We start from the raw sequence: 66,203 nt of genomic DNA, 5'->3' as shown, positions 1-66,203 counted from the left end.
TTGTAAGGTTTCCAATGGCTTCAGATCTTTTCTGTGTGATGTATGGGCGCGAGTGCAAGTACGGAGCTCCTTACTTCTCCGCCATCTTGCCCTCTCGGATATTAACTCTTTATTGGATATGTCATTTTCAGATATCTTCTCTCATTCAGTGTTGTTTTGTCATTTTGTTGATGGCTTCCTTTGCTGTGTGCAAAACCCTTTTGTTGTGTTACTAATAGTTTAATTTTGCTTTGATTTGCCTTGGCTGAGAAGACATATCTAGAAAAATATTTCCGTGGCCAATGTCAAAGAAATGACTGCTGTATTTTCTTCTAGAGTTTTATGGTTTCAAGTCTCACATGTAAGTCTTTGATCCATTTAGAAAGAGATTTGACCTGGTAACTTTAATACCTCCTGTTTTTTAACTCCAGAGAGTAGAAGTAGGAACAATGACCAGAAGTGACAAAGAGGCAGTTTTTGGTTGCCAGTATTTAAGAAGCATCTCGAATAAATTGCAGTTATCCTTTTCAGGAATTAAGCAACTTCCCCAAAGTCACATTCCTAACTGGTGGCAGAGCTAAGATGAAAGCCCAACTTTGTGGATTCACGGACCAGAACTCTTGGCTCTGCCATGATGTTACACAGATTTCTACTCTGGGAGGAGGTAAGGTAGGGATTGCCTGTTTCCTTCCAGCTATGAAGTTGTGTGTTCCTATTATAAGCCTTTTGCTATGCAATGCTCCTTTTTGGTTCTGTCTTCATGTGTGAATTGGTTAGATTATTTGGAATACATAACCTCCAAGGTTAAACAGATGATTTCTTTAATTTCCTTCCTTGATTCAAAATGCTTCTGCTCATAATGCATAATAATCTTATAGCTGAAATTTGTCCATTACTAATCAAAAACAAAAACTGGCTAGATACAGAAGTGTGGAGCTTGAGATTCTTAAATCATGGTGTTTAGGTCCTACATAGACTTCCCTTGAAGCACGTGTTTTAAAGATGTGGATCATGATTTAAAGCATGAAAGCGAAAATCAAAGAAGAAATTGTGTAGTCTCCCTAGGCCATTTTAGATTTCACAGTAGTCACTGGGATAAAGAAACAGGAGCTTCTTGCCCACGAAGTTCATTTCCTCCCCATGCTTCTTCCAACACAGAGCAGGAAAGGATGGTGACCTAGATACACAGAAGGCAGCAATGATGAACTCTGTCAGACACAGCTGAGTAACCTGGATCTGGCCAGTTCTAGGAGCAAGAAGTCTAGAGCTGAGAGCTGACAAGGAGAAACTGTCTGTAAACAAAAGAAGGGGCCATGGCAGAAAGGCAGAGGCCTGGGAAAGGAATCAGAGGGAAGAGAAGTGTTACTTTTATCAGGTGTGATATTGGCAAAAACAACTTGTTTAATGGGAAATGCCCTGGATCCACACCATCACCCTCAAGACCTCTTTTCCTTCCACCCTATACGTTGGGGCTACCAAATTCATGAGCAAATACTCACAGGACTGTGGGTACAGAACACAATGTTCATAGTTTATGCCACTGTAAACATTTTACAGGGTACTTGGGCGGTGGGTGGAGGTGGGGAGTGTTTCCAAGAGGCTAAAAATGTAGCTTGGGCTTTTCCCCCCATTTCTTGGAACTCCTCATTCCTTATACTATATCAATGTTTTTCTAACTATTTTTAAACTTCAACCCACAGTAAGAAATACATTTTCCAACAGGACCCACTGTGAACATGACACGTGCACACACACAAATACACGTCTAGTAGGTCCATGTTTGAAACAAAAGGGTTCTACTTAGGTGTTTTTAAATGTCACAAATCACAGAGTTGAGTACATGGCTGCCTCTAATGCTATTCAGCCCACAATTAGAGAAATCTTGTGCTACAGCCACCAGAGTTGAAATGACTTTGGAAGTGGCCTGACACTTGGCAGCCAAGACCCTAGGTCTAAGGTGGTGATTCCCAACTGGGGATTTTGTCCCTCAGAGGAGATGTGGCAATGTCTGGAAATGTTTGTGATTGTCACACAAGAGGTACCTGGGAGGGCAGAAATGCTCCTCAGCATTTGATAATGCTCAGGACAGCCCTTCACATCAAGGAATTAGCCCAAAATGTCAGTAGTGCCAGAGTTGGAAAACCTGGCTCTGAAGGTAATTGAAATGAGCTAACATTCAATTATAGATCTGTTTACAGTGATAGAAGCTTTAACCTGATCTTCTTTCACTGTTTTTCTTTGAACTATATTTGTTACATTAAGGAGTTGGAGTGTAATCACCCTTGGATTGTCTACAGAGATAGCCCAGTGGGAAAAAAGGGTACAAAGAGTGATTCTGTTGTTTCTTTCATTTAGACTGTACCCAGGCATTTTTTGTTAGAATATTATTACTGCTGTTAAGAATATTTTCTCTTTCTTTAATGTTTATGTATTTATTTTTGAGAGAGAGGGAGAAAGAGAGGGAGAGAAAGAACAGAAGCCGGGGAGGGGCAGAGAGCTAGAGCGAGAGGGAGATGAAGAATCCAAAGCAGTCTCCAAGTTCTCAGCACAGAGCCCAGATCAGGGCTTGAACTCACAAACCATGAGATAGTGATCGGAACTGAAGTCAGACGCTTAACCAACTGAGCCACCCAGGCGCCCCAACAATATTTTCTACCTGATGACTTCACTATCCTTCTCCCCCTGTCGTCCCCATTAGGCTAACTTATTCAGGGCCCCTCCTCACTCAGCCGTAGCAGCTCTTAGCAGAAAAGAGAAGGGAATCTGGCTAATTAGATTAGACGTGGTCTCTTAAACTTTCTCCCCTTACTTGTGAGAGTTGATTCTGTTGTTTTGATGGGAAGTGACCTTGTGCTAACCTTGAGGTGCCATCTTAAGCCCTAGTATTAAACTGTCTCCTTTTTAGCCACTGCTCCATTCCTCCATCCATAGCTATTTCAGACCAGGTTCTTGTGAACACGGACTAGACTTGCACTCCCAGTGTAATGAAGAGCCCTAATCTCCACATCCTCCCTCCTTACATGTCTGGCATCCGAGAGGCTTGTGAATATCTCAGTGTCAATCTGCTGTTGCTTCTTTCTCATTTTATTGGCCATTTCTGGGCCCACTAGTAAGTCTGCTATGTGCTCGGAATCATTCAGAGATGGCCTCATAGAACAGACCTGGTTTGGCTTTTTTTCTTCTTTTTATTGGGGAAAAGGTAGGATGGTAGGAGGAGATATCTCTAAATCAAATAACAGAAATGGAATAGTAGTAGAAAATAAAACCAATGCTATTTGTGGCTATTCTCTACCATATTTATTTTAGCATGTTTACCTCATGCATCTTGAATTACATAAACAATAACATTTGTATTTAGTAAATGAATTCTTATAAATAATTTATAATAGACTGAGAGATATGTGTTTGTGTCCACCTTGAAACTTTAGATTTCTGTTAGCATAATAGTAAGTGGTACTAGTAGATTCCAGAAACTGATACTGGAAAAGCTCCTGTGGGTACGTTGGACTTCAGACTCATACATTCCATTCCTTTTGCTTCAAGAGAACTATAGGGATACAGATTTCTTTTTAACATTCCCAGTCGTAGGTTAAGAATAGAAAGACAGCATGTGGAATAGAGATGAAGGGAACTAGTAAGCTAAGGCATTAGTCCCTCTTTTAATTTTCCAGTGCTTAATTTCTTCACCTTCTCTACTCTAGCCCGGTTTCAGAGTAAACAGAGCAAGACAAAGGGAATCAATAAGACTAGATAAATTTTTTTTTTGTTTTATTTATTTCTGAGAGAGAGAGCGAGCGACAGCATGAACAGGGGAGGGTCAGAGAGAGAGAGGGAGATACAGAATCTGAAACAGGCTCCAGGCTCTGAGCTGGCTGTCAGTACAGAGCCCAACGTGGGGCTCAAACCCATGAACCGTGAGATCATGACCTGAGCCTAAGTCAGACTCTTAACCGACTAAGCCACCCAGTCGCCCCTCAATAAGACTAGATAAAGAATTGTACGGTATGTGTGGAGCTCTACTCTGGAGGAAGATGATGGAATTAGAGGTAGGGAAAATAGGGATGGAAAGGGGAGAAGAGATCATTGGATGAAGAAATCCCCTCTTCATTGTCATCAGTTGTTGGTTCTGTGCTAGGTGTTAGGCAAGGCAAATAATACAGAATCCCTAAATCTGGTAATTTACAACTTAAGAAAGACATTTTGCGTAATAATAAAGCATGCCTTAGAAGTTCTTCTAAAGCTCACAGATTTTTTTTTTTTCTGTTCTGTCTGAGAGGGCAGGGCAATTTGTGTAGTGGTAGTAGTCAGCACTGGTCATTTTCTTGGTTTCAGCTTTATGATTTTTTCCTTCTACTTTGGGATGCTCGTCATTCATGACAAGATACCATACCTCAGGAGTTCTGTGGGCATGAAAGTTTCACTGCCTTGCCTCTTTTCCACGGGCTGACTGGGGCTAGGAAATGAAACATGGCTAACCCCAGATGTCCAGGAGAAAGCCTGTTCTCTTAGCGGAAGAGATAGAGGAGGAACCTGGGCAAGAGGACAGTCTTGTAAAGGGTGAATGTTTAAATCTGCGTTTATAAGTGTGTGTGTGTGGTCAGTGTCTTGTACGTCTGGGGTATAAAGAAACCTGCGGGTAATGGAAACCACAGCACCTTGTAGGTAGAAGCCACTTGGTACATTATATTCCTCTTTTTAGATATGCAGTTTGTTTCATTTCCACCAGTTTGCACCAGTTTTAGTTTCTCATGTTCCTTACATTCCTGGGAATAACTTGTTGATCAGTTCTGTGCCTCAGGGTTTATAGTGCTTGACAGTTTCTTTATCAGCAGTTGACATTTACTTGGAGACTTTAGTTCTCTTTGTCAGTTCCACTTAGCTCCCACAACTGAGTTGACTCACTGACTCATCCTGATCATCAAGGGGCTTATTTTTACTTTTTCCTCCTTTGGTTCTTCTTCCCGCCATTCCCATTTAGAGTTTGATAAGCTGTAGTTCTATAGATTTGTAGACATTTATACATTCATATTTTGCCATGTGCCCAAATTTGTTTTGCACCCAGCTGGTGTGCTTGAGTCACCCAGTCACAACAGAAGAAAACAAAAAGGACATCCTTGCCGTAATGCAGTGGTGCAAGGGCCTGCTCCTGTCGGTGAATTAAGGTTAATTCAAAACAATCAGCCTCTTATATTGTAAGACATTCTCAGAAGATGACCGAGGTCCCCAGATTTGCTGTTCAGTATTCTGCTGTAAGAAGGGTTGAGCAGATGCTAAGATAGATGCCTTTGAAGAGTGGAGTCACAGGCATCACTGGCCCCAGAGAACAAGAAAAAGAACACACTGGCTTATATGCCAATGGAATGAGAGCTGAGCTAGAACTAATTCCAGTCAAAGGTTTTTGGTTTAAGATTCTCCTGGCTTTTTTGGAGGACTTCAAGATTTTGGTTTTCACTCCAGTGAAACCAGTTACTCAGATGAGACCCTAGTACACATCATTCACCTTAGCAGAAGTCACACAAGTATTTGTGGCCTGAGGTGAAGAACGAGTGTTGGGTCACTTGATTCCCTGTAGATAATCTGATCAGGCCATTTCATCCACCTCCCTTTGCTGACCCTCTTCTATAAACAGGAACAGAAATTCTTGCTACTGGATCCCTTTCATCAGGCGTCTTAGGCTCGCTGAATGAAAAGCCCTATAAAAATGAGATGCAGCCCTAATAATATCAAATACGATTGTGATGACTATTTTGGGCAAGAGCAGCTTTGTGCCGCTCTTGATCTCCATCGGTGTCTGCCATTCCTGCCCTGCCATTACCTTTCAGACTTCCTATTCTTAGAATCATTTGTGAGCCCTGGGCTTGGGGGATTGCAGCCCCCAAGGCTGGAATGCCTAGCTTGAGTGGAATGCAGACTGTCTGGCAGAGTGGAGGTTAAATAAAGTTTGCCTTGGCAACCCCCTCTGCTCTTGGATGGGCGACAAGTAACTCGGGTATAGGAGCAACGGCTTGAGCTGCCATGTGGTTCAGGACCAAATAGAGTAGAAGTGGTTGATGGTCCATCCGTTACAGTCACAGTCTTGTCAGGCTCAGCCCTGCTCCATACTAAAGAGGTTTGGCAGGCTTGAACCTCAGCTAGTAACCATATTGCTCTGAAAAAATGCAGGAGCAAATAAAAAATAAGGGTTAAGTGCCTGCAGGAACAAGGGTCCATGAGGAGCAGCTGGATATGGATAGGGTGGCAAAGGAGAGAGATATATATAAAATCACCAAACCCTTAGCTGGAAAGGCAGTATATGCACATTGCTGAGAAGTGACAGAGCTTCCCACTAGAGGACAGTTGGAAAGCTCCCGCCCTGCCGGATACTGGTTCCCTGCTAGTGCTCTGTTCTATGCAACCCTTAGTACAGCATGCAGTTCCTAGTGGACACGCAGTAAATAATGGTATTATTATTATTACTCATCTTCAAAGTCTGTGGTCCCGAGTTGTCGAATTGCTTGGTTTCATTTGTGAGAGTTGCCACTACCTTCACTTTGTTCTGTGCTGATTGCTCACGTGATTCACACCTTGCTGCAGTCCTTCCTTCAGATTTATCTGACCGTTCTGCTTTCTTCCACCACAGGTGGCTGGAGGTACAAGTTGCTAATCTAACATGTCCACAACGCTGGGTGCAGTATCTCCGACTTCTTCAGGAGTCCATCTGGCCTGGTGGGGTTTTGCCTAAGTATCCACGGCCTGTACGGACCCAGGAGCAGAAAGTAGCTGCTGAAAAACAGGCTTTGCAGAGCCTGATGGGAATCCTGCCAGGTAATTGGACAATGAGATTGGTTATACTGATAATTATTCCTTTGCCATCTGGCTTTGCCACCGTTATCCCATACCCCTCCCCATTTTTAAAAGGGCTTGAATGTGGGTAGGCTGTTGACCCACCATTTCTCAGGCTAATAGGTAAATGATCAGAGCTGCAATTCTTTTATCCCTCATTCAAGTGATGCTGAAGGAATGGAAAGGATCACTAAGACCACACCATAAATAGTAGGTGAGAATCCTGCAGATACACCACAGAGGCAGGTCTCAGAACTGTTCCTACCAGATGAAGACCTCAGGTTCTCTGCCAATTCACGGTTTTTGGATCAGGGAAGAAAATGATATGTCCCGTAGAAGCTCAGCCTTCATAAATTGGGATCATGGAATAAAGTACATGGTTATTAGCAATAGATAAAAACAAATGAGAGGATTTTTTTTCTTTACTTTCTATGGAGTTTTAGAAGGCAGAGAAGGCAGTTTGTTGCCTATGGCTGTGCTGTGGTAATCAGGGTACAGTAGTGAACTCTTAACTCTTAAAACAATTTTATGTACTCTTATTAACCTCTGCTCTCCACCCTAAACTATTACATCAGAAGTACCTGCACTTTAGGGTGCCTGGGTGGCTCAGTAGGTTGAGTGTCTGACTCGTGATTTCGGCTCAAGTTATGATCCTAAGGTTGTGGGATCAAGCCCCACATCAGGCTCCGTGCTGAGAGTGGAGCCTGTTTAATTTTCTTTCTCTCTCTCTCTCTCTCTCTCTCTCTCTCTCTCTCTCTGCCCCTCCCCTGCTTGTGCATGCACTCTATCTCTCCCTCTCTCTGTCTCAAAAGAAAAAAAATCCTACACTTTAATGACAGGTTACAGAATTATTTTTTGAGGCCCATTCTTATTTAAACAGTTAAGAAACATATTTCTAAGCTTTTCGCTGTTTTAGTTTGACTATGTGGTTCAGAAGTTTGCCAGAAATACCTCGTTTGAATAAAAATGGCAGATAGCTTGAGATAAACTCTTTAGAATCTAATGCTTCAGTGGAAGCACTGAAACCGCATCTGTTTTTTCCTCTTCAGATATTGTAGTAGAAATCCTTGGAGTAAACAAATGCCAGCTGAGCTGGAGTCTGGTCTTGGAGTCATTACAGGAACCCGTCATTAACAGGTAGGCTGAAAAGCATGTGTATACTCAGCATCAGCACAGCTCAAGCCATCTCTGGTCTCAGAGGTGTCCATGGTTTCTAGGTGTGCAACCCACACTGCGAAGAATGGAACTGCAGTCTTTATTTGCCCAGGGCCCTGACTGCAAGGTGTGATGTCCAGGTCCACACACATTAAGGAAAACCCACACTGACAGCTTCTGAGCAGTATTGGACCAGCCACTGTTCGCATTTAGAAAAACTCGATGCAGGCCCCCATGTGAGCTACTGAAAATGCCCTGTCACCCTCCAGTCTTATTCAGTGTGCTTAAAGGCTCTTTCAACATTTGCCAGCCCCTGTGAACATCATGAGAGCATCCCCTGTCCTGTACACCACAGGTCATATAATGATTTTCAGCTCTATGTTCAAGGCTTCACAGCAAAGCCAAATAGTATTAGAATCAGGAACTGTCTTTGCTTAATACAAAGCAGACAAGATAATGAGTTTGGGCTCTGATAAAGGGACCAGGAGTACTGGGTGAACACTCCTAGAATAATCCAGAAAAGGTAGGTACTTTCCTGGCTGGTGCCTTGGGATGTAGTGCTTCTGAAAAGTATTCAGGACTTCCAATCCTTTCTCAAACCATGTCTCAAAGCAGACTGCATCAATTAACTGTCACCACTCAAGGGCCCTGGCTTTTGCTTCATTGCCTGTAGGTCACCTGTAGATCTATAATCATTAATTATGAGAAACAGCCATAGTCAGAAACTCTAAAAATTCTCAGTAAGTTGATGTCACAAAGATTTTCCCTCCTTCACAGTTTTTCAGAGCAGTGCTGATGTGCTAATGCAGCTATATAAATAAATGTGGCACTTCCTAAAATCTAGTCTCAAGTTCTATTTCCACCTCTCTTGGGTTCATAACCTTTATTCAACAAACTTTTATTTCATGGTGGAGGCTTTATCAAGCTATTAAAATTTAGAGTTCACTAAGGATATCAGTAATGGGCAAGGCGGGGAAGGGAAAATAAATGTCATAAACAGGGATCTGGTGTCTGTTGACTGAGCCAGACCCTCCTCTAAGTTGTTTTGTCCGTTTGTTTTAGGCATTTGATTTACTGCCTTTGGGACATCATCCTGGAATTCTTGGATCTCAGTGCTTCTGTTGAGGAGTCTGCCATCACCACCTCTGCCTCAGATACCCCAGGCAACCCCAGGAGGATGGGTGTCTCCCCTTAGCCATAGGTTACTCGCTCGTTCTTTGAGGGCTGGGAAACGAGAGTTGCTCTCCTACCCCACGACCAGTCAGGAAACCTGTGCCGCCTGAACCTGGGCAGTAGCTCAGGAGGCCTGAGGTCCCAGGGGCACAGTTCTCCCCCAGCTCTACTCCACTTGTAGCCAGTGATGGGGGAAATACATGCCAGTCGCATGCCTGTCCATTTCTATACCTTGTTTTGTGATGTTTAGATCGTTGCTGGTGGAAAAGGAATCTGTGAGGTAGAAGAATGAGCCCCTTTTGCCTCTCCTTTGCCCTCCTTCCTAAGGTTGTTTTCCGGGAGCCTGACTCTGTGCATATATGTTCCTAATCCACTAACACACAAATTGTAGATAGACCAAGAGAAAACTGATAACCGGATTTCTTGGAGGAATAGACCATCTTCTACAGCTCTTTGTTCCCACCAAGAAACTGAAAATTCATTCAGGACCACTCTTGAAGGTGGGATCCTCTGAGTTCTGTCTAGTTTCCCAACAATTCCAAAGAAGGAGGGAAAACATTTCTCAAGGGACTTTTTACTGATTGGCTATTTCCCAACACATCAGTCCTAGGGAGAATGGTATTGAAGGCTGCTTCCCTGGGTGGCTACACTTTGCCTGTTCAGAAGACTTCAAAGTTGACTGCCAAAGCTTCTGGGTAGATCCACCCCACCCTCCACACCCTTTCCTGAAAGAGAGTTGCATCACAGATTTTATTTATTAGCTTTCCTCCTAACCCCTCTCCAAGAGCAGTTGAGTTTGGTCTTTGTGACTTTCTCTCTGTCTTCCTTCAGCAGAATCATATGGCAAGTTGCTTAGTCAACCCAGTGCTTCCAAAGGGAAGGGAAAGGCTTGCTCCTGCTCCGTGCCTGGGAATATGCCCAGAGAGGAGGGAACTCGGTGGGGGGAGGGGGTGCAGGTTTCTAGCAGGGGACTTTTAACTTGAACCGGTAATATTAGCAAACCTGCACGAAAAGCTTTTTACTTCCTGTTCTTTAAGGATCCAGTTATAATTAGTCTTTAGGGACACTTGAAGATGGAGGCAAAGGTACTATATCAGACACTATATAGTGTCTTAGAAGAATGGAACAATTAGGAGAAATTGTTGCTAGGTAAGAGGCAGACAGAAAGTCACAAGGGAAGTACTGCACATTAAATGCATGTGAGTAGCTGACAGGGTTCAAGAGGGTCACTGGGAGACCGTTGCCCCCCTCATCCCTTTAGCTTTGCACTTGCCTGTTAGAGCCTTGCTGTCACTGAGTTGTGGATCCTCCCATTTGGAAGGGGATATTGGGGTAAGACAGCAATGAGATGGATCTAGAACAAGTGTCAGGTTCCCTTAGACTCTGAAGTAGATGATGTGCACACAATTAAAGTGGTTTATGGGAGAAAGTTGTGCAATCTTTTTTTTTTTTTTTTTTTTACCACCCCTCAGGAGGCTTTTACCTATAAAATGTGTTCTGCTGTAATCAGGAGGCTTTAGGTAGACTCTTATTGCCCCAGGACAAGGGGATGAATGAGATCATGTCTCATGGCACCTCTAACCTTAAAATTTGATTGTTACAGTGACTTTATGGCTCCAAAACTTCTTTCACCCTGGACACTCACAGGCAGAAGGAACTCAGCATTTCTTGCTTTAGTAATTATGTATTTGCAGGATGGCAGGGGGTCCGGCCTCACATATTGAAACACGTCCTTCACTTATTTCAGCTGTAGGGCCTATTTTGGGGTCGGTGCAGGTGGCCAGCTCGTTTCTGCTACCCTTCTCTCCTCATACTGTACCCTCACAGGTACTTAGCCACCTATATTGCTTTGAATATCTGCTGCTAGTTCTGGCTCAGATGTCCTACAAAGTTGGTACATAAGCTGACACATCATAAATTCCCTGTGGCTATAACATCTAAGGGATCTTTTGACACTTCTAACACAAAGAAAACTTCCCTTGTGTTTCATTTTACATAAGAAATCCCAACTCTGTTGTCCATGTCCCAAAACATAAATTGTCCTCAGACCCTCCAACGCAGAAGGGAAACAATGGAGATCACCAAGGAAATAATCAAAGCCCATGTGATCTTGAAATAGCCTGTCAAGTTTGGTTGCAGGCACAGTCTGCAAGGGAGATCAGCATTTGGGAGAGAGCCACAGATATCAAGAAAAGATGCTCTCAGCTGAGAGAGTGATAAAAGGCGATAAAAAATTGGGCCTGTACTAACCCGGAACATTCTTGAATTTTCTTTTGCCCTTCCCAGCAGGTTCATTTCCAGTTGCTTCTCTGTCTTTGCTCCTAACACTCAACAACAGGTCGTGGGTAGAGTAAAATATGTGTAAACATGGTCCCTGGCTATATAAGTTAGGATGCTTTGGACTGATAGGAAGCTACTAGGAAAATTTATTTTCTTCCATAAAATCAGTACTTGAGTAGGTAAGCCCCAGGAGTTGATGGATTCAGCAACTCTGACCTCATAAAGGGCCCAGAATCTTCCCGTCTTTCTGCTCTGCCATCGTAAACATGTTTGTTCTGTTCTCAGCCTGCCTGCCTTCATGGTTGCTGCAGTTTGGGGCATCACATTCATACAAAACAATGTGAAAGAACATAGGCATCTCTTCCATGTTTTCTTTTAAAGAATGAAGAAACCTTTTCCCAGAAGCCTGTCGAGAATGCTCATGACTCACTGGCCAGAACTGTTCACCCTGAGCCAATCCATAGTCACTGAAAATGGCATTACCTTGTTGGCTTGCAATAGTATTTACCCCACCAGAGAGGAGGTCACCCTCTAGGAAAGTTAGATACCTAAAAAAATTATTAGATGTTAGCAAGGAAGAAACAGAGAATGTGTGTTAATAGTATTCTATCATCTGTTACAACATCAACAAATCATCCATGACACCCTAAGAATATCTGGTACCAGGTAAGAGAGAATATTTGCTGAAGGCACCACTTGGAGCACTTCATCTGCATTAACGTACTTAACCCATACATCAACCATGTAAAGTGGGTCTATTAAAGGTCCCTATTTGAAACATAAGGCACAGAGAGTTTGTGAGTTGCCCACAGTCACTTGCAAGGAAATGGCAGAGCCTAGATACAAATCTTGCCAGTCTACCCTCAAGCCTGCATGCATAATCATTACACTACTCTGTGTTCTTACAAAGCAAAGTAAGACCAGGTTCTCACTTTTAAGGAGCTTACCATCTAGTAAAGAAGTCTGCAGACTTTTCTGGTAAAGGAGCAGAGAGTAAATATAGGCTTTGTGGCCATATGAGCTCTTCCACTGTAGAGCATGAAAGCAGCCATAGACAATACATACAGAAATGACTGACTGTGTTCCCAAAACTTTATTTACAAAAACAGGCAGCTGCCCAGATGTGGCCCATGAGTCCTTTTCAGACCTCCTGTCTAAGGAGTTATGTTCTAACAGTGCTTATCAAACCTCAGTGTCCATGTGATTCAGCTGGGATCTTGTTAGAGAATATGCTGCATTTTTTTTTAATGTTTTATTTATTTCTAGGAGAGAGAGAGAGACAGCGTGAGCAGGGGAGGGTCAGAGAGAGAGGGAGTCACAGACTGAAACAGGCTCCAGGCTCTGAGCTGGCAGTCAGCACAGAGCCCGACGCGGGGCTCAAACCCACGAACCACGAGATCATGACCTAAGTGAAAGTCGGACGCTTAACCGACTAAGCCACCCAGGCACCCCGAATTTGCTGCATTTTTAATAAGCTCCCCAATGTGTGCCATTGAGAATGCAGATCCCCCACCACATGCCGAGTATCAAGGGATTAGAACATGGGCAACTCTTCATGGAGTGTGATTAATCTACTCCTAAATATCTAGGAAGGGCATTTAATTGAGAGTGGAGGACCATGGGAAGCCTGAGATGATAATACCTGAATTGACTCCTGAAAGCTTCATATGAATTAGTCAGTGAAAACATGGGGAAGGTGATGGAGGGAACAATGTGTGCAAAGACAGAGTTGTCACCGAAAGACACATACTGTATGATTCCATGTATCCAAGGTACCTAGACTGGTCACCCTCACAGAAACAGTAGAAATGTGGTTGTCGGGGACTAGAGAGGAGGATGGGGAGTTTGTGATGGGTACAGAGTCTCAGTGTTACAAAATGAAAGGTTCTGGAGATCTGTTTTACAACTGTCAGTCGATGTGACACTACTGAGCTGTACGCTGAAAATGGGTAAGAAGGTACATTTTACATTATGTATTTTACTACAATCAAGAAATTTAAAATTAGAAAAGCCATGGAGAGCTACAAGTGGCACAGCACAGTGGGAGCTCAGGCTGCCGGGAGGAGGGTGGAGGGAGGAGGGGTGCTGGGAGAGGGCCTGTCTGGTGTGGCATGCTCCTGAACCCGGCACTGTTCTCCCTCTACACACTGGGGAATTGTTGAGGGATCTTCCAGAGGAGTATTTCTCATCAGAATTAACAGGTCCTGCTTACGGGACACATGGGGGTTTGATGGCACATGTAAACAGCCCTTAGTCCTGCCCCTTGGATTTGACCCCTGTCTCAGTCACTTTCTGACCCTCCTTAATTTCTCCGAGTCTGTCCCTACTCTTTCTTACATATGAGATGGCTTCAGGGTCTATTGAGTATAATGAGCTGAAGCGACAACAGACTGACTGAAACCTAGCTCTGTCACTTAATCAGCTGTGAGGATATGGTCAGGTAACTTAGCTTCACTGAGACTTAAATTTCTCTCTTAGAAAAAGGGACAAATACATTACAACCATTTTGAGAAGTGAATTGTAAAAATAAGCTTTATAGAACACAGGCGCTATGCTATGAAATATCAGTGGCGTTATTATCCTGCTGTCTGAGGGCCAGTTGGAGATGCCTTGCTTTAGGAACCATGGAGCCACGCTGTTCTCTAGCAAGCCTCCATTCCCCAGCCCTCTCAGAACCTGCTGTTTATCTTGGTCTTCCTTTGCACTGGAGCAATATGTGTTTTCCCAGGAGGAGGAAAGGAAGGTTAGCCAACCCTGCTGGATACAAATGGGAATGGGAACCAACCAGAGGCAGGAGTGGTTAATTGGAGAGGAAAGGAAACCATGATGCTTTTGTAGTTGAAGGCCCAACTGGGCAAGCTCTTCCATCACTTGGCATCTCCAGTTCCTTTCCACTGGGAGTGCCAGAAATCACAGGGCAGTAGTTGTTTGCACTGCCTTTGTGGACAAGAGAATGAAACCATTGCAGGGTAAATTTCTGCTAACAAACCTCGGTCACTCTGGTGTAAAGGGTGAGAAATGCCGGCTACACACAGCACAGTGTTTCTCTGAAGAGAGCCAGTGAGGGGATCCTATCCCAAATATTACTTCCATATCCTAAGACTTGTCCAGTATTTATTACACAAAGACATCACTGGCCCATTTAAAAAAGAAAGAATAAAAGCAAAAATGTGTCAAGCAAGTGAAAATCATCAGAGCCTTTTTCTGGCTGTGACCTAATAGCAATAGGGTTTGAAGCAGGGGCAGCGCTGACTTGGTAGAGGAAACGTGGGCACCAACAGCCACCTTGGCAGATAATGCTGTGCTATTCTCAGACCTGACCAGCCTTCTTGCCACCTCCCTCCCTATACCTCTCACCTGTCTCTGGTCTGAGAGTACACTTGAACTCTGCTTTCTTGGAAGTGAAAACAAGCATGCAGTGGAATCCAGAGAACTCCTGTCTTTGATGTCTGTTCCACATGACAAAATCTGTTTTCTCTCCACATCTTGACTCTTCAAACCTTACCTACAAATGCTTCTGTAGAAGTCACTACCACACTGTTTCTCGGATGTGGAAGTTTGGGAAGGAAAAAAAATGAAAGGAAAAAAAAATAGTATCAGGATCCAAACTTAGAAAACATTTCTTAAAGTGACATTATCTACCCCTTTTAACTCAAAATAGACCTCTTTGTTACCAAAGTTTGTTTAGGAACTGCAAGCAAATTTTAGTATTAGGGTGTTGTAATTAAGAAAGTTAAGTCTGTGTCAGATATCTAAATCCATACTTTGGCTTTTTTCCCCCCTTCCCCTTATGTTCCGTGTGACTATTGCAGCCTGTTATTATGAGCAATGGAGAGCTATAGCTTTAACTGTGCTTTCAGACACTTACATTCATCAATGAGGACAAAGGCCAAGCAAGATTAACCCAAAAGTCTGTGATTACAAAAAACAAAAAAAGAAAAAGGCTCTAATATGTCTGCAGAAGCCATGACTTCTCTGTACTGGGTTGCCTTGGGTTTGGTCATCTTCAAAATCAGGTAATTGGCCCTTTTGCTTGTGCTCCATTGTTAGACTACCCCAGTAACATTAGAAAGATTAAAAAGATTTAGCATACTGTCTGCATTTCATATCTTGCCTTTAGGGAGAATTGACCTTATTAAGAAAAAAAAAAAAACTTAAAAAGTCCTTCTGGAGTTTACATTCTTTGCCAATACTAACATGGAGTCCAAATTCAAAGTAATGGCAAGCCAGTTCCTTCCCAGCTTCCTGTACTTGTAACAAAAGTTTGCCTCCTATCATCTGTAAATGAAAATGATTCAAGAATACTGAGGGTACCTTTCATTAAAGTTTCATATGGCTCTGGGAGATTCACGTGAGCTTGGTTGACAATAGGACTTTTGCTGGGAAAGAGAATTGTATTATGGAGATGGTTTGGCAGAAGGTTGGATGAGGTGGCTTCCCAGAAATCTAGGGGCCTGCATCCTGTTCTCTCCAGCTTCTGTCCTTTGGCCTCTGTTCTTCCAGCTGTGCAGAGATGAGCACCCTCTGTTAGGGTCAAAGTTTCACCTTCCCCAAGGAGCTTTTTCTGATTGTGCCAGTCAAAATTCTCACTCCTTCTTCCGAGTTACTTATACTTCTTCTCAATGTGATCAGGGTCAATGTGCATTTTATGGGATCCTCAGTAAGAGATTAATTCTTCGAGGGCAAGAAACATATATCCGTTTTATTCCCATTATATCCCTATGCCTCAGCCTCCCCATAGCTAGTGCATAGTAGATACAAAATAATAAATGCTGAAGCTTATAAAATTAAAGAAGATTGTGCTTATTAACTTTTAGAATGTAAATATGTTAATAAATTCAATGAAAGAGTTTACTGGGCATGGAGATTTGAGAGAGGGACAAGGGGGAAGCACATTTTCATTTTTCTGACCTTATATCTTTATTCAATAGTAAATATCAAATGAAAGAAGTTGTTTTTTATATCTCCCATGCCAAAATTCACAGTTTTCTAACAGTACTGTTTGCAGTGTATGCAGTCCATAAGGTGCTAAAACTGTAAGCTTTTTAAAGAAAATTAGTCCTGATTTGAGGATATTTTTAAAAATCTGCCAGTCACGAAAGTACAAAACATACCCTATCTACTCTCCAGTCCCCACCTTCACCTACTGGATCAGAAAACAAAACAAACAAAAATCGCAGGAAATATTCTCAACTCTTTCCTGCCTCAGACACAAATTTGTAAGAAAGTAATTACCATGAAGAGAAAGATTGGTTTGCTACCTGACTGCTCTAAAATTATCTTGGAAATCCTTTGGTCCTAGATTTAAAATTCTTTATTTCAGACCTTCTCTAACAACATATCTAAGCCATGTCTAAGATCCTACAAGGAAAACTCTTCAAAGACAAAGTAATAACCTTGAAGAAAAGAAAGGATAGCATAAATTCCTCTTCGTTCTTATAGGCGTTTGCTATCTTCCCCACCACATTTCCTGCTGCAACTATTTGCCCAAACACAACAGATCAAAACTAGGCAGCCTCCATAAGAATGAAAACTAACAAATCTAAGACAGCTGGATTGGCGGCAGGTCAACATGTTGGTCCTGGGGGGATAAAATCACCTGCTGTTTTGGGGGCCCCCAGAATGGGCCTCCAGGCCATGATTTTAAACAGGGCAGGAGCAGGTAAAGGAGCACAGGAGGAACAAGTTCAGTCTGAGAATTAAAACAATGATGCATGTCATGCGAAGAAGGAAACTTTAGACAATATAATGCTTGGGTCATATATTATCTTAGACTGGGTCTGCATAAGACCCATCTGCTATGGAATGAAGTCCATTCTAGTGCCAGTGAACATTTGCACAACACATGATGTGGAATAGTCTCTGGAGCCAAGATTGGTTCTGTATCCACCCCGGGGCAGGTTGGTCAGTCTCCAGTGTAAACCTCCTTGGGATTAACCACTTATTCCAGTGTTGTGCACTGGATAATTAATACCAGATCTGCTCCAGACAGCCTTGTACATCCTGCATATGGATGAAGACCCAAAAAGTTTTTTTGGTGATCTATTTGGATGGGATAGAGAGAGCTGTTGCTCTAATATTTGAAGCAGAGTCATCCCCATGTACAGGCGTGTACCTTGCACAGATAGGGGCTTATGGGAGACATGTGACATTTACCAGCAGGAGCTTGTCTGGACAGGTAAGAGGGTCAGTAAGTGTGCATGTGTGGATACAGAAGTAAATCTGTGGCATTAATGCTTGAAGAGCAGGGCTATGTACCTCCTTTTAGCAGTCTGGAGAGGATTGAGGTAAGAGCTTGTGTTTCAGCAAGGTTTTGGATATGGAAGAATCCCCACTGGTGGGGTGGAATGACCTGAGTTATACGATTAGGGTTTCTGTGGATTTTTCCCATGTGATAAAAATATTTTTCTTCTCGTTTTGTTTGTAGCAGGCAGTATTGGACCAATAGTTCGCCTACGCCAATTTTTTTTTCTATGTTATTTCTGAAACCCTTTTCTCAAGCACTAAATAACAAGAAAAAAAAGAAACCTTTTCAAAAAAAATTCTTACTTCTGTCGTTTCTCTTTTTTGTGTGTGCAGCACCAAAACTGCTTTTCTCCATCCCTAAATCCTTCTCCTGTATCAGCTTACCAGTCTGCATGGGTTGACTTGGCTGCCCTGCTAGTCCAGTTGTCTTTTTGATAAATTAGTATGGACAGCAACTTAAGGTTCCATGGAAATCTTAAACATGATATTTCTTATACTTGACTCACAGTCAGTATTCTAGGAGGAAGGTTGCCCTACTGTCCCCTCCTGTGAAATCAGAATAACCACCAATCCTAAGATTAAACATTTTGATAAATTCTTTCCATGTTCCAAGCCATTCACACAATGTTATGGACTAAATGTTTGTGTCTTCCTGAAACTCTTAATGTTGGAGCCCTCGCCCCCACTGTGATGGTGTTAGGAGGTGGAGCCTTTGGAAGGTGATTAGATTTAGATCAGGTCATGAGGGCTGTGCCCCCATGATGGGATTAGTGCCCTTATATGAAGAAGAAAAGACAGCACAGTTTTCTCTTTCCTCATGCACATGAAGAACAGGCCATGTGAACACATAGTGAGAAGATAGGACACCTGCAAACCAAAAACAGAGGCTTTAGAAGGAAACACACCTGTGGGTACCTTGGTCTTGGACTTTCAGCCTCCAGAACTGTGAGAAATAAATTGCTATTGTTTAAGCCACCGAGGGTGTGGTATTTTATTATGCGAGCTAGAGCTAAGATACCCAACGAGAGAGTTTAGTCATGTAAATCTCTTCCCCTGATTTTAAGTCCAGATTCCGAGACTCAGACTTTCTGAGCTTTCCATGGAAAATCTGGTGTAAAAACTGTCCAGCCCCTAAAAAGTGTATAAACTGCCTCTGAAGATATTGCTAAAGCTCTCCTCTTCCCCAAATTACCTCTGTGAGTTTACCCTCCTGGAGAAACTTTCTGAAAACTAGTGACTAAGTGCTCAAATGGGAAGGAGGATGGGTGAAAGACCAAAAAAACAAAAAACCAACTGTTGCTAATTGCATCTGTTGTTCATAGTTCTATATTCCTTTCACCTACCCACACTGATAAGCAATATGTAATAAAGAAGCTCCTTTTTAAAAAATAAAATGTAATTAAAAGTTTATCTTAAATTGGCTGTACTCAGCACAACTTGGCTGAAACATACCCGGTTGTCTTCGTTGAGTGTCACCTAAAGTGTCCATTCTAACCTGCGCCTTATCAGATGGCCTCCTGTCTTCCTAACTAACTGGGCTGTAAACCCCTTGAAGCCAGATTGTGTTGTTTACTACAGTCTCTCCGGCATTAAGCATTACACCATGACATCTCCCTATTTTCTCCTTATGCTTTCATCTCATGGATTCTCAGAAAGCTGGTCAAGTTCCTCTGTCCTCTCCACATAAGCTTGTGACAGACTTTGTACACAGTTGCTTGATCCATAAATGAACTTGGCAGACTTCTTGTGCCAGTGAGTAACGTTTTTCTTTCCTTCTGGTAGTCTTGGACTCTATATTGCCACCTGGCAATTTTCTTTCCATCTTCCTACACACACACGATAGAGCAAAACGTCCTTGACTAACCAAGTTGCATGTAAGTGAAAGTGGGGCTCTTGGCTTGTGTCTGGCCCTGACCCCTCCTCTGCTGTGAAAGCATACCAGCTTCTTAGTTTGAAACCAGAGGAGACTACCTTGTGTGGATTTCATAGCAGTAGCAGGCTTCATCTGAAACTTGGGGACTCCTGTGACATATTACCACGGTAACCAGCCACCACCTGACCCTAACAGCCTTTGAGACTCTCTGATCTGAGGTGGAAATGCCCCCAGAAGCAGACTGCAGACTGGCAGCTCTTAAGCACATGACCCATCTCATAAGCACATAGCCAGCTGGAACTTCTTGGTTGCTGGGGTGAAGGGGCCTCTTTATCACCACAGGAGGAATCAGATGATTCAAAAGGGTGTTCATTTCTCCCCCCTACCAGACATACTCACCAATCCCCAACCCAGCTTCTGGTTGAAAGGGCTTTCTTCCCTTTCTTATTACATTCTGTGTTATTCAAAATGCTGAGCTAAAGTGGGAGGGAGCAATAATACTTAAGGATTTAAAGTATCTTCCTATCTGTAGGGGAAGTCTCTGCCCCCAGTGTGGGAAAAGAGAAGGCAGCCGGGGAGGGAAGTGGAAAGTCAGCCTCCTGGGATGCATTGTTGTAATTGATTGTTTCAGGTCACAGGAACACACAGCACCATAAATGGGAGTGGATTTCAATCCTAAAGGGCAGTACTCCTTCTCACAGGAAAACAGGTGATTAATAGTATCCATGAGACCCATATAGATGGTGCCTATTCAACTTGTCAGGCATGTAAAGGCAGAGAAGAAAACATTCCAAAGATTAGCTTTTAAAAGTGACCATTTTATTCTTTGGAATTGTCACAAGGGCGTGTTACGGATCTTGAACAAATTCCCATTCACCCCAAACTCAGGCAAAGAGAAGCAACGAAATTGGGGAGGAACATATTTGCCTGGGCATTGGGAGAGCTGGCTTCTGGTCATGGGTCACAGTGATCTTGGACAAATCTCTTTACTTGCCTGGACTGATGTTTCTTTCCTCCATACAGAAAGGTTGGACTGAATAATAGGTAAGACCCTATTCACCTGTGCAACTTCCATTACACAGCAAAGGCTGTCTTCCAGTTTGGGGACAGTTTCTAGAGCGTTGAGGATGCTTTCTAAGTGTTTGTCATGAAAATGAATGAATGATTATATTTCATCTTGACTTTTATCTCAATAGAGATTTTCCTTGACTTCATTTGTGTCTCGATTTGAGGAATGAAGAAAGGAAGCATAATGAAGGAAAGAAGGGAGGAAGGGAGGGAGGAAGGAGGGAAGGAAGGAAGGAAGGGAGAGAGGAAGAAAGGAAGCTTTGAGATATTCTTTATGAGATATTCTTTATGAGAGGAATGTCTTGCCTTTCTCTGGACCCTAGGATACAAAGTTCCTATCCTACATTTTCCACCTTTAAGCCTGCCAAAATCAAATTGATTAAGGAAGGATACCATAAAGATTTAAAGCTACATCCCCAGATTTTCAAGGAGTCCAAAGACCATTCATCTCCAATCAACCTTTCTTAGGATGATGGTGGTATTGATCATCAAAGTACACCATTTCATTTTTCATTTTCCAGATTATTTTCTGTGAATCATCTCATTTTATTTTTTCATTATTCCTTTGAGGAGTGTAATACTTGACACATGTATAGGACTTTCTAAATCACAAAGTATTTCATATTCAATGTCTTAAATAAGATCTTGAAAATCACTTTTTAAGATAATTTGGGAAGTTATTAGCGTCTCCATTTTACTGAAGAGGAAACTGAAATACAGAGAATTTCTCTCTTGCCCAAGATCTTGCCCATTTTTTCAGGAGGCAAAAGAACCAGGATTAAGAAATTGGCTCTGCTGGTAGACAACCAGATGTGAATCCTAGCTCTGCCACTGACTAGCTCTGGGTCCTTGGGTAAAATATGTAAAATCTTCATGCCTTGGTTTCCTCATCTATTAAATTAGAAAAATAATGGTACTTTCCTCACAGAAACTGGATGGGGGAAGAGACTAAATGAGTCGATACATTCAGATGCTTAGAAAAACTTCTACCACACAAAGCATTTTAATTGTTTGTCATCATCAGCAAAACCAAGACTGGAACCTGGGTCTTCCAACTTCTAGCTCAGTGATATTTCTGGTGCCCCACACCAATAGTATCCTTACTATACACATGAGAAAAAGCCTACAGCTTTGAAGTGCAAAGCTCATCCAAAGCCTCTCTTGAACAGAGAGGTCTAGAGCTAATGTCTCCTGGACTCTACTTAGTCCTTCCACCATTAAACCACACTGCTCTCCACTGCTCTTAAGTGTTTAAAACTTATAGGGGCACCTGGGTGGCTCAGTCGGTTAAGCGTCTGACTTCTCACAGTCCGTGGGTTCGAGCCCTGCATCAGGCTCTGTGCTGACAGCTCAGAGCCAGGAACCTGTTTCAGATTCTGTGTCTCCCTCTCTCTCTGCCCCTCCCCAGCTCGTGCTCTGTCTCTCTCTGTCTCAAAAATAAACATGAACAAAATTTTTATAAAAATGTTTAAAAGTTATAAACCAACTACTCTCATGCAATCCTACTGACAGCCTGAAGGCAGACTCTTTCACTCTTCTGGGGAAAGGATCCTCTACCGTCAGTCTTAAGAGATCAAAGGGTTTGGGATGGCTCATTGCAATGGATACATGCTTACTACTACCTCCAGGCCTCTTCTGGGATAGTCTCTCTCCTTTCCCTTCCAACTGTAGTTATCATCAGCACTGAATGATTCCATATTTGACCATTTATAGCTTTCTTAGTACAAGTCATGTTTTTTGTATTTTCCTTGTATACTCCTTGAGAGTGCAGACTATGTTGTGTGTAGGTTTGTATTCTCTACTGCACATTGAGAAATGCTCAGTCAATAGCAGGTACATAAACAGATCTTGATTCATGAATTGATTAATTGTTTGAGGGACTGATAGTGTACCCTTCCAGTGGTTGACAATTGTCCTTACCTCTTACTTGCAAGTTCAGGATGATCAAAGAACTTGCCTGGATGACCTTTAATACCACAGTGACTGAGCAAAGGTTGTCTGTAGGAGGAAGAGCAGGGGCTGGGGAGGGGAGAGAGTTCCCCATTGCTCTCACCTGGGCTGGCTTCCACCCCAGCCACTGTCTGACTGCACACCGTGTGCACGGAAGACACAGACCTGATCCAGGGCTTTCCCTCTTGTCGACGGTCTGGACCCCTCAGAGCACACCCGGACCGGACGTGACCTTGCTCTACAGTTAAAAACAAGTGAAAGTCATCTGCCAGGGTCACTTGGCACCAAAGTCCTGTGACAGAAGGGCCTCCACTTAAAGGGCAGCACAAATCCAGGGCATTAAAATAACCTGAATGGTGTCATTTTCTGATCAAATGCCTTTCCCTGTCGGGTTTGTGATTTTTGAGCCTGAGAATGTCCCCTCAAGGCTCGGGTTTCCCTGCTGTCACACTGGTCTCAGGCATGGAATGTGAGTACTGGCTGTGGAGGTCTGATGTAGCTATGTCACAATCCCAAAATGGAGAGACATTATCTCATAGACAGTGGCAGCAGGCAGGCACCAGTGTGCTGCTGGCAAGCACAGTCAGAATCTGGCCCTGTGAGTATTTCTCATCCACGGTTCTCAGTGGACAGATGGTTAGAGGTCCCAGATGCCAATCTGTGCACTAGTAAATTGGGGTCTTGCAAAGCTTCCTGCCCAGGAGTAAACCCAGGAAAACACCAGCTCAGATACAGACAGGCTCATTGTTGGTATAGGTACCGTCGGTTTGCAGGAGGGCGATCCCTGGTGGAGAGGACCCGGAGCATCTGGAGGGCTTGGTCGGGATGCAGAGAGCAGCAATTCACAAGGTGAAAGGGCGCTCAAGGCAGCGCTAAGCTACCGTCCTTACTTCCCTGGCCTCTGAGGGCAGGATCGCTGACCACAGGGCAGGTGGGGCCTGGTGGCCTATGAGGTAAACATCCCTTTCAGCACTTGGAGAGGATGAGGCCCCAAGGGCAAACTATTACCCCTCTCATAGAGTAATAGAGGCCGTCAGAGTCCTAACCACTTTGATCACGAACTATCTTTAGGGATGAAGAGAAGCACCTTCATACCCAGCCTGAGAAACGGGGGGTCCTTTCCTCCTTGGTAGCCTGTTCAACCACTTACTTCCTATGGCTCTGCTCTGAGACAACGTTTGTTACAACCAAGCCATTTTCCAAACAAGCCCTGCCTGCTCCTGCCTCCTCCCATCACTCATTCCTTCCTGGGCTAAAGAGTCTTCCTCTTCTTAGTCCTTTCTTCCAGATCCACAGCTGATTGACTGCTGCTGCTGAGTGAGGTGTCTGAGTGCTGCAGCCTCCAGTCTCTGGGGCTCCTTCAGAACCAGTGTGTACTCTTTTCATGTGACCCTTGGCACACACCTGCTTCTCAGTCTCTTACCATCCCACACGCGGGTTAGAGTATATTTGTTGGGAAGACCCTTCAGCACAGAAGCTGCGCTCTATCTCTCAGAGCTTCCCGTGCCTAACAGCAGGCTCACAGCACTGACTCTTAAAAATCTACGACCTCTCCAATGGCTTTCCATCACACTTAGCAACAAAACTTAAGAAAGAAGCCCGTGATCCAGCCTCATGTCCTAATTTCCCCATTTCTTTACCTTCCTCCAACACACTGGGCACCCTAGCATCAGGCCTTTGCACTTGCTCTTCCCTCTGCCTGACATGGTCTTTCCCTGGACCTTCACATGGCCACCTCCCTCACCTGATTTTCTCTGCCCAAAGGCCACCTTCTCAGAGAGGATTTTCCTGGCCATCATATCTGAAAAATAGCACTCCTCATCCCACAAGCCCTATCTTTCCTTATTCTTCATCATAGCACCTAATTACTGACTGACATTACATTATTACACTATATTACATTACACTATGTATTTTTAATTTTTTTAATTTTGTGGGCCTCCATAAGAATGCAAATTCCATGAGAGTCAAGACCTGGGTTTATTCACAACTTGTCCTCAGAACCTACAGAGACGTCAGGAATATTGTAGGTATTCAATACTTGTTGACTAGTTGGATGGGAAAGTGAATGAGCAAACATTTCCTTGTGAAGTAGGGACAATTCTGGGCAATGATGTGATATGGTCCACCATGGGATAATCTAAGGCTTCCTTTCAAAGAACCAAAAAGCATCAGAACTATAAAGGTGCTTGAAGGAGGTCAACTCAACTATACAGAGTAAGAAACTGAGTCCCAGACAGGGAGACATGAATGGGATAAGCACTTTAAAAGTTAAAATCTTTGACTTCTCATCGTTAACTCTTCCTAGAACGTGGCCTGATGTGACAACTCTTCTGAACAAATTCCGACCTCAAAACCAGTTTTCTACTGGTTTTGCACTTGAAAAATTTTTATAGATTCAAAAACAGTTAAGAGAACAAGGCCAGTTGCATAAAATTTCACCTCTTCATGCTTCCGAGTGTTTTTAGAGGCACTACGGCAAAGAAAGTATCGATACTGTGTCCAGCATTCCTTCAGTAGCCCAGACCTGCACAAATATTGAAGCATTGTTGCTTTATTCTTCCCAACCTTTGTGTGTTAGGCCAGACACTACAGGACATCTCCTTTTGGAATAAGGAAGAAATCTAAGCATATGCCCAAAGCCAAGCTGCAGCTGCGTTCCAGGTCTTCATCTGGCCTTCTCCTTTAGGCACCTGTGTAATGCTGGCTGTAGCTCACTGAAAACAGACTGGAACCACTCATTGCCACTTGGTGGGTGGTTCACCTGACCGTCAGCGTCGGTATTCATCAGACAACAGCCATTCTAGGTTTTCCTTTTTCTTTTTCTTCTCTAATTCCCCGGTGGGTTCTAAGAAAATCCCATCCAAAGTCTTCTTTCCCAGGTGGCCCTTGAGGGTGGCTGCCCCCTTGCTCTTCTCGTAAGATTGTGTTTGACAGCAATGAAAACCAACAGTTCAACAGCAATAATTTCTTGGCAGGACAGATTGGCATGAGACTTGTCCCAAAACAAAATAAGCCTTTCAAGGAAGTGTATTTCAAGTTGGGCCCATGTTCCCAAGACACTGAGATTCTTATATGGCTGACACAGGAGCCGAGGCTGAGCCCCAGCCAAGGGCCGTCAATGATTGTCAATAACACCACAGAACAGAGAGAAGACTTGGGGGCTGAACAGTTCAGACAGGGGTAACTGGAAATACTGCAGAACTCGTTCTGGGGAAAGGTTTTTTGTACTCTGGCCTGATTTTCTTAAACAGCCTTGTTAGTGATTTCAGTCTTGGAGGAGCGTGTGTGGATCAGGGTAGCATCCCCTTTCCTTCCTTCCACTCTTTTTCGCTACCCATTCCTTCCCATCATTCTCCGCAATTCTTTCCATGCCACCTACCACCGTGTTCACTGCTGTATGTGCCACTCAGAGGAGCTCTCTAGACATTATGTCACGAGGGAGCGTGCCATGTCACCTATGAATGGCAACTTATATGCTTCTGATTGTCTGCATCCTAAGTTGTTATGAGCCTTCCTCTCTAGGCTTGGTTACAATGCACAAGCTCACAGAATGATTCAAACATCAAAGGTGGAAGAATCCTCAGTGTGTCCCGGGGATAACCAAGTTGCTTTTGTGCTGCATCCTCTCAAGGCCCACAAGAGGGCGCCCGAGACCTCTCAAGTCCAGTTACGAGAAGTGGCAGCGAGGCCAGGAGGTGGCGCTGTTGCCTTAACCATCAAGAAGGGAGCGTCTCCGGCTTAGCCAGGACTGTGATTGTATTGGTTGGGGGACACATAGCATCCTTGCGGACTGCAAGTAATCCCCATGTGGGATGCTAAGCTGTCCCAGCCGACCATCGCTACCCTATCCTGAGAGACAGAGCCAAGCTCTAGCCAGCCTGATTCAACGGAAAATCTCTAGGTGAGAAACCAGAATTCATGGGTTCTAGTTCTGGCTGCCATGCTATTTTGCTGGGAGGGCTTGAAGGAAATCACTTATTCTTTTCCCCCAGAGTCTTCCTCAACCTTCCGTGTGTGCAACCAACACAACAAGCTTCAGCAGGGCCAGGTGGGCATAGGTTTCAGGACAAAGCTTGTATCCTGGACAAATTCATTGTCTGCAGGTTGGGTAAGGGTAGAGGGATGGACACACAATCAGAAAGTCACAGGTTGAGGAGGGAAGTGGAGGCCTGGAGGTGCACACAGAAGCACACAGAGAGAGGACTTTACCAGCCTGATGGATCGATGAAGGATTCCTGGTGATTCTAGACAGTATCAGAGCTAAGTAGGAGTCATGTTGGTAAAGACTTGGAAGGGCAGAAGGGCAGCTAGAGCAAAGGTACTGAAGTAGGAGACAGCCTGGTGGGTGAGTGGGGCTCTTGTGTGAGTGAGTAGTGTTAGGAAGTGTTGCTGGATGAAGACACAGGGACAGGGCAGGTGGGGCCTGCAGATCCTGCCCAGATATCCCTCTATAGGCTTTGCGGTCAAAATGCTCTGAAAAGGGAGCACTTCAAAGAGCAATGGCGTCACTAATGCATGTATTTATTTCTAGGTGCATAAATCTGCTTTCATTTGGAGATAAAGAAGTGACTACCAAGGGGAAAGGAGGGCTGGGGGAGGCATAGGAACAATGTCCTCCTTTTGCTGGGTTTTAGCTTGACTTGAAGTGGCCACTAGGCACCGTTGTTCTCTCCCTTTCCACCCTGACCAAGAAGTACAACAAATTCATTAGGACACAGACTTGTTAAGATCTAAAATTGAAGAACAGCCATATATTTACTTAGCAAGACAAATATGTACATTATTTATGCAAGATAATAAGTCACCAATGTATAAAAGCACATATTGCCATTTATTTATAAAGATGAAGGTATGTGCTCATGTTTTACAGATGAGAAATAAGAGACCCAGGCCACGTGGTCCATTAGTGGTGGTACTGGTACTCTGTCTGGGCTTTCTGATTGGACTACATGCTCTCCGCTTTCACCAGCACGATTTACTCTGAGCCCTTTGAGGATTGACCTCCTGGCTGGAGAAGGCAAGTCCAGCATCACTGATACTCAGTGCATGCACTTGCTCTGTGATCTGTAGGGCCTATAAAATAGGGTTTCTCACACAGGCTGCTGCATTCACAGAAAGAGATGTTGGATCTCTGGTTTTAGCATTTATTCTAAAAGCCCCTGTTCTCAGATGAGCACTAATTGGTGACCAGCACTGAACGAGCACACCATGCACCAGGAGTTCTAGAGAGATAGGAGAGATTTTCAGAGGCACTGCTGAACAGGCATTGTGGCTAGGGCAGTAGTTAGGCTGGCTGTAGAGTGCTTTGTTGGTGTCTGGGATGTTGCAGGGAGGGCCATCCATGAGTGTCTGTGACTTGATGTACCCTTAGTTAAAATGGCATCTTTCCCAGATGCTTAGTCTCCAAACAGAAAACAGCCTGAAATCTCATTTCTCAAAGTTTCTGCTACAAAAGTTGTTGCCAGTATATTTGAAGTTTATGGAAAGAATGTTTTTAATCAGCTAAGTGTACTGAACTATGTAAAGTTCCGGGAAGGAATACAGCCCACCAGTGAGGCAGAGAGAAGTGGAAGTCTAGCAAAGACAAATGAAGGACCCCAGACTCAGCATCACTGGAAAGAAGCTACATCCAGTAAGAGGACTGTGATGGGGGCAGATGGTAAAAAAACAAAAAAACAAAAAAAAACAAACAAAAAAAACAAAACAAAACAAAAAAAAACAAGAAAGAAAGAAAGAAAGAAAAAAGGGCCAGCAATCTGTGAGAATGGGACAAATGACATGCAAATAGTCCAAAGAATAACATGTAAATTAGCATCAGATTTCCAAAGAATCTTTAAGTTGGGAGCCTAGAGAGACCATCTCTCCAGATGATGCTACTGAACCCCCCAGAAGGGAAGCGACTCTCCCTAATAGAAACAGCTAACATCAAAGAGAGCTCAAAGGGAGCGAGGCCCTGATTTCAATGGCCCGTGTGAATTAACCCATTTAATTGTCCCAGAAAGGGCATGAAGCGTGAGGCTTCCCCCATATTGGCAGATGGGGCAACGGCTGCTTAGGGAGGTTAAGGTACTTGCCCAGCTCATCTCATTAGTAAGAGGCAAAGCAGGGACCAAACCAGGGCAGTCTAGCTCCCAGCCCATCTTCACAAGCATGTTGCTCCCGGGACATTGCAAACCAGCAGCGGAGCCAAGACTAAAGCCCTGGTGGCCCAGTTTCCTATTCCCGTTCTTTCCCCCATTCTGCTCTCTCCTCCGGCCCAGAAGGTTCTCCTCTCCTCTTGCTGGCCCCAGCATCCTTGTCTGGAATGTTCTTCTCCTACATCTCCTCAGGGCCTGCTCCCTGGATTCCTTTTCTGTCCACCCCAAATAAAATAGCAACACCTCCACCGTCCACAGTGCTGGAACGTCGCACACCCCTCACTTCATTCATAGACGAGACATCCCACCATCTACTTGCTACATATGTGCTCATTTTTGTTTCTGTGGCTCAGTATCTCCTACGAAATGCAAGCTCGTGAAGGCAGCGTCCACACCTTTTTCAATAACATGTCGCTGGTGCCTGGCACATAGGAGCATGCAAAAACCATTTGAGGAAAAAGTAAATGAATAAAATGAAAAATGAGAAAATGGTCAATAATTCCCAGGCCCGAAGCAACGGACTCAGATGCCCTGTGCCACATGGTAAAAGTCATCCCTGGCTGCTTTTACGCAAATGCTACCCAGGAAACCTGAATCCTTCCACTGTGAGCTCCTGGCAAGATTCATTTCTTGAATTGTAATATCATGTCTCTAAGAGTCTTCTATTAAATTGTAGGTACTTCTGAAAGGGAGACTTTATACATGAATTAATTACTAGCCATTAACACTTTTGGATACACTAAAGTGATACATAAACATCATTTTATATATAACAGATCCAAACTAACACAGCTCGCATGGATGGAGCATTTGGAACATGCCAGTCATAGTGCGAGGTACTTTACACATGGCACTAATTGCCAAATATTTCCGGCTCTCTGCCTTCCTGGCACTCATGGGAATAACACTTCCCAGGTCTTTTGTGGTGGGTAGCACCATGTGACTGGCTCTAGACAGACATAAATAGGCCTGTTAACCCACTTATAGGGCTAATGAGAGACCCCTCAGAACTCTCTTTTCCCTTCAGCTCAGCTGCCTTCAAGGAGGGACCTGCTTAGTTAGCCCGAGTCCATGAGTGATGTGATGAGCACAGGACCTTCCCACTCCCCCGACATCCCCAGTGTCTGCACAGCGATCTTCTGAGGTAATGTGTGCAATGATTGCTTTACAGGTAAAGAAGGGGCCGTGCATAATTAAAGGATTTTCACAAGATTTCATGGCTGGCAATGACGGAGCCATGAAGGAAACCAGGTGTGTTTGATGCTAGAGCCTATAACTTTCACCTACATTTACTCTCTCTCTCTCTCTCAAATCTTTATGGGATAAATAAGGATAGAGAGATTAGAATAATTCCATCTGTGGCCTGGAAAACAGAAGCTTCATAAGGCTCTACAGCTCTGGGGAGTCTAGAAGGCACTGGGATCTCGGGGAAATGCTTACAGAAACTGGTGGTATTGGGGAGGAAACTCTATTGAGAATATTGTTTTTTCCCTGTTCATATTTTTGCATGTTGGGGAGAGAGAATCCATGATCTTCGGTTTGATTCTTTCCCATTGCAGACTCATCAGTGAGGAAGCCAGCGCACGTACAGAGATGTCTCACATGCCCCTGGCCTGCCCTTGCTGAGGGTACCCTGATGACTCCAACACCCAAGCCCCTGTTTTCAAGGATCTGCAAGCTGCCCAGTCGATCCCTCTCCTTTCCATTTTTCCTACAGGGAATGGTCGCTACTGCTGAAGATAATTGCTCAACCGTTTGCGCTGAGAGTTATGGAGGGTCAATCTCCACTCCTCCATGTTCTCTTTGTATCCTTTGGCACAAATGGTATGGAAGTGACAGAAAGTTCTGCATCACCTAAGAACAAAACAGGAATTCTTGGGAGGCAGGGGCCTCCTGCACAAAATTTTTCACCCACTGCTAGCATTTAGCTACCTAAATTTTCTACCATTAGAAATCTATTCCTTTGGGTTAAAGCAGATTTCTCCTCTTGCCTAGGATTTGCCCAGACTGTTGTATAAAATCTTATTTTGTCATGCATCCAAATGACTACCCTAACAACTCCTAACAACCACCTCAGCGCTGAGGTCTCACAGTAATAGCCCAAGGAACCCAACAACATAAGGAATGACTATGCTTCCAGGTGTTAAATACCTCGATTTTGAGGATTCAAATGTTCCTTAGGGCCTTCACCTTTTAAGTGTCTTTTCCCCAAAAGAACTCAAGTAGAGTGTTTGTTGTTATTGATGACGAGGAGCAGAATGCCATTTTCTCATGAAGCCTAAGTTCACAAGAATTCTTGCTGTGCTGTACAGAACCCAACTTACCCACTCCACTATCCGTCACAGGCTCTGTGGATTCCCTAAGTTTGGACTGAAATTGCACCGTGAGATGTGTGTTTCTTTCCAGGAGATAAGAGATGGTGGAGGGATGGGGACACTTTTATGGAGAGGGACAGCCATGGATCAATGGAAATGAGAAGATGTGGAAAACGTTGTATCCTGGGAAGAGAGGATTCTAGGAGGTTCTGGGGAAATAAGGCATCAAAATGCAAAGGCACAGATTTTGAGGATAAATATCCAGAACCTCACTTAAAATAGCAAGGTATTATGATGACCCCAAGCAGAGAGGAAAGGCAACACATGAATGTATTTGTAGACTTAACCATGACATAAAATTGTATGGTTTGAGGACCAATTTGTTTTGAATGTCCCTGCTTTTCTTGATCTCTTTACTTACTATCCAAGACCACCTCGTGAAATACTTTGAACCCAGATTCAAGTTGAACATAAAACACAGCCAAGTGTGAAAAAGAGTAACTGCAAAAATCTGAATAAGAAATAATTTAAAGTCACTCAGTGAATGTGTAACCAGAGCAATATGTGAAGGCTCAGCTCACCTGGAAGCCTGGGGCAGAGCGGGGCCGGGGATGAAAGAGAACTGGTCCTGAGTGGCCTGTGTATGCCCAGCACTCTGCAGGGCAGGGGGTGTGTCCCAGAAGAATAGCAGCTTCCTGCTCTGTGTGTGTGTGTGTGTGTTGTGTGACTGACCAAAAACAGGTGCTAGCAGAGTTTTCTCTAGGTTTGCCAGAGAAAAAGCTGGCAGGGATTGATGGTTTATCAGATTGAATGTGATGTTTTACGATAAAGAGAGGAAGAGCTGGGGTCACGCAGACCTGGACTTTGGCATTTATTTACTCCTCCATGAATGGAGGCCAGCCACCAAGACTGACAGAGCCTCAGTTACCTACAAATCAGATGAGGACCGTTGGACTGCTCACACACACTTTCTATAGGCACATAAGTGAATGATATGAGTGAAGTGTCCAACTCACAGTGGACACTCACAAAGTCCCTTTCCTTTCCTAGACAGAGAACTGGAATTCACAGAGACACTGAATCATATGCTGTTTTCTGCGCCCGCTTAGGCTATTGTCCCCTTACCTGGCTAACCTCCTTCTGATCTCTCTGACTCTGGTCTTTGGTCAACCAGTCTCTCAGAAGCCAGAGTGCTTTTACTAAATCTTAAATCTCATTTCAAAACCCTTTTAAAACACTTTTTTAAAAGTATTTTTATTTATTTCTAGGAGAGAGAGAGAGACAGCGTGAGCAGGGGAGGGTCAGAGAGAGAGGGAGACACAGACTCCGAAACAGGCTCCAGGCTCTGAGCTGGCAGTCAGCACAGAGCCCGACGCGGGGCTCGAACCCACGGACCGCGAGATCATGACCTAAACGAAAGTCGGACGCTTAACCGACTAAGCCACCCAGGCGCCCCAAAACCCTTTTAAAACACTTTACTGGCTTCTTGTTCCCATATCCTCACAGGGCTTTGGGAGGCCTCTCATGAATTTGTCCTACTTACTGCCCCACCCCCACCGTTCACTGGCATGAACCCTCTCCCCCGGCCTCCCTCAGGCCATGCACACTCCACCTCCTTCCTGCCCTGCAGTGCACACACAGCCTGCACGTCTCCAAAAGCTCTGCTTTTGCACAATTTATCCCCTCTGCTAGATGATTCCCCACATCTATCTTCCATAGGCCCTTCCTTTCTTTGGATAACTTCTACCCAACCGTTGGAGCTCGGCTTAGATGTTACTTTCAGCTTTCTCTGATCCTCCTAAGTTCTCTTCATTGCACTGTGTGCATACACCTGCCTTAACTTAATATCCCATTAAAACTGCATGCCAACTCATCCTGTTGCAGACTAAGGTTTAAGCCTCTGAGGGCAGGGTCTTTGTCGTGTTCACTACCGTCTCACCAGCTCAGAGAATGGCACAGAATAGATACTCAGTAAATATATTGCTTAACCTTTTAGTTTGAAATGATAGACTCAAAGAAAAGTTGCAAACATAGTACAAATCCCCATATATCTTCCACCCATCTTCATCTTATGTTAACATCTTATAAAATCATTGTAACAACATAACATAACATAAAATCATAGTAAAATTATTGAAACCAAGATGTTATCATTGATCCAATACTCTTAACCTATCTACAGATATTCCTTGAATTTTACTGATTCCTCCCACTGTGAGGCTGTGATTTATAATATGAAATATATACTTGGTTTTCATCCCCATCCCTGGCACAGAGCTCCTAAAACCCATGGAATTTCCTGTAGTGAAAACAGTAAAGGTGCCTTTAGTTATGTGAATGAACTGGTCATTGGAAAGCAGGTCACCTAAGGATGGAGGCTAGTTGCCAAGTGGTTAGAAGGTTCAAACTTTCAGTCCCTGCCCCTCATCTCCAGGGAGGGAAGAGGGGCCAGTGATTGAGTTAAGTCACCAATGGCCAGTAATTTAATCAATTGTGTCTACGTAACGAAGCCTCTGTAAAACCCAAAAGGATGGGGTTGGAGAGCTTTTGGGTTTGCGAGAGCAGAGGTACTAGGAGAGCAGCTGCCCGGAGAGGGCGTGGGAACCCCACACCCCTTTCCCATACCTTGTCCTATGTATCTCTTCCATTTGGCTGTTCCTGCATTATATCCTTTTAAAATAAACTGGTAAATGTAAATAAATGTTTCTCTGAGTTCTGTGAACTACACTAGCAAATGGATGGAACTTCAGGAGGGGATCCTAGGAACCTCCAAACCATAGCCTAACCATCAAAAGCACATACAACAACCTGTACTTGCAGCTGGCATCTGAAATGTGTGGGGTAGGGGTGAGGAGGGCTATGGGTGCCTTATAAGACTGAGCCCTTAACCCGTGGAATCTGATGCTCTCTCCAGGTAGATAGTGTCAGAACTGAGTTAACTGTGTGATGGTGTCCAAAACACACACTGGAATTGGTGTCAGAATCAAACCCACAGGGTCCTTTCCCCACCCAGGAGCCCATCCATTACACTGCACTCAGCTGTAATGTCTCCTCCATCTCCTCTAATCTGAGATATTTCCTTAGTCCTGTTTCGTCTTTTATGACTTCCACACTTTTGAAGAGTTCTGCTCAGTTATTTTATAAAATATGTTTCTCAGTTTGAGTCTGTCTGGCCTTTTCTCAAGGTTAGATGAAGGTGAGGTAATTTTGGCAAGAAGACTACAAGGTGATGCTTTGTCTTCCTCCATGCATCCTGTCAGGCAGTACGTGATCTTCATGTGACTTATCCCTGAGATGTTAATGTTGATCACTTGGTTAAAGTAGGGTCTACCAAGCTTTCTACTGGAAAGTTACTATTTTCCCCTTTGTAATTAACAAGTAGTGTGTGAGGAGATACTTTAAGACCAATAAATACTTTTGAATAAATCAATGAATGTTGGAACAAAGGACTGAATCTGAAAGAAACTTAATTAAAAGAGGTGGAAATATAAGTTCTGAACCTGTCTTCAAAAAATGCAGCAAGAAGGACACAGAAGAGAAGACAAGACAATAAATAAATGAGTCAACAATCACCATCTAAATAATATTGAGAAGAGAGCAAGCCTAGTAATAACATCATCATCTCTTCTTATCTCCTGTTAAATATTTATATTCTATGAGCAATTAAGGAGGTTTCCAAAGGTGAGGTGATTAAACAAATTTTCATCTTACAGTAGAGCCCAGTCTCTGTGGAAGATGCACCCCCACTGTGTAAACAAACTGGAGCCCATTCAGAGACTAAGCTAGTAAATGCTGCTCTGCTGGGAACAACTAGGGGAACAGAATATGCCCAAATCAAAAAGGTAGCACTTAGGGAAATGCAGAGTATTGTCCAAGTCTACTTGGGCTGCCCTCACAGAACACCATGGTCTGGGCACCTCCTACAGCAGACATTTATTTTTTCACACCTCTGGAGGCTGGATGTCTAAGACCATGCTGCAGGTCTGGCTGATTTGGTTCCCAGTGAGGGCTTTCTTCCTGGCTCGCAGACAGCTGTCTGCTAGCTGTGTCCTCAGGTGGCAAAGAGAAAGAGCTCTCTGCTACCTTCTTATGAGGATACTAATCCTATCGGATCAGATCTCCACCCTTATGACTTCATTTGACCTTGATTACCTCTATGAAAGACTCGTCTCCAAAAACATTCTTTTGGGTGGAGATATACTCAATACCCTCAAATACTTTTCAATCCATCACTGTGTAACAAGATGCTAAAGTGGAACATCTCATCATCTCAGTTTCTGTCAAAGCCCCACACTGCATACAATAGGTGTCAACACCCCAAATTTAAAGCAAGGTACTAGTACAAGATATTTTTTCTGCTTGAATTAGCCTATCACCCACCTCCAGATGATAGGGATGATCAGGAACCCATTAGGAGAAGCAACATGTGCAGTTTTTCTAGGGAAAAAACTGTGTGCTGAGGTTCTCCCCTGCTCAGGCCAACCAAGAGGGGCTTCAGAGAACCTCCCAGCAGGTTTGACATACGGCCCTTGGAATGAGGGAGGACTGTGGAGCTGGTATCTGACTCACATTTGGAAGAAAGCCTAGAAGAAAGAGGTTGGGACTTGGTAGTGGGGTGCCTATGTCAGCAGAACAAGGAGAAAGTTGTATTGAAGTGCCCTGGACCAAAGGCCAGACAAAAATATGTGTTTTCCAACATCCAAATATGGTCCCCAAGGGAGAACCCCAGCCATGAAGCAGCTTGAAAATCTATCCAAGGGGACATTGAAGTGTGGAGGGTTGCTGGGTGGGTAACCCCAGCAGAAGAGGATTGAGGTGAGCCACCAGTCCTGGGCTGAGAGAATGTCCTAAGCAGCCAGCTAAAGCAGACAGCATCCACGCCTGAAACTGTCATGGAAAATCCCCAGTGGTGGCAGCTAAGAGGAACCTGGAACTGTCCCCTTGAGAGAAGGAGGAAGTGCTTAGGTTCTCAACGCCCAGGATGCATATGCCAGGTCACATCAAGTAAGGAGGCCTCTCCTCCTACCTCCTTTCTCCCTAAAGGAGCCAGGAAGAGCAGGAGGGGTGAGTAGGCCAGCAGGGGCAAGACAAAGAAGGGAAACAGGTCTCTGTAGGCTTCACAGCCTCAAGCAGCCCTTGAGAGAGGAAGAGAGAGTTTGGTAAAAGATTACACTGGACTTTAAGTACACAGAAAATGCCCAGAACGTTCTATGGGATCTTCAGAAAGGAAAAAGGAATTAAACAGATTAACACATGAGGCACCTGGTGACTCAGTTGGTTAAGTGTCTGACTCTTGGTTTCAGCTCAGGTCGTGATCTCACAGTCTCATGGGTTCGAAGTCCCGTGTCGGGCTCTGGGCTGATGGTGTGGAGCTTGCTTGGGATTCTCTGTCCCTCTCTCTCTCTGCCCCTCCCCAATTGGTGCTATCTCTGTCTCTCCCAAAATAAATAAACATTTTTTTTTAATAATTTAAGACAAAGTGGAGGAAAAATAAAGTTCTTTTCTTGTTTGCATTCTACCAAGTGCAGCCCCTCAGAAATACTTCTGTAACATGTGGTTACCTGAGCAGCCATGGGGGCCTGTACCTAGAAGGGCTCTGGACTTGCCTTCATGCTCTGCTGCTACCATCTTGAAATTCTTTTTTTTTTTTTTTTTTAAATAGTGTATTGTCAGGTTGGTTTCCATATAACACCCAGGGCTCATCCCCACAAGTGCCCCCCTCCATGCCCATCATCTCCCTTCCCCTCCCCCCACCCCATCTGCCCTCAGTTTGTTCTCGGCACTCAAGAGTCTCTCATGGTTTAACAATTGGTAAAAAAAAAAAAAAGGACCCCACATTTTCATCTTGCACGGGCCCCACAAAGCATGAAGCTAGGCCTGGTTACTACGTGGCAAGGATTTAGCCATATTCTCTGCGACCCCAAGGGGCACAGTGGGACCTACCAGTGAGAGGTGGAGAGAGACAGATTTTACCTCAGTATTGGGAAGAGTTTTGTTTAAACTCATGGCCACCCAAACTGGAATAGGCTGTACATTAGTAGAGCATCCAGTCACCAAGATCCTTACAGCAGAAGGTCAGCTACTTGGCAAGAACACTGGGGACACAATGCAATCTCTGGACTCTGAGGCCTACACAATCCCTGCCAACACTGGGGTTATATAATTCTTTGAGTAACATGCTTCAAGATGTCTGCTTTACCAACTTCACCAGGAAATGAATTTACCAGCGCTGAGACCAGGTAAGTGTATTTCCAAGTCCACCCTCTAACCCCTACATAGTTGGGAGTTTCACTAACTCCCTAGGTTTCTGTCCAAATCGTGAGTTGTTTTCCCTTATGAGGACATTGTTGCCATTACTCACTGTATTTTTGATCATTGTAAGTTGGATGTTACTGTGGCTGGCACACTGTGACTTCTTGCTTCTAAGAAAAAGGCCTAAAAAGCCTCAGAAAGTATTTTAGGCTTAAAGCCACTTTCATTAATCATCATTTTGACAATGAAGCATAAACAGACATGACAAATATTGATTAAATTTAACATTAAAAATCTACAGGCATGTTTTGGTTATTGTTGTCATCGTCATTATTATTTATTCACTCTCATCATTCACTCCTAATTTGTTTCAGGAGAAGAAAAGAAAGTCCATTTCTTCCTGGGATCTCCCACATATAACCTCTCAAGCTGGAAAGTGCATCTTCTCTGCTCCACCTTTATAGAGCCAGTTTCTGAAGACACAGTTTGAGGGTTGAAACTCCACTACAAAGACCTGCCATTGATGACATTTGGGGCCAGGAACTGACAGGAAATGGGTACATTTGGTCATGCTCAGTAAACCCATTTCCTTACAAACTGACTTCTCCCGCATATTGGAAAACTTTGAGCTTCTTTCATACCATATTTTGGCCTTGACCTTTCTAGCACTTAGCCTCCCTACAATGAAGTCTATGTATCTCCATACCCTCAGCACAGGCCCCCTAATTATAGCCATCTGTTAAACTGTCAGGAAGAAATCTCCAGTTCAATCATGTCTTTATCAGACTCTGGCTGCCAATGGGGTCAAGTTAGGCGTCAAGTCTGACCTGCTCAGAGCCCCTGTGATGTTCTGGTCTGCATGTTCACTGGGGCCTTTGTGAGGAGGCAGGCCAGACAGCCACCTGGCTGCCCCCAGCTAAGTTCCCTGTCCCACTGCGTTGCCTAGACAGGGTGGAGCCAAGGGAAACAATGGGGCTGACTTCATGTAGGACCTTCCCTTTGGCTCTATCTTGGGGGAATTTTGTGCACAGGAGTTATATAGGGTTGTCAAAGTCTTTTTTTTTTTTTTTTAATATTTTTATTTATTCCTAGGAGAGAGAGAGACAGCATGAGCAGGGGAGGGTCAGAGAGAGAGGGAGTCACAGACTGAAACAGGCTCCAGGCTCCGAGCTGGCAGTCAGCACAGAGCCCGACGCGGGGCTCGAACCCACTAACCGCGAGATCATGACCTAAGCAAAAGTCGGACGCTTAACCGACTAAGCCACCCAGGCGCCCCAGGGTTGTCAAAGGCTTAAACTGGAAATGGAGTCTTTACTGCACAGGAAGGAATTTGGTGTCAAGGGAAAATAAATTCTTCAGTTTGGACCTGCTCTCAGAGATTGTAGAATCATGGAATTTTATCACTGCCAAGGAACTTAGTGATCATCTGCCTAACCCTTTATTTTACAGATCAGTATAAATGTGACCTAAGGACTTGGGTTTTACTTTTACTGCTGAGTCTGGCTTTCTGGGGTTTCAGGTGAGTAATATTTTAACATGAGCTGCATAACAATGAGGGAAATCCAGGGTTGTTCATATGTAGCCTCATATTATTCTCCAGTGTTTTCATGCAAATATGTTTTCTCTTTCCTACCAAATCAGAAAATATCCCAGGGACAGGTTATTTCTTCCTCTGTTCCCCCATAGAAATGTACTAGTTGTGTAGAGCGTTTAAAGTATTTGTTAAGGTGCCCATGGCTCAGCCAGTTGAGCATCCAACTTTGGCTCAGGTCATGATTTCGCGGTTCATGGTTTCAAGAAAGCCCTGTGTTGGGCTCTGTGCTGACAGCTCAGAGACTGGAGCCTGCTTTGGATCTTGTGTCTCCCTCTCTCTCTCTGACTGGCCCCCTCTCCAATAAAAAATAATTTTCAATAATTTTTAAAATACTTTTTAAAAAGTATTTGGTGAGAGTTAGTGTATGTTCTTTACTCCTTTTTCTGTTTGGGTGTATTTCTGTGTGTCTATGTCTCCTTAGATAGATTATAAACACTATGTGCCAGTTAAAATAGAACCGCCAAATCTTATAGCTAGTCCTACTATCCCACTTAAAACATGAGAACACTGAGGTCCAGAGAAGTGAAGTCACTTGTACAAGATCACTCAATAAGTGTATGATTTAAACTCAGATCCACTTTCTGCTCATTCAAGTTACCTCCTTGTTATAGCAATATATCAATATTGAAGGTCACAAAAGAAACAAGACATCAGAACAGGCAAGGGTAATAGACCCTTAACTGATAACGTTATCATTGTTATTAGTAATACTTTACATATGTAGAGCTGTTAGTTTAGAAAGATAAGCATTGAGCCGTTTCTTGTATATCCTTCAGTAACAAAAACCATAAACAAGTCTATGTCCCATATATGCATGTTTACTAATACAAGAGGAATTTTGCCATACACAATGCTCTGCACTTTGTTATTTTGTTTTTTCACTTTATGATCTTACTTAGGGATATCAGCACATGGAGATTTACTTCATGCTTTTTAAAGGGCACTTATGGTTTGATAGACCATAACTTATTTAACCGGTCCCCTACTGATGGACAGTTAAGTTGTTTCCAGATTTAGGCTAAGAAATGTGCTGCTTTTTTTTCTTTTCTTTTCTTTTTCTTTTTTTTTTTTTTTAAATAATCTCCCCTGGGGAGTTTTAAGTAACTAGCTTGACATCAGATCAGCATTTTGGAATCACCAATAGTCTTACACCTTATTTTAGCAGATAATAAAACTGAAGTCCAGACAAGTTTGGGAGCTTCAACTATTAGGGGCAAAACCATAACTAGAACCTGGTGTTCCTGCATCTTCTCCACCATACATTCCGCTGCATTTGGGCCGCATCAGGGCACAGGGCACTTGGCTATTTGTAGAAGTAAATGGCCACCACCCAATAGCTGGCCCAACAGAGTCTTTGTTAAAAGAACTGATTCATCAAGAGATTATCATTGTGGTTTAAATTTTACTAGCCCAAGGATCACGGAGCTAACCTTAACATTTCAGTAGATGAACCAAAGTGCCTTGAATAAAGACGTAATTCAATAAAAACTTAATACTCTCATAAAATTGAATATTCTCTGTTTCCCCAATGAACTCCAAAACTTATTAGATTTCTTCTGCAGATGATGTGAGATGGCTTGTTTTACCTAAACTAACCCCATTATGCCTTTAAAACTACATTATTATTTAAATGTTTACATTTCTTTCATCCTGCAAATGTACAAAAGAGCAAAAAGCATAGTATTTCTGGGAGAGAAAGACCTGGTGGAGGAAATTATCACGTGGGGACATTTAGGACCTTCATTCAAGAATTAGGAACAAAAAGCAGATTGGAGTAGTGCGTGTTTAACTCATGAATGGTCCTGGGCAGTGGCTCTTTCTACAAATTGCCACATAAGGAGCTCATCAGCAAACGAGGAAAATGGGGTGATTAGGATAAGGATTTTCAGGGATGAGAATCTGAATACCACACTGACTTTTCAAACTAAGTGCTTTTTTGATTGTTTATTGTAAAGAAACAAAGAGAATGTCTTTATTAAACAGTAAAAACCAAAGTTTCTAGTTTGCTGTCAATAATGAAAATAAGAGCTACCATGCACTGAGCACCTGTTCTGCCAGCACTGTTCTCAAGGATTTACACGGTAATTATTACACGTGATAGAACAATCTAAGAGATAAAAGATATATACTAGAGAACTTCTGGATATCAATTTGTTACTGACTTTTTAACAACTTCCATGTGCCCACAGGGTGTGCTTCATGGCAATCTTAGTTTTGGAGAAACCTAGAGCTGGTGTGTACCCCACATGACCTCTCGGCTCCAGTACAGACACCTGGAACTTTTCTTTCTACACCATTTCCAGTGCTGCAGTGCCGGCCCCCAATCTCTGAGAATGTTCACACTTAGCCCTTAAAAATGGGCATATGTAGGGACCTGGGTGGCTCAGTCAGTTAAGCATCCGACTTCGGCTCAGGTCATGCATGAACGATCTCACAGCTCCTGAGTTCAAGCCCCGTGTCTGGCTCTGTGCTGACAGCTCAGACCCTGGATCCTGCTTTGGATTCTGTGTCTCCCTCTCTCTCTGTCCCACCCCTGCTTGCACTCTGGCTGTCTCTGTCTCCCAAAACTGAAGAAGCATTTAAAAAAATTTTTTTAATAGGAATATGTGGGGTATTTTGAAAAGTGATGGGCAAAATTTCAGGGTATCAGTGGTTGCCTATCATTCTTTCTGGATGATCAATGGGAAACAAGAAGGTCCTCCAAGATAGTTTCTTGGGCCATGAGACACTCACTCTCATCAAAGGATGGCAGGATCCTCACCCCAGTCCTATGTGGCCCCCTAGCACCAGCAAAGGACAGTGCTGACAGAGGCTGGCCAGTTTCTTGATGCTAACTCTAAGCCCTGTCCTCATTCTTCTTCCTAGCCTGGACTCTCATTTGGAGAGACCCCTACCCTGCACAAGGCCCTTCTATTTCTCCTGTCTCTCAGCTTATCTGGAAGTCTCTACCTAATTTTTGAGGTGCTGAGTTGGCCTTTTAAAATTAGCTTCCCAGCCTTTTGCTAAGTTTCCAACTTTAGTCACTACTTTCATCCAGGTGAGCTTTAAGACTGTTTCCTCTGCTATGAGTCTGAAAAGACAGTTTTGAAGATCAGGAACTCCACAGTACTCTGACTGTATTAACACACATTTAAAGACTCTCTCTACTTCCATGCTATGTATGCTCCATGACCTTCTCCATAATATATCTCTGGACTCTGAAACAGAAATCTCCATCTTAATAAAATAACCTAAGACACCTTCAATGCCCATGGAAACATTCAGCCCCTAACTCATTAGGCTTTCTCTACTTGCTTCTGTGGCTTTTCCTTTAAGCCCAAAGATTCTACGTCTGTTCATTCTCTTTAGGTAAAGTATTCAGGTAAAGTATTCAAGATTCCACTTTTCTCCCTTAGCATTTGTTTATCTCTGTCCCTTAAATATATATCAGAAATCTATGAAGAAACATAGTATTCTGTTGCCTTATGGGATCATTCATCTGGTTTCTTCCCATCAAAGCTATGAATTGCTGGTAATTTAAGCCCAAGAAATGAAATGTATAAACACCTCCCTGGATTTTCTTGCTTCAAGAGCAGGGGTCACCAAACTCTTTCTGCAAAGTGGCAAATACTAAATATTTTAGCCTTTGACAGCCATGCAATCTCTGCGACAATGACTCAGCTCTGCCCCGTAATGTGACAGCTGCCATAGGGAATATGTAAACAAAAGGTCATGTCTGTGTTCCAATAAAACCTTATTTACAAAACTGGAAGTAGGTTGTAGTTTACCTGTCTCTGTTCTAGATAAGAAGGAGGAGAAGGAAAAGAAAGATATTTATGATTGATTATTATTATACATTTAACATTGCTTTCTCTCTACAAATACTGGGCTAAGTATTCTATTAGTATTATCTCATTTAACTTCCAAAATTTTAAATTGAAGAAACTAAACTTTAAAGAAGCTAAACAGGGGCACCTGGGTGGCTCAGTTGATTAAGCCTCTGACTTTGGCTCAGGTCATGATCTCACGGCTGGTGAATTTGTGCTCTGCATCAGGCTCTGTGCTGACAGCTCACAGCCTAGAGCCTGCTTCTGATTCTGTGTCTCCCTCACTCCCTGCCCCTCCCCTGCTTCTGCTCTGTCTCTCTCTCAAAAAAAATAAATCAACATAAAAATTAAAATAAATAAATAAATAGGCTAAACAGCTTCCCAGTGGTCAAACAACTAGTAAACAATGGAGCCAGGAACTCAGATCTGACACCAGAGCTCACCAGAGCTTTCTATCATTAAGCTGAGCCATAAGGCATGCATGTTGGCTATTTAAAGGTTTTTGGTCAACTTCTCTTAGAAACTATTTCTAAACACAGTGAACTTGTGAATTCGATAGAAAGATTAACTGTGACTTTAATTTGCATAAACTAAGTCGATTTGGGGCTACTGAAACATTTAGTCGAATAAACATTTATTACGCCACTACTCTAAACTCCAAATTATGATGGTGATTTGAGGTGGAAAATAATAGAAGATAGTCCTTACCTCACAAACACTTAGAGCGTTGGGGGTGGAACTTTTTCTTTCCTTTCTTCTCATAGAGTCCATCTTGGTTTGAGGAAGCAGACCCACAGCTGGCATTGCTTAAGGAAGGCAACCAAAATTTATTTGCAACTGTCTACAGACACACAAATGTGTTTGCCTTTCAAACTTTTAATGATTGATGTTTTCACATGGATTATTTATTATGGCGATACGAGCAGTTTTTAGGGTATTTCAAGTGATCTTAAAACACAAAAAAATCTCCCAAGATTTAAAGCCCGAGTCCTGACAGCCTTTCCCTGAGTATATATCTTAGCCTGATTGTTTACCTCTAAATATCCACCTCCGGCAAGCCTCTTGAACCCTCTGACTCAATGTCTCCAGTTGTGTTAAGAACAGAGCGTTTCCTCTCAACACCTCTTTTCCATATAGCCACACTTGCACAGCACCAGGGTGTGTGTGTGTGTGTGTGTGTGTGTGTGTGTGTGTGTGTGTGTGTTCTAGCAGGATAAGTTACTTCAACATTACACAATCATGTAAGGAAAAGTGAAAGTTCCTACTCTCATAAAGCTAATGACTCATAATAGTTTATATCTCTTTCAGTTCTAGGAAACCTCTCTGCTTGTCATCCATAAACGCTCTTCTCTCCTTTACCCCTCTCCTGACTCCAAAGGAAATGTCTCTTTAATTTTGGTCCCCTCCAAACACATCTGTTTAATTGTCATTATGCCTCATTTGCACTGAATCCAAGTGGTAACCAGCCTATGATAGTGGGATTTGGTGTTGCTTTTCCCCAAAAGTCAAGCCTCACACAGCTGTTCATCATGAGCTATCTCCAGCTCCCAGCAGCTGCCCGGCATTTATGTTATGTTAGTGATGTTCTCTAGTTGCAAAGTCCAGAGAGCTTGCTGTTCAGCCAAAAGAAATCCTAAGGGGAAAGAGTCAGAATTAATGGCCACACATCACGTGCAGTGTTGCTGGGCACCTCCTTTGTGTTGCGTTTCCCATATAGAGGTTAATGCAAGCCAGTCCAAAGTCATCAGCCAGACCCATAGCTACTTGAGGACCCCTGATCCCCAGCTTCTTAACGTACGGAAAGTCACCTTGAAGACCCCAAGAGAATGTTAAGAACTTTTCTCGGGATTGAGATCTACATCCCTGATTACCAGCCACAAGGATACTAGGAAAACAAGGGCACAACTTGTTATGACAGCAGTGGCTTAGAAAAGCATGGGATTCACTTCTCTATTCTTAGGTGATTTTACTAAAAAATAAATAGAATTTAACAAAGATAAAGAAGAGAAAGGAAAGAGAAAAGAGGAAGAGAAGAAATGAGATTCTACAGTTATACTGAGTTTTATTTGCTACAACAGGCACACATACTTATGAGGCTGAAGCATGACTGCCATACTGTGAACACCTTTGACCCTGCCAAACCGCATCAGCATCCTCACTTGGCACGCCCACCACTCTAGCCAGCTCACACATACCTCTGACCAGTGGCGGAGTCCACTGCTGCCTTGCTCACTGGATAATAGCTCAGAGATAAACAGGAGCCTCCTGGACCTAGGATATTCAGCCCAGAGGAGGAGGTGAGGGAGAAGTTATGCCCCCAGGGGCAACATTTACAATTACTAAATACTCTGGCTTCCCAGCCTTGCTGTGGGCAATTCCTGGAGGTGGGTGATTCTGTTTGCTTCTTGGGAAGTCTAAGAAAATTGAACCCCTAATGTCTGCTGCAGCAGCACTGACCCAATATTCTTATATTGGTTTTTTCTTCTGTTATCATTCTCTCTCGTCCCTCATTATGCACCTTGAAATCATTATCCCAAATAAGTTATCTGCCTAAATGACGCTGTCTCAGACTCTCTTTTCAGGGAAATGAGTACTTTTAGAGCTGCCTACTCTGCAATTAAGACATTTATAAGTAGCTATTTATGTGGCGTAAGCCACACACAGGCCTAGGCAAGAAGCATGGACCAAAGAAGACCTTAGGCCTTCTCTTTGGGCTGATCCAGGAGATGTTGCCTGCCTAATTACGTAAGGATTTCCTCAGCACAGAGCCAGTCTGCAAAACTGGAAGAGGTAGGTTTGTTGTTGTTGTTGTTGTTGTTGTTGTTTTTTACAAATAGTTTATTGTCAAGTTGGTTTCCATATAACACCCAGTGCTCGTCCCCACAAGTGCCCTCCTCCATGCCCATCTCTCCCCTCCCCCGCACACCCATCAGTCCTCAGTTTGTTCTCAGCATTCAAGAGTCTCTCATGGTTTGCCTCTCTCCCTCTCCCCCACCATTTCCCCCCTTCTTCTCCCCCATGGTCCTCTGTTAAGTTCCTCCTAATCCTCCTATACGTGCAAACATATGATAGTTGTCCTTCTCTGCCTGACTTATTTCGCTCAGCATAACACCCTCACGGTCCATCCATGTTGCTACACATGGCCAGATTTCTTTTTTTCTCATTGCCATGGAGTATTCCATCATATAGATAAATCACATCTTCTTGATCCATTCGTCTGTTGATGGTAGGTTTTCTTTCAAATGCTCAGTTCTCAACAAAATAAAATTATAAGCACACAAATAAGCAGTAAAACATGGACCATTCAAAGGTAGAAAATAAAATGGCAGGAAATATCCCTAAAGAAATACAACACTGAATACAAGACAAAGACTTTAAAATGACGTCTATTTTTTTCCCTGTAGGCTGACTGTTGAGAACAGTACTGGTTCTGGGAGTTACCAGTTCACTTTCAGAGAGACATGCGAACAAGGTACCTATGTCTATGAAGAGTTCATCTCATCCTTAAAGAATTGCAAGGAGGATTGTTTTTGGACAATGCTCCATAAAGCACGTTAGTTATTAGCATATTCATTTTTGCACTCATTTACTCACTCTTGCCAGGTCCTACGTTGGCCATCTAGGTTGCAATAGAGAACTAAGCAGCCAGGGTTTATGCCCTGAGGCCCTTGGAAGACCTGTTCATTCTCTTCTGTCTTGCCAAAAAAGTTTGAAAAGCATTGTCACCGGATACATGAAATCTGTCTAAAACAAGCAAGGTGGATTCAGGTTATTTCTTAAAAGAAATAAATGACTGGGGGAAAGAAATTCATATGCAGTAACCCATCCTTATTTGGAATAATTAAAGTGGAAGAAAGTTTCTATTGGTGAAAAGCCTAGTTTATAGTGTAATTTTTAGAGAACTGTATTTTATTTCTTTCAAGTGTATGTAATAAATTAACCATGAAAATTATATGGATATATAAATATCCTGTGATATCTATGATAAGTTAGTATTTTATTAATATATTTATATCATTATAAAATAATGTATATTACATAGAAAGTATTTAAAATACAGAAAAGTATAAAGGAACAAAGTATGTGGTTCAAAGTACATAACTCTACTTTTTATTCTGACAAGACAACTGCTTTTAATATAGGTCCACATCTCTTATCTAATTCTTGACACCACTTGTGTTTTGGAACGAAGAATTTCTCAAATTTTAGTAATGTGTGTGCCACAGTGTTTATTTTATTTTATTTTATTTTGAGATGTAATTGACATATAATATTAGTTTCAAGTATACAACATAATGACTCAATATTCATATATATTACAAAATGATAACCACAATAAGTCTAATTAACATCCATCACCACATTTCTTTTTCTTATGATGAGAACCTTGAAGACTGACTCTTTTAACATCTTCCAAATATTAAATACAGTATTAGTAACAATAGTCACCATGTTGTGCATTACATAACCAGGACTTATTTCTTTTACAGCTAGAAGTTTGCACTTTTGACCACCTTCACCAATCCCTAGCCCTTGCCTCTGGAAACCACCAATTTTTTTTCGTAACCATGAGAAAATAAGTGTCTTAAATATTCCTAAAGAGCTAAAGGAAAACACAGACAAAGAATTCGGGGAAATCAGAAAAACAATATATGAACAAAATGGAAATATTAACATAGAGATAGAAATTATATAAAATAACCAAACAAATTATGGAGCTTAAAAACATAGTAACTTAATTAAAAAATTAACTGGAGGGGTTCAACAACAGAATTGAACAGCAAGAAAAATCAATGAACTTGAAGACATGACATTTGTAATGACTGAGTCTGAGGAGCAGAGAGAAAAAATAGACTAAGGAAAAGGGAACAGAGCCTAATGGACTTATGGGACACCGTCAAGCAGACTAGCAGACTACTTATGCATAAGACTTCCTTACGAAGTCCCAGAGGTAGAAGAGAGGAAGTGTCAGAGAGCTTATTTTAAGAAATAATGGCTGAAAACTTCTCAAATTTAAGAAAAGCATGAATCTACAAATTCAAGAAATTCAATGAATTCCAAACAAGATAAAGTCCAACAGACCCACAGGAGACACATTATAATCAAACTGTCGAAAGACAAAGAGAGATTCTTGAAAAGAGCAAGAGAAAAGTGATTCATCATGTACAAAGGGTCCTCAATCAAAGTATCAGCCTATTTTCCATCAGAAACCACTGTCTTTCAAAAAATGAATGAGAAACTAGGACATTCACAGATAAGCAAAAATAGGGAATTCGTTACTGCTAGTTGTGCCCTGCAAAAAATGCTAAAGAGACTCCTTCAGGTTGAAATGTAAGGACCCTATAAAGTAACTCAAAACCCTATGAAGATAAAAATGTCTGGTAAAGGTAAACATGTGGACAAATAGAAAAGCCAATATTATTACATTTTTGTTGTATAACTTTACTTCTTATTTTGATAAGATTTAAAGACAAATGCACAAAAATAATTATAAATCTATGTTAATGGGTACATATATATAAATGTGTAATTTAGGACCTCAGTAACATTAAGTTGGGGGGGATGGAGTTATAAAGGACTATAGTTTTTGTATATAATTAAAGGTAAATTGGTATCAATTCAAAATATATTGTTATAACTTTAGGATGGTTAAATGTAACCCTTACAGTAACCACAAAGAAAATACCTATAGAATATACGTATACGGAAGGAAGTGAGAAGATAACCAAAATGTGTCACTACAAAAAAATCAACTAAAGGTAAAGAAAGACAGTAATATAGGAAATGAGGGATCAAAAAAAATCTGTAAGACATACAGAAAACAAATAACAAAATGGCATAAGTAAGTTCTTCCCTACTACCAATCACTTTAAAAAGTGTAAATGGTTTAAATTTCCCAATCAAAAACCATAGATTGGCAAAATGGATTTTTTTAAAAAAGCAGGTCCAACTTTATGCTGCCTACAAGAAGCTCACTTTAGATCTAAGGACACAAGTAGATTGAAAGTGAGCGATGGAAAAAGATATAACATGCAAATAGTAAAGAAAAGAGAGTTGGTTGATAAAGGGGTCAATTCACCAAAAAGACATGACAAGTATAAACTTATATGCACCCAGAGTCAGAGCTCCAAAATATAAGAAGCAAAAGTTGACAGAATTGAAGTGAGAAATAGACAGCTTTATAATAATAGTAGAAGACTTCAGTATCCCACTTTCAGTAATGGATAAGGTAACCATACAAAAGATCAATACAGAAATAGGACTTGAACAAGCCTTTTTCTGTCTTTGTTTCCTTATTTTAAACTATTATTGAGCACTTTCTGTGAGGAAGACTCTGTCCTGGGCTTTGGAAATACCAAGAGGAGTATCACTATACTTGCCCTCAATAAGCTGTCAGTTTCATAAAGAGGAAGACAGGTTACATAAGCAATGACCCTGACCATAGAGACATGTATATGATGTTTCAGGGACACCAAGAAGAAACTGATGGACTGTTCTTGGGTGGTCAAGGCTGGAAGGGAGGGAAGGATTTAGAATAGATGATGTTTGAACTGAGGTTTGAAGGATTAATTGGAGTGAAGTCAACCAAAGAGATGGCATATGAAGGAAAGGATAGAGCAATGCATGAGCTTGGCACTGTTTAAAGGAATTGCAGCTAATTCTGTATGACTCATGTTTTTATGAGAGCTTCCAATACATTATTACTACAATAGCTCTGTGAGTTAGGGAGTAATATCATCCCCATTTCACAGATGAAGGATTTGAAAAGAAAAGAGAAAGTGTTTTGCCCAAGATTACTTTGCTGCTCAAAGACACCACTCACATGAGTTTTCAACCTAGGAGGAGGGGGTATGGATATCTTCCCTAAACACTATGCCCAGAGCAAAATGAGAAATCTTTTGACACTTAAGCCAAACAGCTTTGCTGAAACACTGTATTTCCTTTGTGAACCAAAACAAAACCCAGACCTGAAGTTACATTTCTACCACAAAGGTCCCCTAAACTCTTGCTTTGAGAATACATGGTATCTTATTTCTGAGGGGAAAAGAAACACTTACAAACAAACTGCAAAGGCATCTTAAGACAACAAATCACTCATAAAAAAGGGAACATTCTGATGAGTTAAGTGTAAATGAATCAGAAACATATGGATTTAATCTACTTTAAAAGGCCCAGTGGAGTTCTCAGTGAAGGGCAAAACCTTGGAGGAGATTATATAGGGGATATTTCCAGACCCAGAGCCATTAGCTCTGGCCAGGCCCAGAGTTAGGTTGGTATATGGATCTCCAAGGAAACCAGCCGGATGAGAACCTCAGAAAGGTGTGAGGGTCACTTTATCCCAAATCCTCAAGCCCAGACGAAAATCTGCAAAGCAGCAAGTCTCCTAGAAACACCTTTGCTGAACATTTTATCCTGGCCTGGGGCTGGGACACCAAGTCCGGCCAACAATTTCTCCTTAGAAATGCAGCTTCTTCCAAAAGGATGTCGAGGCTAAGCTGAAACCCCTCATTTCTCCTAAAGATTCTTTCCCTTTGGATTGATCCCTTTGACTGTGAACAATGTCTAGGCCACGGGCTTGGAAGATGAAAAAGCAACCCTAGTCCTCTTTGGCAGCATCAGATGGGAAATGAATATGCACAGAAATATTGAGCACAGTCAGCTAAACAGGAAACAACAAAAGAAAAGGAGAAATATCCAGACTCATCAGTCTGGTTGGGTAACATCAGCCATGAAAATAAACACAGGGCAGCAGGCCTAGAGCCCAAAGAAATCAGGCTGGTTTAATGGAAACCAGGCAATGAACAGGTGTGTTTCCCTGGGTGTAATCTTTGGTGCTCCCCCATGTACCAAGTTTTTTCTGGGGTCCCATATGGTCAACCACCAGGGAATTTGGGGCTCAGAGCCTGCTTAGTGTTAACTCAGCTTTACTTCTTTACCCACCCAAGTGCCCTCTTCCAGATGAAAACAGCCCGCTCTAATGTTGCCGATTTTTCCCTCGCTTACAGTGGTGTTGCTATGGAAACAGGCCTTTCTCATCCGCCGCTGATTGAATCAAGTTTGGGGGGTGGGGGCGGGGGGGGGACGAAGAAAAATGAGCAAGTGGAACAGTATTCTCCCCAAATACTGCCTTAAATTGAAATCATCTGTCTCACAGCCCAGCCTGCCCCACTCCCCAGACCACACCCAGGCAGCTGCAGAGGTGGGCGGGGCGGCGCTCCTTCACTGACTTGGTGGAATGGCTGCAGTAAGGTGATATGCTGAGAAGAAATTCACTTCTGGACCGCTTTTGTTCAGCTCCCCCTGCACCCTTGTCATCAGCTTTCACACTCAGCATGAGCCTCGCATGGAAATCTGTGCGTCACTTTCCCCCAGTGTCATACAGATAGCATGGGAAGTTCTGGGTGCGGCTGGTTGGGGAGCTGGGGTGCTAGGTCTCACAGGCACTTTCAGTGTCCTCAGAAGTCCCCACTGTTACCCCCTCCCCAAGACAGGCCTTCTGCTCCCTTATTGATGCTGGAAATCAGTCAGCTTAGAGATTTATTCCTTTAGCTTAAGACTTTTATATGTAAGGCAAATAACCATGGTGAGATGGAATATGAGCATGTTATCATGAAGAAAGGATCAAGAAGGGGAGGGAAACCGTGGTGGTCGGGTAGCAAGGTGGTGGGTTGGCACTGTGGATGGGGCAGAGGCAGGCAGGCAGGGTTGGAGTGAGGCTGAGAACGTTGGGGATACACTGCATCACTTCCCCACCTCCACCCCTGGGCCTTCTGGAACTGAAACAGAAAGGGCTCTGGAGTCTCAGTATGCCAGCTAAATGGGCACTCAGTCAAGATATACTTTCTGAGAAGCTGCTGTGTGCCAGGGATGGCTCTAGACACTGGAGCACACCAGTGAGAAAAACAGGGCTGGAGGTCACAGACACTGTTCAGAGGAATTCAGGAACAGTGTGGAGCACAGGAAGCAGAAGAGACCAAAGATGTCCCTATTATTCGCTCCCCAGCTCCCCCGCTGGAGTGCAGAGCTCCAGATTCTTCTTCAGCAGATCCTGCCTTGCAGGGAGGGCTCAAGCTGTCCAACAAATTCCTTCAGATGCAGTGCTGAGCTCACTAGACTCCAGAGCCTGAGGCGCTGACCAGGGTGGATGACCAAGCAGCTCACGGACTTCCTTAGCCATGCCTCAGTTTCCACATCTGTTTCCATAGTCCCAAGAGTATGTTCACAGGGCAGAGAGGACAGCTCCAGGAAAGCATGCTGTTTGGCAGTGTTATTCCTTGCACAGATGGCCAAGACTTTGGCTGAAACTGGCCCAGCATCCCAGGGGAGAGATGCTTCAGAGTCCAGTTACCCCTTCTCCAGTACTCCGGAATCTCCAGATCCACAGGACTGAGCTGGTGCCTTTGGAACCAGTGCATTATTGGCCAGTGTTCTCAGTTGGTCTGTGAATGGAAAGAAAAGGTGACTCAGAAAGGGATAAAAAAGAAGATGGGCTGAGGGTGCAAAGCAAGGGACAGGATTTGGAGGTGGGCTTCTTGCCCAATTTAACTATTTTCATCCTCAAAATGATTCTCAACAGCTGGTCCAGTGATCAGCCTGCTCATGTTTTTTGGGCTGCTCAGGGCTAAGGAAAGCCAAGACATTTGGCAAAGTAGCAACAAGGCCAGGGCCTGCACCAGCACCAGTGAGCTCGGTGCAGGGGGAAGGGGTGTGGGAAGCTGGGTGCCCACTGCTTTGTTATGATTCTTGTTGGTGAGAACTTTGAGGAGGAGGGGCTGGGGACGGCCCAAGTGAGAATGGGCTCCTCGGCCAGGGCGTCCTCCCCTCCACATGACACCCAGGATGGTCACCCTCAGGCTCCCTGGACAGCTGACTTGTGACATAGCCTATGATTTCCTGTCATCTTTGACCAGCTTTCTCAGGTGGCCAGAGCACTGGGCCAGCAAGGCCAAGGGCTAAGTACAAATTTCCAAGGAGATAAGTGGGCTGCATTCTGTCTGCGGCCCCAGCTGCCTCTCTAGCCCTGACAAACCATCCAATGAATACCGACCTCTGGTTACAAGAGGAGCCAAGCAGTGGAACCCAGCACCGCCCAGGTACCTGCAGTCCATCAGGGACAGAGAACTGTGCATTTCTGCCCCATAGAGCTGTAGAAAGGGTATAGCTGGTCCCAGCTAACTATCTCAAGAGGGAAGACGTTAGTGCATGTGTTAGCTTCTTCTGAGCTGTCTTGGTTACATGATTTAGATCACTTAAAAACTCCCAAGTGTGTACACTAGTTGACGAACACCAGGGTAAAGTTAAGCACTAGAGAACAGGGGCTGGGAACTAAGAACTTAGCCATTCCACAATATAGTCCCACCTGAGTTTCAGCTACTCATTCAACCAATTCTTACTGTGTGTCTAACAGTAATAGCAAATGTCCCAGACACTGTTCTAACTGCTGATCATCTCATTTAATCCTTGCAGAGCAGGTACTATTATGATCTCCATTTAACAGATGAGCACACTGAGGTGCAAAGAGACCAATTAACTAACCCGAGTCACAAGGCTAAATGGCAGAGCAGGGATTCAAATCCAGGCAGCCTGGATCCAGGCTGTACCCTCTTGACCATAGAGTTAGTGTGTCTACTCTGGGTAAAGTACCATGCTGGGCTACGTGAGGGAATTCAAATAAATACATGATGTGGTCATTGCCCTTGGGGAGTTTATCATGGCCAAGCCTTAACCATTCTTTCCAGACTGACCTGCAAAAATCTCTAGCCTGAGTGGAATTCTTCAATCTCTGTGTATATCTTTGAGTCTTTGAACTTCAGTGCTGTGGCTATACCATCATCAGCCCCCTCTGCTATCCCTGAACATCAAACCCCACAGCCACTGAAATCCTACCTTACATGCCTCAAACAATTCTTCCAGACAAGTCAGCCAAAGCGCCTTCCTTCCCCGACCACTACTCCAAAGTAACAGAAAGAATTAAGCAGTCCCTTGCCAAGCTTCATGACAAAGACGTTGTGTGGAGGCCAGAGGACACAGCTGAGTCGGGCCTGCTGCCTGGGCTGCAGCTCTAGCCAAATATGAACCAGGTCAAACAGCAAAGTAATGGAACACACTGCCTTCCTTTGCCTGCCCAGCCCAGCTCAGCCAGTAAGGTCACCCCCGGCCGCCCACTTGCAAATAGGTCATTTGGCGTTTTAGATACTTCCTGATTGCACTAGCCTGCCGGTCTGGGGGATGCTTCTTGACATTTGGTCCAGAACCCAGTCCATCTGGGACCTCAGGGCTATGACAGTTGTGTTATAAGTTAGCAAAAGTCAAAAAGAGGATTTCATTAAGAGCTTAAGTGTTAAGGCTCCAATCAAAGTGGAACCAAATGGGCAGAAGGAGCTTGATGCCAGGCTGAGCCAGACACATAGAGGAGGCCCGCAAACCCCAGGATTTCTTCTGGAGCAGTGAGCCTACTAATAAGGGCTATCAGAGGCTAACATAAAATGTTGACTGAGAGCCAGATCTCCTTCCTGGAGGGACCATTAAAATATAGCTATGTTTTGGAGGCAGGATGCTGGAGATGTTCTGTTAGTCTCCTGTTCACTTCTGGCTCTATAAGTCCCTGAGAGTCTTTTTAAAGAGCCAGTGCCTCTCCTTTTCCATGGGTGGCACCCGCATCACAGGGATACCAGGGTATCTGAATGAGTACAGGGGACCTTATAAGCATCTCATAATAGCACCCTGGCTCTAGACTGAGGAAATGATGCTTGGAAAATATAGTGTTTTGGGGGGCATAATGTGCATGAGAAAGAGGGGCATGATACATCAATGGTGACAGTAAGGACACACCCCTTTCTTTTCCTGCAATCTGGCTTTGTAAACCTCCAAGGGAATTCAAGTCTATTCCCAGAGGAAAGCCAGCTGCACCAGCATGAACCCCTAGGCCATCAAGATCCAGAACAACCTCCAATGCTGGGCCCCAGAGTAAAGAGCCAGTTATTCAAACCCCACCCCCCTTCTTGCAGTGCTCATTAATGCCCTCACAAGTAAAGGCCTAAAATCTAGGGAGCTGCTCAGATTCAGGAGGTAGCAGCCAGGTGTTAGATCTGGCCATCCCCACCACACGGGTTTAGAGGCAAACACCTCATCAAAAGCGTGCCCGGGAGAGTGGCAGGCCAGACTCGTGAACCATAGCAAGCCTCAGAGAGACAGCATGCCCACAAAGTGTGCCTTCTGAAGGGCTCAGAGGTTATGTTCTGGAGTGGCCATAAACAAGCTCGGCTAACTTGCAGAAAATTGGACAGAGGCAGGGGCTTCAGAGTCAGCCCACTGCTTTAGCATCACCCTCCCGGGTATAGCCTGGTCTTGATCCTAGTCACCCAAAAGGGCAACCCCAAAGCAACTGAGTCATGACAGCTTCTCTTCTGATCTGTGCATCTTTCCCAGAAGGTAGGTTATGCAATTCTTGTTGCAACTCATCTATAGGCATTTAATTCCCAATTCTTTGAAATGAGAAAGGGAAGGAAAAATTAGTTAAGACCTCAGACTACCTTCCAAAAGTGAACAATAAACTATGACAAGAAAAATATGTGCTTTCCAGGATTTCAGAAGCTTGTGTAATTTCCCAGTGTTTATAAAGCATTGGGCCCTGTTTGCCCAGTCACTAGGATGAAACTCTCAAGTAAAAAGTTGCCCTGGGATGGTTTTTCAGAGGCAGCAAAGTAGGGAATGGCCTTGGAAATTTGTTGTTGTTGTTGATGTCCCCACACCACAAAAATAAATCCTATGGGAAAAGAATCCCCAAGAAGTGGTTGTGATTTTTAAAATAAGAGCTTCTCAGTGTTTCACAGAATCTCAAAGCGTCCAAATTAGAAATGACATTGGAAATCACGTAGGCACACCTTCCTACTGATGTGGCCAACAGTTCTGCACCATGACTAGCAGGATGGTGCAGATGTCCACCACCAGAGGCAGAAACTCATTCCCTCAAGGGGCAGCTCACACATTTCTGGACAGTGTTAATGTTTTAGATAGTTTTTCCTTATATTAAGCCAAAATTAATTTTCCTATACCTTCTAGCCAGCATTGCAAACTGTGTTCTTTGGAGTCACTATAAATACTTCCCCTCTTTCCCCCTGTGACATCCTTCAGATCTCTGAAGACAGCTGTAGTGTGACATGCCCACTCTTGCCTTCTCCAGGCTAGAGTCATTGGTTTGTCTAACAGCTCAACTTTAGAAGCCGTTAGCTTCCTAAATCTTTTCCATTTCCATTGAAGGGCAATTTTTGGCAGGGTCAGAGTTCTGTTGCTCTGCCTCCCCTGACAGCATCTACTCCTCCTTCTACTGTGCTCCACGGTTGTTTTGCATATAGACAAGTGCTTTTCCCAACTGGCAACTTGGCTCAGCCTCCGTCAGACCATAGGGGCGGACTTAGGCTCCAGAAGTAGAATGACTCCCCTCAGAGTGTCTTTCCTCAAAGAGGCAGAGGACTGAAAGCTGTATGAGGAGAAGAAATATGCCTGTCTTCTAAACTGCTGTGTTCCCACGTGCTGGCACATGGGACTCACAGTTTCTGACCTGTGAATGCATAAAGGAATGAAGGAAAGCAAGCTGGGATCAGAGCTAGAGATAGAGAAACACTTCTATAGATTGAAACCATTTACCTCAAATGTCTTGAATCTCTGCACCCATCCTGGAGCCCCTCCTAAGCCCACACATGGGTCTCCGAAGCTATGTTCTGTCCATGGCTATGCACACCACCACACTTTAATCCTTTATTACTCCATTAAACTTTCACTACCTTCTTCTCCTTACACCCTCACCAACCTCTTCCCATTTCCTCTTCCTACTCTCCCCATCTCCCCCAAAGTCCTAATCCACAGCCTCATCTGTAAAAGTCCCAGGGTGTGTCTCTGGGACACAAAACCCAAAGAGGGCCAAGTAAGAAGAAGCAAAAATTGCAGAAGACATTGTATTGTTTCGGGGGCATCACTGACACCCTTTGGCCCTAGTTCTTATTTGGACCCTAGGATCCCAAACTCATTGCCCTGGCTGCAGGGACAGAAATCCCTGCCGTGGAGGGCCGTCTGCGCTGTGTCCGTCTGCACACAGATCTCTAGTAATGAGGCCTGGCTCAAAGGCATCTTAGGGCCATATGTTGTTGAACAGCGCAAGATGCAATTGATCTGTAAGTGGGCAGTTTCATTTTTTATTTTTCCTCTCTGGAGTAAAAAGAAAAAGGAACTCTGGCCACTGGTGACATATAATCTCTGCAAGCATCAGGACTGGGTCCATCTACACATGGAAAATAACTGTTCAGGCCTCCCTCCTCCACCCCCACCTCTGGAGATAAACTATAATAAAGTATTAACAACTGGCTCTGCTTTTCTGACAGATAAGGGATGACTTTCTTTAAAAGACCTTTGTGCTCTGTTGCTGCCAAAGACATTTAAACTGCAATCATTAGTGACTTCTCTGCTTACTACCCGGGCCAAGGCAGATTTCTCTGGGAGGGGCTCCATCAATCACGTGCTCTGGGCGGGGAGCAGCTCTCTGAAACTGGGAGTTAGGAGCAAGACCCAGCAGGGAATGTGGGGTTGGTTTAGCCCAGCTTGGAGGTGCCTGGCAGCACAGTGGGGGGAGGAAGCAGTGGGACCCGTGCCTACCCATGCCCAAGCAGCCTGAGGAAGATGGCAAAGGCAAGTCCACAGAGAGGGAGAGAACTGACCTGGGGCCCAAGATATTGTGATGTCCTTGGGGAAAGGGGCTGGGGAGAGGAAGGAACATTTAGTGACAGCTGAGTGCTCTTATTCCTGTTCAAGGCTTTCAAATTGCTGGAAGCCCTTGGGATGGTCAGCCTTAAGATGTAGGAAGCTGGAGGAAGTCATGCGGAAACTATGCGGAAACCAAGAGATAAGATGAGGGGAAAAAAGAGAATGGAGAGAGAACATAGCTGAGAAACAGGAGTAGGAAGAGAAAAAGGGAACAGATAGAGAGGGAGAAGGAAGGCGTGCCAAGGCCAAGGAAAATGAAAGGAGATATAAAATAAAGAGTGTAGGGACGCCTGGGTGGTTCAATCAGTTAAGCAGCCTACTCTTGATTTCAGCTCAGGTCATGATCTCACGGTTTGTAGTACTGAGTCTGAGTCAGGCTTCATGCTGACAACACAGAGCCTGCTTGGGATTCTCTCTCTGCCTCTCGCTGCCCGTCCCCTGTTCCCACATGGGCTCCCCCTCGAAATAAATAAATAAAATTTTAAAATAAAATAATGCAGTATGGGGGCATAGAACTTAAAAACAGGAATAAATGAAGGAGAAAGGGACAATTTCCTTTTTTTAAAGGCTAAGTAACATTTCATCATATGTATTTACCACATTTTAAAAAATTCATTCAAAAAAAAAAATTCATTCATCTGTTGATGGGGCATCTGGTACCATTTGCAAAAACATGTATGAACCTGGAGGACATTGTGCTACATGATCCCATGTATACGTGGTATCTAAGATAGTCACAGAAGCAGAGAGAAAACTGGTCATGCAGGCTGAGGGAGGGGGAAGTGAGGAGTTGTTGTTCCATTGGTATAAAGTTTCAGTAATGCAAGATGAATTGGCTCAAGAGATCTGCTGCACAGCATAGGGCCTCTGGTCAACAATATTTTATGGCCCACTTAAAAATTTGCAGAGTAGGCCTCACGCTAAGCATTCTTACTACACACACAAAACTTTCAAACAAAGAAGGCGACAGATATATCTATCATCCTTGATATTCTGGTGATGGTTTCACAGTTACATCCACGTGTTTAAATCTATCAAACTGTGTACATTAAATATGTACAGCTTATTGTATATCAATTCTACCTCAATAACATTGTTTTTATTTTTTTAATTTTTTAAAATATTTTTTATTTATTTCTGAGAGAGAGAGAGAGCGCTCGAGCGAGCAGGGGAGGGTCAGAGAGAGAGGGAGACACAAAAACTGAAGCAAGCTCCAGGCTCTGAGCTATCCGTCAGCACAGAGCCCGACGCCGGGCTTGAACCCACGAACCGTGAGATCATGACCTGAGCCGAAGTCAGACACTTAACCGAATGAGCCACCCAGGTGCCCCAATAATGCTGTTTTTAAAAAGAAGAAAGGAGCTGTAATTAGAAAAGGCTGAGTGTTTTGAGAGAGGAAGGTTAAAAACTGGCAGCCCTTTCTAAATCCATGAAACTCAGACACATTCCTGAATGTAATTTTTCCAAATCAGAGAACTTTCCCCCCCCACCCCGCCTTTTTTTTTTTTTTTGGGTCCTAGTTTCCAGAGTTTAAAAGTTCAATTTATTGCCTAAACTTTGTGATCTGTTCAAATCAAGTGACTGAAACATCTGTATCTGTTTCCTTGAGAGGGTTGTGTAAAGGTTATCCCCAGATGTCTCACCTATATCACATTTCAGACCCTCAGCCTGTTAAGAAGTGGGTGGAGTGCAAATCCTGAATAAAGCACAGAACACACACTGGGAGAACCAGGAAGATAAGTTCTCCAAACCCATCCCGTCTCAGGAGGAGAATAACACATGACCTACAAAAGTAAAACAGGACTGGACAGTAAAAGGACTCAGGAGAAGAGGAAGACCTGGGAAAGGCATGAATATCCTGCAGACACACAGTAACCAGAAAGACCAGTCACCCAATCAGGATTGTTGGTTGAGCCAGAAAGACCAGTCACCCAATCAGGATTGTTGAGGTTGTCTGATTACTTGGACTTATTTTTCATTACTTGACATATTTACTTGATAATGCAAGAACATGGTATAAATTTCCAAAGGTCCCGAAAGGTGTGCAGTGAGAACTAAGTCATTCTCTCAACCTTGTCCTCCTACTACAGCCCCTCCCCCACCCAGGCAAATGCTGGCACCAGTTCCTTATGTCTAAAGAAAGACGGTATGATTCTCTAAGAGGTTTGACAAGGGACTCTGGCTCATCCAAGAGACGGGGTTAGAAAGGCTTCTGTATGGAAGTGATGGCTGAGTTAGGAAGTAAAGGACAAGTAGGGATTTGCTAGTGAAAGAAGGGACGGCATGTGCAAAGGTCCAGTTATTGGTGTAGGCACAACACTTTTGATGGAATGGCAAACCCAAGCAAATTGTAGAGAGTGAGGGGAAGGGTAAGAGGATAAGAAGCAGGAGCTGTGGGCAGAGCTGGCAAAGTCCATATTAGAATTGAGATCTTTATCCACAGATGTGATCTATGTGATCCATTTTACATTTTGAAAACAATCACGGGGCGCCCGGGTGGCTCAGTCATTTGAGCGTCCAACTTTGGCTCAGGTCATGATATCGCACTTGGTGGGTTGAGCCCCGTGTCGGGCTCTGTGCTGACAGGTCAGAGCCTGGAGCCTGCTTCGGATCCTGTGTCTCCTCTCTCTCTGCCCCTCCCCCACTTGTGCTCTGTCTCTCAAAAATAAGTAAATATTTTTTAAAAAACATTTTACGAAAACACAATCATAATAGCTCCTACTTAGGGAAGAGAAAGGAACCAGCATTGATGCGGATAGAGCAGTTATGAGGTTGTACAGAAAATCTTGGGTGTCCTGCTCCGCATTTCAGTATCTCCTTTGAGTTCAGCCACGGCCCTCGAGGATACTGTCACGTGGACTCTACCTCTCCTCATACTCACAGCCCCAACCTCAAGTACATCCTTCCCGAGGTTTTCTGCATGTGCAGGAATGATCTGGGAGTACAGACAAGTTTATACTTCCATGAGGCAACCCTTAACCAGTGGAGAAAGAGAGCCAATGGATTAATGTTCTTCCTGGGCAGCCCACAGAATACATTCCTCAAAAGGTCCTGGATAGGTCCTAGATGCCAATAGCAGTGAGGTCCCTTATACATTTCTATATTATTTTTTCCTCTTCTCCCATTCTGCCTCTTTCTCATGTCTGATCCCTGAGATTACCTCCAAAGTAAACAACCAGCACAGAATTCTTTGTGAGCTCTGCTTTCTGGGTATATCAGAAAGAACTGCATAGTAATTGCAGTTGTCCAGGTAATAAATCATAGGAGCTTAGACTATGGTGATGGTAGCCATAGTAATGGACAGATTGCAAAGATATTTGGAAGTTTAAATCAAGAGCCTGATACAGCCACATATTCTGGCACCACCTTCATTTATATTCCCTTTTATGTTATTTTATATTCATTGTGGCCAGTCCGGGCTCTTTGTTTGTGATAAGTCCAGGATGGCAGAAGTATAGTGATATGCCACAACCCTGTTTTATAGCTCTACAAATGGCCACCATATATGGAGGTAGAACTGAACAGCTAAAACTAAAGTTACAGGAGATGAAGATGGTATTTCCAGGCAGTCCTTAATTTAAGTGAATTTAAAATGGGGCCTTTGGCAGATATCCACGCCATGAGTGTCTTCCTCAGGCAAGACCACATAGCCAGGTCCATTGTAGTAAAGAAAGAAGTAGTAGTAATAATAAGGGAGGGGGGGGGAATGTTTTTTTTTAAATAGTTTATTTGTTTGCTTGTTTTGAGAGAGAGAGGTTACAAGTGAGCAAGGGGCAGAGAGAGAGGGAGAGAGAAAGAGAGAGAGAGAGGTGGGGCTCACCTGAGGCAGGGCTGAAACCCACAAACCATGAGATTCATGACCTGAGCTGAAGTCAGATGCTTAACCGACTGAGCCACCTAGGCAACCAAAAAAGATGGTCTTTTATTTTTTTAATGTTTATTTTTGAGAGAGGGAGAGACAAAGCGCAAGCAGGGGAAGGGCAGAGAGAGACAGAGACACAGAATCCGAAGCAGGCTCCAGGCTCTGAGCTGTCAGCACAGAACCCGACACGTGGCTTTACCTTACAAACTGTGAGATCATGAGCTGAGCCGAAACCAAGAGTCAGATGTTTAACCGACTGAGCCCCCTCTCAGAAAAGGCACCTCTCAAAAAAGATGTTCTTAACTGAGCCATGCACATTTATGCCCACACCTCCTCTGTGAAGGAGATATTCTTATTCTATAGGTGAAGAAATGGAGACTCAAAGAGGTATAATATCTTCCCAGGCAGGGTTGTCTGAGTAGTAAGTGATAGAGCAAGGATTCACCTTGGTACAAATGGCTCCAAAGGCCAGGCTTTTAATTACTATCCCCTTTTGAATTTCCCTCTGCTACGACATGGACAGAAAGCCCTGGGAGAGTTCAGTCAACTCTGTTTATGCTGGATTATTAGATTAACTGATAGTCAATTAGATTCTGTTACTTGTAGCTAAGGCTCAAGAGGACATTTGGTGTGTTATGGTGGTAATCATATTGCAATACACAGATGCACCAAATCAACATGTTTCACACCTTAAATTTATACAATGTTATATGCCAATTATATTTCAATAAATTTTTTAATTAATTATTTTTAGGAAGATGACATTTGGTGGGAATGAAAAATAGAGATGACAATGAGTGGCTTTGGCATGCTGAATGGGTGAGAGGCAGCACTGAATTCCTCTCACTTATTTATCTAACAGACAACTTAAGTCAAATTCATTTAGTCCGTATAACAACTCCATGATGTAGGTTCTGCTATTATGCCCCTTTTATAGATCAGGAAATAAAATGGCTTAATAATTTGCCCAGGGAATGGGGGCCTGGATGGCTCAGTCTGTTAAGTGACTCGTGAAAATCATGATCTCAAGGTCGTGTGATCAAGCCCTATGTCAGGCTCAGGGTGGAGCATGGAGCTTGCTTGAGATTCTCTCTCTCACCCTCCCTCTCTGCCCCTCCCCTACTGGTTCCCTCTCCCTCTCGAAATAAATAAACTTTAAAAAATAATAATAACTTGCCCAGGGAAACATAGTTAGTAAGTATCAGAACTGTCATTTTTAACCCAGGAATTCCAATATCTCTATTCTCACTCACTGTTTCACATTGCTCCTCCTTCACTGACTCAGTCTACAGACAAACACTTGGGGGTTCTTGCTTCATATCAGAGTTGAGTTAGATGCTGTGAGAGTGAGGATGGTACAAAAGATAAAAATGAATCAAACAGGAATTCGGCCCCTGAGTAATTTATTCTCCTATAGGTGTTAAGTATTTCCATAAATGATCATGAGAAAATGTATAAAGTGACAAGTGTCCAGTGAAAGATCCTGATAAAATACCATGGGGATTCAGAAAAAGAGACAGATTCCAAACTTAAGAGAATGTGACAGGATTATAGGGCAGTTTGTTTTGCTGTATAACAAGTCACTCCAAAATTTGGTGGCTCAGAAAACACCTATTTATTATTTTTCACAATTCTGTGGTGGGCCATGCAGTTCTGCTGGGTTGGCTCCTTAGTGGCAGACGACCTAGGCTGGCCTCACTCACCTGTGGAGGCTGGGACCTCTCTGTATATGACCTCTTGTGCTGCAGATGCATAGTGTGGCCTCACTTTTATGGTGGAAAACTGTTCCTATAAGCAAGAGAGAAAGCCTTGGTGCACAGATATTTTTTTAAGCCCCATTCTACATCATGTTTGCTAATATTCCATTGGCAAAAACAAGCCATTTGGCCTAGCAGTGGAGAAATAGACTCCATCTTTTGATAGGAAGAGCTGCAATATCACAGTGCAACAAGACATGCTTGGAGGAATTGAAGGGATATGCATTCTTTCCCCCCCTCCCCCCCTCACCCCCAATTAGGACCAGAGAAATCATTACAGAAAGGATAAGCCTTGAAAGGGACTGGGGAATGTGGCCAATTTCCCGTATGTGGGTACAAAACCATAGAAGCAAAAGAGCTGAGAGGTCCTCAAGGACCAGAAAGGGCTCCATTTGTGCTAAAGGAAGGTTGGAAGGGTAAGTTGGAATTGAATCTGAGGGGGGATGGAGTAGTTTCCATCAGATCCTGGATGGTCTCCAATGACTCATGAAGAGACTGATCTCTGCTTCCAGACCACTTCTCCTCTGATAACATGCTCCATCTACACACTTGGCTGCCATGGAAGCACATTTGTTACATCTGTGCTGTGTCCTCACTCCCTGACCTGAGTGAGTCTACGGGCTGTCAAAGCTCTATGGTGGCCTGTCCTGGAAAGGTGAGACGGCACCATGGCAAGGGAAGGGCGGCATGTCTTGGGGACTCAGGCATTAGTGGCAGAGGTGAAATGAAGAGTGCGCTGAGGTTAAGTCAAAGCCAGGTCATCAAAAGCCATGTTCAAATTGGCCATGTGGAACCTGAGGCTAAGGATACAAATCAAGAAACAGACCCAGAGAGAGAAGCCTCAGGTCCTGATGACTTTCCCACCCATGTGTAGGTTTATGGGGTTATTGTTTTCTCTTCAGGTTTTGAATGGTTCTGTCCCTGCATTAGAGGATGGGTGGTCTGTCTCTGCATCAGGGGATGGTTGAATCACTCCCTTCCGTCCATGGCTAGAACATTGGATGCATAAAGTTTTGAAAAGAAGCAGGGCAACCAGGAATGGAAGTATGTCATGGTCAGGTTGCAAAGTGAGGCTAAACCCCAAATGGGTTGGATATTCAGGCTGGAGTTTTCTTAAAATGAACCATTCTTTTTCTACCTCTCCTAGCAACTAGACATACTATTAAGTGAAAACCAAAGCCATCATATTTTCAGGCAAATCCTATGATTAGGTGAAGTCTTGAAAGCTTAGAGAATGTTAGTTTTAAGTCTCTTTCTTTCTTTCTTTCTTTCTTTCTTTCTTTCTTTCTTTCTTTCTTTCTTTCTTATTTCTTTCAAAAATTTTTTATCAGTTCTCATTCCAGTTGTTAAAGAAGCCAGATGCCATTCCATCCTGCATTTTTTTCTTTTGGGAACATTTACCAAGTACATCTCTGCAGTGGCACAGGAAAATATATTTCCCTGGAAACCAGAAGTCACACAATAGTCCTCAGCCTTGTAAGCCCCATGGGGTGAAGAAATCCCCATTATAATTAAAATCCGATTATTCTGCTTTTATACCACCTCCTTTGCTGTAAATGAGGGCCAGTCCAGCTGTCAGAGAACAGAATGACACAGATATAATGTGGTGTGTCAACCACTCATGTTTCTCTTTTATGAGATCAACTTTTATAACTTTGCAGTCAGCCCACTGACAGACTATAAAACTTGGCTTATTGAAAACAGATACATCAACCATAGGACATCATTTGTCAGAGACAGATCCAGCCTTTCCTGGACATGAATCCATCCTCAAAAAGAATACGCCTGGGAATATAGCCTGAGTTTCATCTAAAAATGTGTAAGCACCTGTCCTGAGTCACACCAGCCATCACACCTTCTGGAAAACACCCATGCTGAGCACTCTTAGAATTTGCAAGATATTTATGGGTTATGCACCAGGGACTGAAAGCTATGAATCTTATTTCAGTAGAATTAATAGTCCGAAAATCCAGCTCTCAAAAGCATTTCTAGTCTATTTGTGGCAACAAAAATGTCTCCTCTCTTGGGAACCCAGAATGCTGGCATCAGGGGTCAGCTTCCACTTCAAAGGAAGAGTGCTCAAAGCAGATGCCCCTTTGGACCTGAGTAACTGTAGGACATACCCAATTTTCATGCATATTTAACTACTCGTGCTCTGTCTTACCTTTACTGCATGTTCAGAAGCAAACTCTGACCCCAAATTTGTCTCTTTCTACACAAATGGGACTTTGCAGTCCATAGACAGAACTTGAGGAGTTTCCCTGTTGCCACAGCTTTGTTCTCTTTTGGGGTCTGACTTAGCCCTGTACATGATTCCCTTCCTTTGATATCTAGGCATTCAGCTGCACATGAGAAGCAACACCGTGAAGTTTCATGATTCAGGCATCACTGGAAGACATGTCCCCATGGCAACCCCGAAGTCACCTCATCCAACAGTGTTCAGATGTTATTGACCCCAGAAACATTTTTTTAAATGTAAAGCAAGCATTATCTATGTCTACATGGCCAAGGAGTGTTCTTTGTTTTCTGGGGTTTTTAGGTTTGTTTTCTATGTTATATCACTCCGTTCAGAGACCTTGGAATAAAGTCATATGTTGGGGAGCATTTTGTATGTAGACAACATTCCCCCCCTCCCCATGCCTCTGCCTCAGCACATGGATATTTCTTTCCTGTAAAAATAAGAGGGGTTCCTTCTAAGGAGACAGTGTCATTATTCATCTCTGCTCTACTCACTGCCTGTTGCCAAAGAGTTTGTTTTAATGTTTTGAATCCAGAATTTTTATTTTCTCACAGCTTGAGCAAGATCCAGCCCACTCAACATGTGATCAGGGCTGTTCACAGAAAACCCAGGTGCTTGGGGTCAGAGTGGGAGTGACTGCTGCCATGGTGACCCTTCACCCTCCAGACTGGAATCATTAACTCAGGCACACACATGGTTAGCACTTCTCCATTTCCTCAGCCTGCTGGTGGTTAGCATTATTGGGAATGACGTCTCCTGTCCCCAAAGAGCTAACTTAATTGTTGCGAAACAATGGAGAAAAGAAAAGATGTCTGTCCTCTACTTCAGTGGCTCTCAATATGGCATGAGTTTTATCCCCCAGTAACATTTTGCAATGTCTGGAAGCCTTTTTGGTTGCCATGAGTGGGAAATAGTATCTCATGGGTAGAAGTTGG

General features: G+C 43.4%; 1 protein-coding gene and 3 long non-coding RNA genes across 4 annotated transcripts; 2 read left to right on the top strand and 2 right to left on the bottom strand.

Moving 5' to 3' along the window:
* Window positions 1-6,598: 6,598 nt before the first annotated feature.
* SNX19 (sorting nexin 19) lies at window positions 6,599-10,554 on the top strand (the record flags this gene model as incomplete). Its single annotated transcript, XM_039240239.1, has 3 exons — window positions 6,599-6,783; window positions 7,851-7,938; window positions 9,019-10,554. Coding segments are annotated over 3 exons (406 nt in total), but the record flags the coding sequence as incomplete, so codon positions are not given.
* Window positions 10,555-12,613: 2,059 nt separating this feature from the next.
* LOC120237100 lies at window positions 12,614-14,830 on the bottom strand. Its single transcript, XR_005529856.1, has 2 exons — window positions 14,767-14,830; window positions 12,614-12,671 (listed from the first exon to the last, which is right to left on the bottom strand). It is a non-coding gene; the product is annotated as an uncharacterized LOC120237100 (long non-coding RNA).
* A 60-nt stretch (window positions 14,831-14,890) lies between these two features.
* On the bottom strand, window positions 14,891-22,996 carry LOC120237099. Its single transcript, XR_005529855.1, has 4 exons — window positions 22,896-22,996; window positions 22,712-22,784; window positions 22,517-22,615; window positions 14,891-14,946 (listed from the first exon to the last, which is right to left on the bottom strand). It is a non-coding gene; the product is annotated as an uncharacterized LOC120237099 (long non-coding RNA).
* A 98-nt stretch (window positions 22,997-23,094) lies between these two features.
* Window positions 23,095-31,380, top strand: LOC120237098. The gene is made up of 3 exons (XR_005529854.1): window positions 23,095-23,144; window positions 29,858-29,937; window positions 30,246-31,380. It is a non-coding gene; the product is annotated as an uncharacterized LOC120237098 (long non-coding RNA).
* The last annotated feature ends 34,823 nt before the right edge of the window (window positions 31,381-66,203 follow it).

Source organism: Hyaena hyaena, unplaced genomic scaffold (assembly GCF_003009895.1).
Source record: "Hyaena hyaena isolate Hyena2069 unplaced genomic scaffold, ASM300989v1 scaffold_171, whole genome shotgun sequence".
Lineage (NCBI taxonomy): Eukaryota > Metazoa > Chordata > Mammalia > Carnivora > Hyaenidae > Hyaena > Hyaena hyaena.
The sequence above is the reverse complement of the archived record's forward strand: the minus strand, read 5'-3'. Positions and strand labels throughout refer to the sequence as shown.